This window comes from Triturus cristatus, chromosome 12 (genome assembly GCF_964204655.1).
Source record: "Triturus cristatus chromosome 12, aTriCri1.1, whole genome shotgun sequence".
NCBI lineage: Eukaryota > Metazoa > Chordata > Amphibia > Caudata > Salamandridae > Triturus > Triturus cristatus.
Window position 1 is genome coordinate 803,221,035 of NC_140595.1, and position 72,089 is coordinate 803,293,123.

The window sequence follows — 72,089 nt, forward strand, 5'->3', positions numbered from 1 at the left end:
GCCCCTTCTTAGTGCACACAGAAAAGGAAGCAAATAGAACACTCACCGTTGGTCCAAAATGTGACTCTGAATTGTGTTGTCGTAGACTGGCTGAAGAACCACAAAGCCAGCCCCTCTGACGTCATTCGCCCAGCACTGGGTCAGCAACACCAGGGACCCCTCACAGCAGACTTCTCACTGTATAAGCAAAGTCATGCAGGCTAGAGGGCCTTTATCTGTGTCCCTCATTCGCATCCAGTCCAAAAGAAGTTATACATTTTGGACGTGTTCTTTGAAATGTTGCCATGAAGAATCCCAGCTTATAGATTTCTGATGTAATTGTTTGAGTTTTTACACAAAGACAACTGGAAGTGAAGCAATAAACACTATCTGGTGCTTATAAGGAACTTTTACCAAAAAACCTTCTTATCATGTTTTTTGAGTCATCATACTCAGTTGAATTTGGTACCGTTTCTTTATCAGCTGGCCACTCGCTCAGGAGGCTAATCTGACCAACATCTGGGGGCCTGGTATGTGCCGTTTCGGATGGGTCTGAGTGCAGTTGCTAAAGCTATCCTGCTGGGGAACTTGAATGGGCGAGAGTCTTAAAATGTAGATGTAAAAGCAAGGACAACTTTCCAAGGGGTATTTTTAGCACAAGGCAATTTTCGCCCATATGATGTAGCACCGAAAGGGCTAGAGTGTGCGATCTCAGTGTTAGGTAGATGAAACCAGTGGGGTGCATCTGTCCTCTAATCTCCCCCATCAAACAACAGTTAGCCTACTGAAAAAGATACAGTTGTCCTAGTACCTGTACTATAGACTTTATCTCTCAAATGGAAGGCATTCATCAAGAGATATTACTTGTAATTCATTGATCTTACACCGCCGTGGGACCTCCCCCATCAAAGCTTTCTGCACACCCCACATAGTTCCCATTTTGAAATGCATAAGCAGAGACGGAGGTCAGCTGTCCTTTGTAGGGCCCATTTGTTCATTCACAGCCAATCACAGAGGATCACACATTTTGCTCTGTCTCAATAATATTCATTGGGCAACTCATTTTATGATCTCTTGCGAGTGGATAATATGTGATGTGACCTATTAACACATAAGTCACAACACAAACAGCACACCCATTCTAACACCAGTCAGTGTGCACATTGCACGTTCTGCGACTGATTGTAAGCATAGATGGTGCGTCTTCCTTGGTTATCTGGCTTGAAAGCAGAGGCTGGTGCTCAGGTCGCCAACTCAAGCAAAACCCTCTTCCTGCCCCAGAGGCTGGAGACCAAGATTCGGAATGAAGCTCATCACTTGAGCGGAGGTGCGCGTGAGTGCAAACATGCCCTGCACCGCGTGATCTGTCCTGAGTACAAGATACCGCATGTAGTCCATCTCTCGCCAGCTGAAATGCGTTCCTGTGTTTTAATCGCTCTGCTTCTCATGCTATTAATTCTGTGATCCTGCAGTATTGCTCTGGCTCTGGAATGCTAAATTAGCCAGACTTCGTGCTAAAGATGATACACTTTGCTTCGGATTGTTTGGCAATTCCAATTGTATGGAAGACAGCAGACAAACTATCCCCGCTGCACCCAATTGTTTTTGCCAACACTTCGTTGCTCACCCACCTCCCATGCCATATAAATAGCATCAATAAAATAACTAAATGCAAATTGGGTTTCGCAGAATAGTGCTGCACGTTTATACAGAAGTGGGACCCATCACCCTCCAACTGCGCCACTCATCTCTACATAGCCTTTCTCTCACGGATATCTTCTTATAGCGCTGCTCATCCTAGTATAGGATGTCAGAGCGCTTTACGTCACACGCACACAGAGGCAAGGAATGATCCAAGTCTATTAATCAACGTACAGGAAATTCTACAGAAGACAAGTTACAAGTTCTTTTTATTTGATCATCATTAATCAAACTCATTGCACATATTGAGAAGAGCGCACAAGATCATTGCCAATTTAAAACCGTGGAGAATTACAATAAGATATACAAAGAAGTACAGGAAATGCTGCAGAAGACAATGTGGGCTACAATGTGTAGGAATCCCATATAATCTATATGGGTAACAATGTATGTCAAGAGACACGTTACCTTTCGACAACGACATACTCGCCAAATAACCTCCTCCTGCCTACTGTGACAGCACACACTGACCACACCTGCATCAAAGTGCTCACATGGAATGTCAGGGGTCTCCGTGACCCTCATCAACGGAGACAAGTACTGGCGTATTTAGATAGGAACCACATACAAACTGCTATGCTCCAAGAAACTCACATGGACCCTCAACGCCCTTCCTGCTACGGCAGTAAGTGGGCCTCTGCACGTGCGTTCTCCTACTCGACCTACTCCCGTGGCATGCTCATATTAGTTAAGAGAAATACACCATTCGCACTAGGTGGCACATACAGTGACACTGCTGGCCACAGCTGCATACTATGGGGTACATTGGATACACAATCAGTCACCTTCGCCTGTAGCTATGGTCCTAACTTCGACGATCCCGATTATTTCACTTCTCTCTGGGGACACATACTGAAAATAGGCTCCACACATTTTATATGGGGGGGAGATTTTAACACAGCTCTATGCCTTACCCTGGACCGTTCCAACCCCCTTCCTCATCACTATACTAACACTCGAGAGGCCCTATCTGGGATAATTACAGAGCATGGCCTTGTGAATACGTGGCGTTACGCACACCCCTCTGACAGGGAAGGCACCTTCTATACAGCAGGGCACACAACTTGGTCTCGGTTAGATTATTGGATTTGCTCACGTGGAGTGACCCCCTGGATTCATTCTGTCAAACACTTGGCTCGCACATACTGCGATCATGCGCCGGTGTACCTAGAAATAATCCCCCCAACTCAATCACCACTCCACGTTGCTGGAGACTAGTGCCTGAAACGCTGTTGGATACTGCCTTTCAAACGGAACAAGGGGAAGAAATCACGGATTTCTTTGCCAGAAATAAGGGCTCTGTTGACCGGGTGAGCATGCTGTGGGAGCCCTTCAAAGTCACTGTCAGGGGCCTATGCATGTCCAAAAGCTCTGGGGTACTCCGTGATATTAGAAGAAACTTGCACCGTCTAGAGATCGAGATCAAACAGCTTGAAGCTGACATGTGGACTACTAATTTGGGTACCCAGCTTGCTACGCTTCGCGAAAAAAGCTCAGAGACTATACTGCTACTGCGGACCGTGATGTGAAGTTCAGAGGTAAATATTTAGTTGCTAGTCACTATGGAGAGGGCGAGAGGCCCGGATGAGCATTTGCCACTATTAAGCAAGCCCGCTTTTCCAGCTATGTGTTAGATATGATCGATGGTGCAGGGACATGCCATAGGGATAGTCTCGACATACTAAACACGTTTACCGCTTACTATAAAGATTTATATAGTTCACGACGCACCTCTCCTCCTGACTTTACTCCCTATCTAGAAGACAGAACCCTTGGATGGCTAGGTGACTCCCAGCGCGTCTTCTTAGCCGCGCCATTTGAAGATGATGAGCTGCAGGCAGCCATCATGCAAATGAAGTCCGTGAAGGCGCCGGGGTCCGATGGCCTCCCCATCGATTTTTATAAAACCTACATCAATCAGCTGCTCCCAGTACTGAAGGAGGTCTTTCTCGAAGCCCAGGAGACACAAATCCTGCCTGCCTCGATGAGAGAGGCGCTAATTACATCATTATTAAAACTAGACAAACCCGCAGACCGCTGTGAATCTTACAGGCCACTCTCTCTCATAAACACGGATTCAAAAATACTTGCTAAATTGCTAGCGAGCCGTCTCAGCCTCCTGATGGACAAGCTGGTCCTCCCAGACCAAGCCGGGTTTATTCCCGGAAGAGCAACTTCTCACAACCTTAGGACGCTATTGTCCATCTTACAGGCAGTAGATCCCAAACTAGCGCTGGTGGCTGTATTTATGGATGCCTCTAAGGTCTTTGATTCGGTAGAGTGGGACTATCTTTTCACCATTTTACAATGCATGGGACTCCCCATATGCTTTCTATCATGGGTGCGGCTTCTTTACACCTCACCAACGGTGAAAGTTTTGATCAACGGACACACCTCACCCGCGATTTCTCTATCCCGCGGCACTCGGCAGGGTTGTCCACTCTCCCCCATTCTCTTTGCCTTAGTAATGGAACCACTGGCAGCCAATCTTAGGCAACACTATAATCACGTAGGCCTATGCTGCTTCCTTCGTCCAATCCTCATCTCTCTTTACGCTGATGATGTTACCCTCTACATCAAGGACCCCCGCCAAAATCTTAACCCACTACTGCGCGAATTCGTTAAATTCAGCGGCCAACCAGGTATTCACATCAACTGGTCCAAATCACAGATATTTCCGTTGACCAGCTCTGCCACTCCTTTCAAACCAGATTTTCCCATTGTGTGGTGTGATGAAGACGCTAAATACTTGGGGATCCGTGTCACGGCGGATCGAGATGAGCTAATGCGACTCAACTATGGGTGTGCAGTGGAGCACATCACAGGCTGCATCAATCGATCGATTGCCCTTCCTTTAACTATGGCCGGTCACATATCCCTCATCAAAATGGTAATTCTTCCAAAATTCTTATATTTATTCCTTAATATTCCTTACGACCCTGGATGACATTGTTTCACTATCCTCCGATTGGAATTGATTAGATTAGTATGTGGCGGCAAACAGCCGCGCATTCAGTGGGACACGCTAATGCGGCCTTATGCACACGGAAGCTTTGACGTACCTAACTTTGAATTATACTATATAAGCGCTCAGACACACTTTGCTCATTTTTGGTTTCACTCACCCTGCTATACTCCACACGTCGCCACTGATCATTGGCGTGCAGATCCTATCCCATTGGATGGCGTCCTCCTTTCTAACACTGAGCCCCGAGGGCGTTGCCCCACTTCCGTAGATTGCATGATAAAAGCCTGGTCCCGCATCTTAGATCGCACACTGAGTCCTGCCTCTACTCCCTCTTCTACCACTTACCAATCATCCAGAGGTGTCATTATTACAAGAAGGTCTATTAAGAAGGTGCGCGTACACAAAATATTCGATGCTCGGGAGACCTATAAGTCAGTGGTAAATTTCGCACTCTCCAACAGCTGTGTCACAACCCCCTACCATGGAAACCTTTTTATATGCCTACCTTCATCATGGCATCCAAGCGTGCCACCCCGCATATCCCTCTGAGCCTGCAACATTGGCCCCACTGCACCAAATCTTACGTGCGTCCTCTGCCTCGCACTTGGTGTCCACACTCTACCACACTCTGTATATAGAGGCTGACTATCCTTCGTGCGCAGCTCATGCTAAATGGGCAGCGGAGCTGGGTCAGGACCTCACTGACGAACAATGGTTATTCTGCTGCAAACAGACGGAACAGGTCTCCTCCAACAGCAGACTCCGAATCATCCACTATAGATTCCTACATTGCAGCTACTACACTCCAGTTAGACTCCATAATTTTGGTTTGCAAGACACAAACAGATGAGACAGGTGTAAAGCAGAACATGCTGATTTCCTGCACCTTGCTTGGGAATGTCCAGAGGTACTTATCTATTGGCGTCAGGACATCACATCTCTAGACTCTATGACTTCCGTACCTATCTCCTGATCACCACTTATAACCCTCCTTGGGTACACTGAACACATTCCTGTCAAGTGTCGGAAATTTGTGTCCTTTTGTCTTGTACTGGCTAAGCGTTGAGTGGCCTGCAGATAGGGCTGGGGTCGAGCACCCAAATTTAAATATTGGCTGGGAGACATGATTCTTTGGCAGGATGAACTCTGCACCTATGCTGAATTACTCCCTCATTCCTCACGTCCCCGCGACATTTGGGGCCCACTACAGGCGTATTTGCTGAAACATCCTGTCAATGCTACAGACGGACCATTAGAACTGCTCACATTGCCGCTGGGTTTACTCAAACCGGCATATGTTGTGGCCCTTTCTTGTAATACCCCCGTAGGATATGCCCTTCCTTTTTTGTCTTTCTTTTGACATTTATGATCGATTTCCCTGACGTCCCGAACATGCTGGCATTCGCTATGGCGACTATCTGAATTGTCCCTTCATTCTTTTATTGGTTTTTGTTTTCTTTTTTATCATGCCTCTATATTGATCCCTGGTAATGTATATTTGTCCTCACTGCTTGCTGTCACTTGCTCCTATTGCTACAGATGTAATCTGATTTATGATATTTCATTTCTGTTCACGATATGGCTGTACATCCACTGTATCTGCTGATATTTTGATTGTATGCCATTGATGAAAGTTCAATAAATAAATTGAAAAATTAAAAAAATAAAAACACTAATCTTATCAAAACTAAAATAAAAATTTTTAAAAAGAGGTTAATGGTTGTTACATAAAACAGGGAAACCTTTGCAGATAACCTGGCCCCTTCCTTTGGAAGTCTCTTTGCAAGGTAGGTGGAATGTTGACTTTTATCCTGCGTTTTTTACCAGTTAAAAATCAAGGCCAGTAGCTTCAAAGTGGCCATTAGCATTACTGGGATATTCACTAATTCATATTTTAAATGTGTGTGGATTTGGTCAATATAATGTATTCCTCGAGGAGCTCACCGAGTTGGAATCCCCGTGGCACTGGGGGGGGGGACAAGAATAGGCCTTTCAGGCCAGCAAATATGCTCTGTGGACTGAAAACACTTCTATGTACTCCGATCCGTGAAGGAATCACAAACCCCTCGTTCCACTATTTCGAGGGACAGCGTTGAAGCCACCACTTCGAATTGAAAACCGGTTGCTTCATCTCCAGGATTACAATTGCCACGTAGAGTATTGACCAGGCACCACCTACCCTGCCGACTGCATGTCGAGGCATCCCCGAGCTGCCACCTCAGAAGAGGAGGAAGAAGCCAATGAGACCAAAAAATATGTGTGGTGCATTTTGATTGCTCCTGCCCACTACCAATCTTGGAGAAGATACGCCAAGCCACTGTCCACAATTAGTGTCGGCAGAGAGCGCTAGAAGCAGTTCGTAGTGGCCAGTGGCATCGGTTCAAAGGTAATTGGGACCAGCGCACCCCAGAGACCCAACGCATCCTGGAGCGCTTATACCATGTACGTCATGAACTGGCCACAGACCCAGGTGGATGTCTTTTGCGTGGGCATCGTCTTTTCATCTCAACCAGACTCACAAATCCAGTCGAGCAACTCGCCCACGCTAGCCTCCAAGCAATGGCCAAGGCCAAGAATCGACTGTGCACAACAGTGTGGTTCCTGGTCATGGATGAGCAAGTGGAAACCCTGGTATGATCCGGGTCTCGGTGCCAGGCCTCTGGAGGACCCACTTCTCCTGTCCCCGCCATCACGTGAGAAGGACCCCAACAGCTGTGGGTGTGCGCCAGCCTAGACTTCAGAAGTCTGCCAGATAAGAGATATGCGATGGTGATCATTGATGATTATTTCAAGTACGTGCATGAGACTTTGGGCATGCCACACTTCGAACAGTCACACAATGGCACGCGATCAAAATACAGCATGAATTACACAGCTAAGAAATGTATTTGCAATCTTTATTTTTCAGGGTCGTATCAAGAGAAGCAAGTATATGCCTGCCAGGGCATGCGAATTGTAATTGCATGCTACACATGATTATTTAATCGAGCAAACAGCTGCATCACTTGGGGTATGTTCCACAGTTGAATTTTCCCTGACAAAAGCCACCCAGACCTTTTAAAGGCTGTCAGAGTAGGGCTGAAACACGTTGGTCGAGCGAGAGTCATTGGACCATTAAATCCTAGAGTCCCCTCCCATAATTCTGGTTTGAATTGTCCCCAATAAAGGGACACCTTGGAGTGGATGGGGATTTGCATCTAGTAGTTACGCCCCCCAGTCTCTTTCTCTTAAGAGCTCCCTGAAATAGAGTTGAGCGCACCTTGACCTTTAGGAGTCAGGGTGAGCCCGATGCTGAAGCATGGCACTAACAGAGTGCCTGAGGGTTATATATAGCATCCTCTGATTGCACCCAGTGCCGTAACGTTAGGATGGATAATCTACAGGTATTTTTGGTGCATGAGGTACTATGTAAACTGGAGAAAACCATGGCCACCCATGATCTGTTCCACAAGCTGAGACCTGATAATGGCCCACCGTTTCATGAGCAAGAAGTAACTGAGTTCAAATCACTAAGCATCATCCATAAGAAGGTCGCCCCTCGTTGGCCCCAAGCCAACGGGCGCTAGAACGCCTCATGAGGACTTTGAACAAAGTCATTAGGATTATGCATGCCACTCTACGAGTGGGCCACCTACTCTTTTCTCCGCGAGTACCGCCAATGCCCCACTCCACCACTCATGGGGCGGGTGGTGCAAGACTCAATCTCTCACCACCGGAGAGGACACCAAACCCAGTTCATAATCAGTGTGTCCTGACCAGATGTCGGATCATCAACGCACGTGCCAATCAGTGCCACCATGCCAAACGACCCCACCTCAAGATAGGCGCACTAGTCTTGGTGAATGACCTGTTTCCAGGCAGTAAGGTCAGACTGTCCTTTGAACGCTATCCGTGGACCATCACTCACATTCATGGCACCGAAGTGACTGCCAGCTGGGGGGGGGGGGAGAAAGTGTCCCAAAATATCTCTCAGTTCAAATGATTTTACTCGTTGTGTCCGCCCAGTCCTGGTGTTGATGTGACTGATGCTGATTTGGGTGACAACTAAGAGACCTCTGTTGCGGGTTGCCCGTCGGCGAGCTCTACAGAGCCTGTGAGGGAGGGCGAGGATGTTAGCAAACGGGGTCCCATGTCTGCAGGGGCGTAAGGCATTCACCGGGTATGGTTTTTGTACTTCTCTGAACTGTTGCCATGCGCACTGCTGAATTGTAGCTCTATGGCCAATGCCCGAGACTGTGTTGATGCGGATATCTGTAGGTTGTGTTTGCATTTGTTTCAAAATAAAGAAGAAATGTAATGTCACACCACTGGCGTAACTGGTGCGTGGTGTGGGAGCCCCCATAATGTAACGGTGGTGTGCTCATATGGTGTTTCCCGCTCCTCGGGCATAGATGGTGTAGTCCCCGTGTCACGTGGGACATAGATAATACAGGTGTGGCCGAGCAGGCGGGGTCAGACACCACCTTCGCGAGGACCCTGTAAACCCACATACGCCTCGTTGTGATTTGTTCCAACCCCAACCACGTAGGCCCCACAGCTGACCACCAAGAAGCATCCGCCGCCATCCTGCAGGGGTTACGACACAACAACGCCACACTTATGTGGAAGCACTCACTCATGCACACTCACATGCATACACACACTCCCATTAACACACATACAAACAACATTAAATACTTTTTTGTTTGCTGCAGCAGATTAATTTTCTCTTTGGGAGTAGAGCAGCAGCGCCGCCCCCCCCCCCCCCCCCCCCCCCCCATCTTCACCAGGCAGGGCACTCATCCCACTACTTGGAAGCCGCAGGGCACCTGGAGATGCGGAGACCCGACGCGATGCTAGACCAGGGGCTGCAGGTAGAACAGAGCGGGATGGATGCTTTAGCCAATGCCTCTTTAGATCGGGCTCAGACAAAACTCTGCCTTTTTTTGTCTCAGGAAAGCTATTTCAGTGAGGGGTGGAGGAATCACTGAGGTGTTTGGGGGTCAGGGCCCCGTTGGTGCACAGCGCCGATTTCAGACGCCACGCACTGAGCGCTTTCACTACGTAGTACTCTGCGACAGTTAAACAGGCACGGTGCATCTACGCAGATCCACTGGAATTATGCAATTTTACGGTTGTGGCGTTTTTCGCATAATTATAGATTTGCCTCATTTGCCACATAATTCATCATCTGATGCATAATCTGCACATTTTAACAAAATAAAAAGTTACTAAAAATGAGGCAACATGTGTTTGCGGACAGTGGAAGGTCCTTTGCAAAGGTTAACTGGTCTCATTTCTGGTACTTATTGCTATATTTGGGTGTTAAACTGGTACTAATGAGGTGCAACCAATCCCCAGACTGTGTTAACAAGTGTAAAAATGACAAAATAATGTAGTAATGCTATACCTAAATGTGCCACATAATTTGCCTTTTCTTGCCGCATAATTTAATCAACCCTTCCTCATAATTTCACCCTGCCATACCGCATAATCCCAGTGGCCCAGCATATATCAGACCCAACCAGTCAGACATCTGGGGCATGTTACCCGAATGACAGTAAATATTGCGGAGTGTCCCACCCCAGAGCCCCCCCAGATACGCTCCTGACAACAGATTTTGACTCCCCGTGAAGGGGACAGTTGAGCAGTGTCTGAATTTGGCGCTAATTATTGGCAAGTACATGAAGGCAAGGAGTTCTGCAATTTACCTTGCCTTCATGGACTTGTCAAGCGCCTTTGACACTGTTTGTAGAAGTAGGTTGTGGCAGATGATGGGCGATATGGGTTTTGAAGAACCCCTGGTGACACTTCTCCGCAGACTACACGCAGCAACGTCCGTGGCTATAAGATTCGGACCTGGGGGTGAAACAACAAAACCTATTCCCTCGACTGAGGGGGTGCGTCAAGGCTGCATTCTGGCGCCTTTTTTGTTCCTAGTATATACAAATGGACTAGAGAAGTACTTGTTGGACCACTGTTGTGATTTTCCAAAGGTAAACGGTAGGAGTATTCCTATACTCTCATATGCAGACGACACTGTTTTAATGACCCTCACTGGAAACAGTTTGCAGGTGTGCCTAGATGCCTTTAACACCTTCATGCTGGATCTTGACCTGAAGGTAAATTTTGGAAAATCTTTTGCAATGGTCTGTGGTCCAAAAGGGACAAAACCAAGAAAATTTGTGGTGAATCACTCTACTATTGAAAGGGTGGAAAATTTTAATTATCTTGGAAATCTTTTCAATAGCAGATTAAGTTGGGCCCCATTAATGAAGGCTCGAGCCCAGAGTGCTACCCGCTCCATAGAAGGTCTTTTTCGTTTTTGTGGTAAGCTGGGTCAAAAACCTGTTGCGCACCTTAAAACCCTTTACATATCTAAATGTTTACCTGTGGCCACCTACGGGGCTGGAGTATGGGGGACCGAAAACCCCTCAGTAATACAAGTGATGGAAAATAAATTCCTAAAACGGGTGTTACTGATCCCATCGGGTTCATCAAATAGCTTCTGTCATAATGAAATGGGAATGACCAAAGTGACTGACATTATTCGTCTGTCGCCCCTATTATTATGGGGCAAAATATGGTTATCTGACGATTTGCAGCTCTCGAGAGAAATTCTCTCAGACTGCATGAGCCTGGATAATGCAAAAAAGATCCCCTGGTTGTCATACGTCAGTGACATGTTGAACAAGATAGGCTTGGGTTATGTTTATGAAAATCCTGCAAACATCCAGGGAAACATAAAAACCCAAATTAAGTCAAATTATTGGAAATTTTTAGGTTCACCTTGTCTGGGAGGTCCTATTAGTTATGTACCTAAGTTACAGCACCAATTTTATTTAACTTTTACAACAAATGTCCAATGGCGGTTTTACTTCACGAGGTTTAGGCTAAATACCCTTCATTTTCTTTTTGCCTTTCCTAAACAAGGGGGTTGGTATGAGCGGCTACCCCCTTGTCCCTGTAATGACAGAGTTAGCCAAAGTACTATACATGTTGTCCTGTTTTGCTCCTTATATCAAGAACCAAGGATTAGATTTATTAAACCTATCCTGAAGGGGCGGCAACCATGTACCTATAAAGAAGGCTACGATTATTTGCTGTCATTATCTTCTGTTGATACTTGCTGTGCCATGTTAAATTTTATACGAGTTTCACTTCAGATTAGGAAACGGTATGGATAATTTAGCTGTAGAACTGTACTTTGCCATCGGACTTGTATTTATGCTGTATGATGGATTTTTCGAATTGTAATCTTTTGTTTTACAGAGGGATCATCTTAATTGTGTATTATGTGTTTTAACTTTGTGCTTTTATGATTCATTGTATGAATCGAATAAAGATTTTGAACCTGAACCTGGACTCCCCGTGAATTTACCTCTTCTTTTGAAGCTCCGGCCCGTGCACTGGCGCCCCTTTAAAGATGAGAGTTGAGATGCTGTTTTATCTCCCTCTTTTCGAAGAAGGGAAAGTTATTCTCGCCCGCTCTTTGTCTTATTCTCAGCAGCCTAGCTGACTTCTCCCAATCTGGAGTGCAGCTTTCTCGGTTATTTGTGCCGGAAGTGTACATACTTCTTTTTATCTCAGTTTCATCCATGTATCTCTCATTTTAATGGCAGTGATCCCCACGTCCGTGGGGGCGCCTCACACTCACCTCTTTCCCGGCGCTGCGCCTCGCCTGCTCCCCGCTCCGGTGTCCCCGAAGACTGCACAATTTAGCGGTGAAGTCCTCGTTCACGCCTGTGACGCGGCCACGCCCCGCAGCGCTGTCCCTGGAGCGGAAGTGCCGGCGGGGCGACAGCACCCCACGGACAGCGCAGCAGGCAGGAAGTGCAACAGATTCACAAAAAGTCACAATTTAGAGTGGCCAGTGAGAAAAAGCAGAGTATCAGAGAAACGTTCAATCAGAAAAAAACAACCACAAATTCTAAAATGGACAGACATGAGGGGTGAGATGGGGCCATCAGTCAGCGCAGGTGACGGTGGGACTGGATAAGCGGGTGTGAATCCCGGCCTAGACTCAACATCCTGTGATTCTGGGCAAGTATCTTCATCTTGCTACACCTTAACAAATATGTGACGTAATATGGTACTCACGTAAAGCGCTACAAGTCCTTGGGCGAAGTCCACGCTATATAAAACTGCAAACCAAAAAAATAATGTCAACACTTTGCCACCATATATTCATAAATAAGTAAGGTGCACCCGTGTTACGATGAGTTTTAGGAGAATTAACAGGTTTCATTTCCTTCCTACAAGGATGTTGTTAAATGCAGGAATATCCGCCAGGCCAGAGAATAAACAAGAACGAATTCTACAGCGGCTTAATAAAGACATCTAGATGGAAATAAATGAGAGGATTGGACATCAAGCAGTGATGATATGTTACGATAATAAGAATTGATAAAGTGCATTACCACCACAAAGGCCTCTTGGCGCTGTGTGGGGTCAGTGACTGCCCGCTGTCTTCCCACCTTGTTGCCTTACATCAGTCAGAACCCCCAGGGGGACCCTGCTTGGGCGCTGCTTGTAGTCCCTTCAGGCCCTTTTACAGCTGGCATCCCTGCTTCTTTGATATTCAGTCAGCCCTCCTATGGTTTTCATACTCAGTCCTTCCCTGATGAGGGTCCTATGGCTGCATCCAGGGGCCTGGAACCCGACAGGATACATCTCAACATTGTTCGGCGCATGTATTGAGCAGTTCAGACCACCAGCAACACTGAAAGTTTATTCTAGACAATGGGGCTATGTTTAAAAATGTTTTAAATCTAAGGGGTTCCAGCCAGATCCCTGTAACCCAGCCAGAACATGCAACGTGTTTAGGAATGAGTTTTCATCTTGATTTAGCACCACCATGAGGAGTCAGTGGGTAGCGATCAGGGCCCGAGGGATGCTGACTGTTTGACTCTCAGGGTCTTGAGGGATGCTGAATGTTTGACTCTCAGGGCCCGAGGGATGCTGACTGTTTGACTCTCAGGGCCCTGAGGGATGCTGAGTGTTTGCCCCTCAGGACCCCGAGAGATGCTGAATGTTTGACTCTCAGGGCCCTGAGGGATGCTGACTGTTTGACTCTCAGGGCCTTGAGGGATGCTGAGTGTCTGCCACTCAGGGCCTTGAGGGATGCTGACTGTTTGACTCTCAGGGCATTGAGGGATGCTGAATGTTTGCCCCTCAGGACCCCGAGAGATGCTGAATGTTTGCCTTTCAGAGCCTTGAGGGATGCTGAATGTTTGACTCTCAGGGCCCGGAGGGATGCTGAATGTTTGCCTTTCAGAGCCTTGAGGGATGCTGAATGTTTGCCCCTCAGGGCGCTGAGGGATGCTGAATGTTTGCCTCTCAGGGCCTTGAGGGATGCTAAATGTTTGCCTCTCAGGGCCCTGAGGGATGCTGAATGTTTGCCTCTCAGGACCATGAGGGATGCTAAATGTTTGACTCTCAGGGCCCTGAGGGATGCTGAATGTTTGCCTCTCAGGGCCCTGAGGGATGCTGAATGTTTGCCTCTCAGGGTCCTGAGGGATGCTGAATGCCTGCCTCTCAGGACCATGAGGGATGCTGAATGTTTGACTCTCACGGCCCTGAGGGATGCTGAATGTTTGCCTCTCAGGGCCTTGAGGGATGCTAAATGTTTGCCTCTCAGGGCCCTGAGGGATGCTGAATGTTTGCCTCTCAGGGTCCTGAGGGATGCTGAATGCCTGCCTCTCAGGACCATGAGGGATGCTGAATGTTTGACTCTCACGGCCCTGAGGGATGCTGAATGTTTGCCTCTCAGGGCCTTGAGGGATGCTAAATGTTTGCCTCTCAGGGCCCTGAGGGATGCTGAATGTTTGCCTCTCAGGGTCCTGAGGGATGCTGAATGTCTGCCTCTCAGGACCATGAGGGATGCTGAATGTTTGACTCTCACGGCCCTGAGGGATGCTGAATGTTTGACTCTCAGGGCATTGAGGGATGCTGAATGTTTGACTCTCAGGGCCCTGAGGGATGCTGAATGTTTGCCAATCAGGGCCCTGAGGGATGCTGAATGTTTGACTCTCAGGGCCTTGAGGGATGCTGAATGTTTGACTCTCAGGGCATTGAGGGATGCTGAATGTTTGACTCTCAGGGCCCTGAGGGATGCTGAATGTTTGACTCTCAGGGCCTTGAGGGATGCTGAATGTTTGACTCTCAGGGCATTGAGGGATGCTGAATGTTTGACTCTCAGGGCCCTGAGGGATGCTGAATGTTTGCCAATCAGGGCCCTGAGAAATGCTGAATGTTTGACTCTCAGGGCCTTGAGGGATGCTGAATGTTTGACTCTCAGGGCATTGAGGGATGCTGAATGTTTGACTCTCAGGGCCCTGAGGGATGCTGAATGTTTGACTCTCAGGGCCTTGAGGGATGCTGAATGTTTGACTCTCAGGGCATTGAGGGATGCTGAATGTTTGACTCTCAGGGCCCTGAGGGATGCTGAATGTTTGCCAATCAGGGCCCTGAGAAATGCTGAATGTTTGACTCTCAGGGCCTTGAGGGATGCTGAATGTTTGACTCTCAGGGCCTTGAGGGATGATGATGATTGTCTGGCGACAGACATGAAAAACATAAATACACATGTCCTACTTTTGAAATACAATGCACCCTGCCATAAGAGCTGTTAGGGCCACCCTTAGGGGAGACTTTTAAGTATCAAAAGGGAAGGTGTAGACATGCCAAAATCATTATTTGGCCATGTCGAATTGGCAGTTCAAAACTGCACTACAGGCTGCATAGCATGCCTGAGACATATTTTAAAGTGCTATTTTAGTGGGGGCACAAAAAGTGCTGCAGGCCCACTAGTAGCATTTACTTCACAGACCCTGAATACACGTAGTACCATTTATCGGGAATTTACAAGTAAATCAAATGTGGCAATTAGGTGTAGGCCGATGTTACCATGTTTTAAGGAGAGGGCAGCCACACTTTAGCACTGGTTAGCACTGGTAAGTGCACAGAGCCCCAAGGCCAACAAAAACACATTTCAGATAAAAAGGGAGGTGAAGGTAAAAACTCGGGGGGATTACCACCCAAGGGTGTCAGGTCTAAGACCTTAGCTAGACCCCATGCCTTTATCACTCGTTTAAATTTAAAGAAAATGTATATTTAAAGAAAATGTATAAAAAGGTTATACGAGATCATAGAAGAACATATAAAGAGAAATGTTGCCGGAACCTATTAGAGGCAATAGAAACTAAGGATATAAAAAAGTTTTGGGAACTGGTCCAAGAGGGGTCTGGTAAGACACAGGCAATTATGAACTGCTCAGTGACAAAAGATGACTGGAAACGATATTTGAGGGAAATATATAGCGTTGGAGAACGGCAAGTAACTATGGAACATGCAATATGGCCAGAAATGGAGGACAATACCAGGCTGTCTTTTTCAGAAAGTAATGTTAAACGCATTATAGCAAATCTAACACTGATTAGAGCAGCTGGCCCTGATAATCTCCCGACAGTAATTATAAAGACCCAATCAGACTGGTGGGCAAAATTCTTTACAAAAATGTTTTCTGGTATTCGGAAGACAAGGAAGATGCCCCAGACTTGGAAAGGAGTGATTATTAGACCCCTCCATAAATGAGGCAACGTTAAGATCCCTAAAAATGATAGGCTAATCAACCTTTTGGAATTGGGAGAGAAGGTATTTTCTAAAGTAATCTTAGAAAAACTAAAAGAATGGGCAGAGGTTAACCAGGCAATACCCCCGGAACAGGTTTTTTTTAAAATAAGGAGCATTCTACTATAGACCACTGCTTCTCCTTATGGTCCATCGTGCTGAAGTTGGTGGAGCAGGGGGGTGCGCTGTTCAGCTGCTTTATTGACTTCTGGGCAGCTTTTGACCTTTTGGACAGTAACCGGTTGTGGGAAAAGCTGATAAATATCGACATCCCTAGCTACTCTTTGGTCATTATACAAGAGCTCCATAGGAACAAATGGGCACAAGTTGCCCTGGACACATATGGGACATTGTCGAAGAAGATACCAATTGAAAACAGGCTAAGACAAGGATGTGTCTTGGCCCCTCTGCTCTTTTCTATGTTCATAGCTGACTTACCAGATATACTAACAAATGTATGGTGGGCTAGCCCTAAATTAGACGGGAATCACATCTCTTGCCTACTCCATGCAGATGACCTGGTCATTTTGGATCGAACAGAGATAGGCCTGCAGAGGAAGCTGGATGCGTTTAATGAATATTGCAGTCAGAAAAAACTCACGGTAAACCTAGAAATAAACAAAGTCTTGAGCTCTGGTAAGAACAGGAAGACATTCAGTTTGTTCTGGGCTCCACTAAAGTGGAAGAAGTGAATTAGTACAAATATTTAGGGATGTGGTTTGAAAGATCCCTAAAATTGGAAACTCATCTGAATACATTAGGAATACGAGCCCAGGCATCAGTTAGTGGATTGAAAAAATTTAATTCGAACTATGGAGAAAGATCAGATCGACCGGTTTTGACAGCTTATAGGGCCATGATTCCGCCTCAGTTTCAATTTGGAGCCGAATGTATATTAGTGGCAAAAGGAGGTGGGGTACCGAAGAGGGAAAATGTATAAAAACCTACTATCCCTTCCTAGATCATCTATGATACAGGCAGTACGAATACAAACAGGCATGGTATCTTGGGAGGTAATGGTACGTATTGCATTAATAAGGTTCTGGCAATGCCTGGGAAACGGGGAGGAGCAAAAAATAGCAGAATGGTGCAAAAGGGAAATTTTGCAGAGCGACTTGAAATGGGCATCAGAGGTTAGGACATTGTTAGAGACAGTATGCAGGGAACCACGAGTTAATCTTAACCCCCAGGATTTACAAATTGATGTTGCAAGGTGAGAATTGAAGGCACTAGGGAAAAAAAACAGCCCGAGATCAGGATTGCCTGTACCTGGAGGGGGAAAAATTGGTGGGTTTTATGATTAAAGCATGGAAATGTGATGAACTGTTCCCATATCTAGATACATTACCAAGCCGTTACTTAAGAATTGAAGTTTTAAGATTACGAATAGGGATTAACCCTTGCTATATGAATGATGGGATAAAGGAGGCTATGATGGATTCTGAAGGTAATTGCACCTGCAACTTAGGCAAGAAATGCAATGTCTTGCACATATTATTAGATTGTCTTAAGGTTCTAGACATGCCGAAATTGTTTTTACGACCAATATTTTTAAAATATGGTATAAAGAACCATGCACATGCAATAAAATTACTAACGAAAATGACCCATCTGGACATAGCATGTGCAATGGGCAGATTTATTCATGAAGTTAAAAAGTGTTTAGTGTTTATAAAATTGGGTTTTTATGAATGTTACCGTAGGATAATATGATTAGGAAATGAAATAACTATTTATTATCAAAACAATGAGAGAGTGTGCCTTAGGTTTAGCAGAAGAGCACTACTGTAGATACCTTTTTGGTTTCTTTAGAAAGCCCTCACTCACCAACCTGGTTGGTGACATGCTTCATCATCGGGCCCCACCAGGAGAGGCCGAATGCCACCCCGGTGTGCTTCGACGCCAGAACTACTGCGGAGCTGGTTTGTTTGTGAGTGGTGTGTAGTGATTTAAAAATGTACTATTTGTATCTACAAAAATAATTTTAATGGGAGTCAAACAGACATGTATAAAAACAAGGTAATGGACGTATGGACTGAATAGATTGTTCAGCCAGGTCACTTTAGTGTGGTCAACATGTTTCAGCCTATGTGTTATTTATAACAGGCATTCGTCAGGACCTTAAGTGTGTGTGAAACCCCGGCGGTGTGGGCGCGCTAAGGTCCACCCTAACCTGGGGTTATGGATGTGAAAACAATTTCACAAAATTGTGAAAAAAGATATGAAGAAAGTGTTTTCTGGTGACTCCCGCAATGGAGAGGAACCGAGTTTATTCTGGGTAATAAACAAATAGACAAAGACAAACGAAAAAGAAAGACACACATGTAAGGATTAGACATGGCCTTGCCGGTTTGTCAACGAAAGATATACAGTAAAAAGTGCTCTGCGTGGTGCACTTAAGCCTTAGCGCTGAACTGTTGTGCTATTTATGAGATCAGAGAGTGCTTACACGCTGTAGGTAAATTGTGTCAATAACCGTAAAACATAAACGGATATAAATGGCCCAAGACAGAGATTAGCGTTATGGCAAATTCATTGTGAAAAAAACACTATGCGCAGAGAAATAAACACAAAGTGTTGTTGGGCACTAAGCATACATTGGTTAAATAATATCTCACTTTAGGTGTAGAAAGTCACTACACCATGGGTCTCAGGAGGGGGGTGGAAGCTACAATGGCACACCCTAGAAAGAAGCAGGGACAAAGAGAAAGAAAAGGGGGCGGGGGTAAATAAATCATAAGCAAAAGGCAGACGCGCGTTACTTAGCTATGATCCTGGATTCGTTGGAACTCACACCCGCTAAGCTTGGCACCCGCATGGCACCTAAGCGGAACCTCTAAAACCGGACCCCGATGGTAAATGAGAGCGGGGGCCGGTATGCTTCTAAAGAGAAAAATCCATGCCTCGCGCTCAGGACGTGAGGGTGGAGGGTGTGACTACGAGGGGGGCTGACACAATGATGGCTTTCACAAAGCAAAGCAGATTGCTTTTGGACAAGGGGAGTCCCCTTGCTCAAAAGCAATGCCGGCTCCCGCAGGAGGCGAGGAACTGGCTGGGACAGCGGGGGCTATGGGGCTCCCCTTGCTGTCCCCAACATGAGGCCAGGCCCCAGGGGATGGGATCCACGGGGCCAGAAGTGGCCTGGGAGGGGGGCTTAGCCCCCTTCCTTTTAATTTATTATTATTTGTATGTTTTAAACGGAAGGCTGGCCACGAGGGATGGGGTCCCCGGTAGGCCATAATTGGCCTGAGGAGGGGGTTCTCTGAAAAAAACACAGGTTTCAGGGACGTTATAGTTAGTTGGACAGTTCACTCGTACAAAAGCAGACAAATTGGGCAGTTATATTTAATTGAGCTAATTATATTTCACGCCCCTGCAATGCATTGCTGATGACGTCACATATTACTTCACTTGTGACATGGTCAGTGACATCACTGATGACATCTCAAATGACATCACTGATGACATCACTGATGACATCATCAAGTGAATGTGTGTTTCTGTAAAGTTTAAATATTTTTCATATATATCTATACCAAGGTGTATTGAAGAATGAGTGAATTTACAAGTGCCTGCAGGGATTATTCAGTAGGTGCGTGACTGACTGTATAAGTGAGTGATTGAACGTGTGTTACTAAATGCATGGGTTAGTGACTAAACTGTGTGAAAGTCTGTATTAGTCTCTCAGTTGGTGTGTAAGCAACTGCATGGGTTGGTGAGTAGCTACATGAGTGTCTATATGTGTGAGAAGTTGGCCTGATATGTAGTGCTCACTATTCTAGTGATCACTGTGTATCATTCCAAACGACCCTTATTGATGATTGGTTGTAAGTCAACCTTATAGACCAGCTATCCTAGTAGCATGGATACGAGCAGTCTTTAGGCTAAACTCTACAGGGCGTGTTAAGCCAGCTGTTTACCATCACATATACCCCTTGAACACCCAGTGAAAGGACACCACACAAGCTGTTATGAAAATAAAGGATATTTATTTATAACAAGACTACCCTGGCTCTTTATGAGTCAGAGAGCTAAGCACACTACAAAACTCTTATGAAAATACTTCTGGTTGCACAATTTACACAAGTGCCCGGAGGGCACGAAACCATATACACTGCAAGTGGAATGGGAAAGGTTAGATAGTTTAAAGTCACTGATTCTGGAGGAATCCGATCAGTGGGACTAAACGAAAAAGGAACTGGACATTTGTAGAGCGAACCTACGATGGAGCACCGAGATGCTCGAGTTACCTAGCCCAGAGGCTACGGCTGCGTGGGGTTCAGAAAGATGTCGGGAGTCCTCGTTGTAGTCTCAGGAGCCTGAAAGAAGAAGTTGCTGGCAGGCGACCAGTGTCGATCTTCAGAGAGATCCAAGCCTGGATCGGTGATGAAGGAAACCTGAAAGCAGAGGGGACTCAGTTCTCAACCGCTAGCCAGCGATCGTGTGGGTACCAGGAAGGTACCGGCTGAAGTCACCTCGACCAGGTGAGTGGATGACGTCGGACTCGGCTGTTCCTCGGACCAGGAGGCGCGGCGGCGATCAGGATGGAGGGCGAGCTGTCCCACGAAGGTGTCTGCTGTCGATGATGCTGGGCCCAAGAATGGGACAGCAGGTCTTGGCAGTGGCAAACCCACGCGGTGGAGTCAAGATGGCGTCGGGAGTGGACCAGGAGGGTCCGAGGTACTCCTCTGTTGAAGGGGAGCAAGAGCCAGTCTGGAGCAACCAGATCAGTGATGAAAGTCTGTCGTGGTGCGTCGTGAAGAGGGCCACAAGCCGGTCGGCGAGTGGCCGGACAACGCGGTGAGCAGCAAGGAGCAGAAGGGCCCCCACGCAGATCTCGTGGATGCTGGGGAGGCAGACTTCGGTGCTGGAGCCGCTCAGGGTTAGGGCTTCTCAAACCCTAGGTGCACTCACTCGAGGGTCCCTCGGTGGGCGTGCTAGGTAAGCGTCGTGCAGGTTCTGAAGATGGCCGGTCCCGCAGGTCTCCTCACACCTACGAATCTCAGCTGGGCTGATGATGTAGGTAGAGGTCAGAGATGGCAGGGAACCCGGGTCTCGTCGAGCTGGGCAGTCTTGATCCGTGGGAGAGACGTACAGCAAACCCCAAGCGCTTAGGTGGTGCCTGCTGGTGCAGGGTGGCTACTCCTTAGCCACAAGGGAGAGTCTTCAGAATAGTCAAGAGTTCCTTTCGTGGAAAGTAGTTCAAGATTCAGAATTATCCAATTTGGGAAGGGGACCCGCTCCCACCTTTATTCTAGGAAAAAGGGGCTGGCTCGTGACTAGGTCCTACCTATGGGTGGGACCAGGAGGGGGGTGGTTACACCCCTATCCTTTGTCCGGCTTCGCCCCAGCTCAGGGGCTGGTGTGCCCCCGAAACTGGTTTGAGCTGGGCTATGCACAGTGAGCACCGGGGTGCCACTTGCAATCACCTTCCTTTCAGCCCTGCCTACCTGGGATACACAAACCCTGTCTGGGATGGTGCTAACACCGCCCTTGACAGGAAACCCTTTGTCCAAGCTCCCCTCGCTGGAAGGTCTCCCAGCAGCAGGAGGTCAGACTTGTGTCTGGTGGCAGCATCCATTTTGTGATGCTGAGGCTTGAGTCAACTTTTAATCGGGGTTCAAGGTTACTTCCATGTCGTGCCCCTCTAAAAGGGGGGAATGCTAACCCCGTCGCCAGAATCGGCGAGGGGTTCGTATTCCAATTCGTATGACACCTTACTCGACATGTGTAGGTGAGGCGATGCCAAAGTTAGCAAATAACCGCGAGGGTTATAATGCATTTTTAAAGGAGGTGGCCCGCGTCACCATGGAACGGCTATTAGGACTTGGTTCCGCAAGCCGTCGACGGGCTCAGCTCGCGCCAGAGCACCATCTCACATGATTCCCAGCACTCTGCCTTCAGGATTGATAATGCCTGCCATAGGAGTGACTGACAGGAATCCATGCGTCCATGTAGGGTTAGGTATAGGAATACTACACCTACAGCAACGGGTGGTTACACCACCTTGCCCCAGCTGTCGCGCAGCCAGTTGTGTCAGATTTGGGCGGCCATCCAGGGGTGGCATAATACATGCTGCAGCCCCTGGTAGGCCCTGGGTACACCGATGCCCTGGATACCTATGGTATGCTGATACAGGGACTGAGAAGGCGGCCCAGTTCCAATTAGTGGATGCACCTACTGTACATGTGTGTTAATTTCGAGAGAGAACAGCTAGGCTGTGGGTCTGATTGGCAGGCCCACAGCCAGGGAAAGTCGTAAACCAATGAAGCAAAAGCAAAAAAATCTGGGTGATCATAGTGTTGCAGACCCTACTCTCCTACATGACCCCCCCCCCAAACTTTGGGACAATAAGCTAACCTTGACCAGGTGAGTCTTCTTGCTCTAAGTGGAAATACCTGGAGAGCCCATCTGCATTGCCATGATCAGTGCCAGGTCTATGCTCCACTGTGAAGTCCATCCCCTGTAGGGAAATGGACCACCTAAGTAGTTTGGGGTTTTCACCCTTCATTTGATTTAGCCACAAGAGGGGCTTATGGTCGGTCTGAATCTTGAAGTGAGTGCCAAACAAGTATGGCCTCAACTTCTTCAGGGCCCAAACCACAGCAAAGGCCTCCCTCTCAATAGCTGACCAATTCTTCTCTCTGGGGGTCAGCCTCCTGCTAATGAAAGCTATGGGCTGGTCATGACCATCAAAATTCAGCTGAGATAGAACAGCTCCCACACCCAACTCCGAAGCGTCTGTTTGGACAATGAATGTTTTGGAGTAGTCTGGACTCTTGAGGATAGGCGCTGTGCACATGGCCTGCTTTAGGTCATCGAATGCCTTTTGACAGCTGGCTGTCCACTGAACTTTTTTTGGCATCTTCTTACTTGTCAGATCGTTTAGCGGGGTCACAATGGATCCATCATTTCTGACAAATTTCCGGTAATAACCAGTCAGGCCCAAGAAAGCTCGAACCTGAGTCTGGGTGGTTGGAGGAGCCCAGTCCTGTATGGCCTGTATTTTGCTCTCCAATGGCTGAACCTGGCCTCCACCTACAAGGTGGCCCAGGTATACAACCTGTGTCTGCCCTATCTGGCACTTAGTGGCCTTGATAGTGAGGCCTGCCTTTTGCAGGGCCTCTAACACTTTCCTCAGGTGGACCAGGTGATCCTCCCAGGTGGAGCTAAAGACAGCGATATCGTCCAGATACGCCGCACAGAAGTCGTCCAACCCAGTGAGAACTCGATTCACCAGCCGTTGGAAGGTGGCAGGTGCATTTTTCAAACCAAAGGGCATTACCACGAACTGATAATGCCCACCCGGGGTAGAAAATGCTGTTTTGGGCTTGGCCTCCTCAGCTAACCTGATTTGCCAATACCCAGCTGTCAGGTCAAACGTACTTAAGTAGTTGGCCGAAGCCAACCGGTCTATAAGTTCGTCTGCTCTCGGTATCGGGTGGGCGTCAGTCTTAGTGACTGCATTGAGGCCTCTGTAGTCCACGCAAAACCTCATCTCTTTCTTACCGCCCTGGGTGTGAGGTTTCGGCACGAGAACTACGGGACTAGCCCAGGGGCTGTCCGAGGGTTCAATGACTCCCAGCTCCAACATTTTCTGCACCTCTGTCTTGATGCAGTCTCTGACATGATCAGGCTGTCGATAGATTTTACTCTTTACGGGCAGACTGTCCCCAGTGTCGACCTCATGGGTACACCAATTGGTCTGACTGGGTGTCAGAGAGAACATATGTCGAAAGGATTGAAGAACCTGTTTACAATCCTTTTGTTGATGTCCAGAGAGGCTGCCGCAAAAGACAACACCATCTACCGACCCATCGTCAGGGTTCTGAGAGAGCAGGTCCGGGAGAGGGTCACTTTCCTCCTCCTGTCCCTCATCTGTGGCCATGAGCAAGCCCATGCCCTCCCTGTCGACATATGCCTTGAGCCTGTTTACATGGAGCACCCTGTGGGGGCTCCGGGGAGTTCCCAGGTCTACCAAGTAGGTGACCTCTCCCTTTTGCTCAATGATCGTGTGGGGCCCAGACCATTTGTCTTTGAGTGCTGCTGGGGCCACTGGCTCTAGCACCCACACCTTCTGCCCAGGCTGATACACAGTCAGGACAGCCTTTTGGTCGTGCCAAGCTTTTTGTAATTCTTGGCTCGCCTCAAGGTTTTTAGATGCCTTTTCCATGTACTCAGCCATCCGCGAGCGGAGACCGAGCACATAGTCCACAATGTTTGATGCCGGCTTTTTGAGAGGTCTCTCCCATCCTTCCTTTACCAAACAAAGGGGTCCCCTTACAGGATGTCCGAACAGAAGCTCAAAAGGGCTGTAGCCAACCCCCTTCTGCGGGACCTCTCTGTAGGCGAACAAGAGGCAGGGTATCAGGACATCCCATCTCCGCCGAAGCTTTTCAGGTAGTCCATGAATCATCCCTTTTAGGGTCCTGTTGAATCTCTCAACAAGCCCATTGCATTGTGGGTGATAGGGTGTGGTGAATTTGTAGTTGACACCACACTCCTTCCACATAGCAGTCAGATATCCCGACATGAAGTTTGCACCTCTGTCTGAGACAACCTCCTTAGGGAAGCCCACTCTGGAGAACACTCCAACTAGGGCTCGTGCCACAACAGGTGCTGTAGTGGTCCTAAGGGGAATAGCTTCAGGATACCTGGTGGCGTGGTCCACCACCACCAGTATAAACTTGTGCCCTGATGCTGTCTGGGGTTCCATTGGTCCGACAATGTCGATCCCCACTCGTTCAAAGGGTACCCCCACCACCGGTAGTGGTATAAGGGGGGCCTTTGTCGTGCCACCTGACTTACCGCTGGCTTGGCAAGTGACACAGGAGCGGCAAAACTCCTTCGTATCTTCGGACATGTGGGGCCAGTGAAAGTGTGGAACAATCCTGTCCCAAGTCTTATTCTGGCCTAAGTGACCTGCAAGGGGAATCTCATGGGCCAAGGTAAGGAGGAAACCTCTCAGAGACAAGGGGACGACCAGCCTCCTGGTCGCGCCAGGCTTGGGGTCTCTTGCCTCGGAGTACAGGAGTCCAACGTCCCAGTACACTTTGTGGGTACCTGTGGCGTTCCCTGCAGCCTCAGCAGCAGCCTGCTGTCTGAGGGGTTCAAGTGAGGGGCAGTCTAACTGTGCCTTCCCCAGGTCTTCCCTGGAGGGTCCCCCTGAGCCCAGAAACTCAACCTGACCAGGTTCAAGCTCTTTCGGCTCAGTTTCCCTCAGTTCTTTAAGGTCAGCCTCCTCAGAGACTTGATCCACGACCTGGGGCAAGGGGGAAGGCGAAGCCTTACCCTTACTGCTCCTTTTCTTGGAAGGTGTCTGGTCCGTTCTTCCAGGATCCAGCACCTGTTCAGTGGGGCATCTTTTGGCCTGTGACCTGGTCACAGCAAGGACATGTGCTGGCAAGCCTAACATTTCCATGTGAGTCCTCTGCTCCACTTCTGACCATTGTGACGTTTCCAAATCATTGCCCAACAGACATTCTACGGGGAGGTCTGAACTAACCACAACCTTTTTCGGGCCACTTACCCCTCCCCAGGAGAAATCAACAACTGCCATACTGTGATTGGTAGTGACATTGCTGGCATTGGTCACTAGGTAATCGGTACCTAGCATGATCTGTCCAGGGTCCACAAAGTTAGGCATCACCATGGTGACACTGGCACAAGTGTCCCTGTAGGCCTGAGACACTTTTCCATTGATCAAAGGTGTCTGTCTGTATTTGCCCAAAGTATTGGGACTGGCACCAGGGGACATATCCATATCCCCTGTACAGACAAGGACGGCCTGAGTGAGCGTGCTGACTAAGTCGTCACTCCCCTCGGTTCCCAAGGTTAACCCAACTAATGCCTTGGGAGGCGCACTACCACTGCTGACTGTACTAGGGGGTGCAGGTGCCTTAGGGGCTGCAGTGGCAGGAGTTTGCCCTCCTTTCTTGGTGCACTCACTAAACCAGTGAGTCTTACTTTTACAGTATTGGCACCACCTTTTTGACTGGCCTTCTTGAGTCTTCTTCTTCTGTGAAGCCTGACCCCCACCCTCTTTAGTTTGTTGGGGACCTGTCGAAGACTTCTGGTCATTTTGTTCGTTCTTGTTACTACCCTTTTGGTCTGCTTTCTTCTGACCACCCTGGTTCTGAGTCTGGTTCTGCTTGACCCTTGTTCTGACCCATCTGTCTGCCTTCTTTCCCAATTCTTGGGGAGAGGTCAGATCCGAGTCGACAAGGTGCTGATGCAACAATTGGTTCTGACAGTTGTTTAAAATCTGTTCTCTCATGATAAGATTGTACAATCCTGTGTAATCAGTAACCTTGCTACCCAGCAACCAGCCCTCCAAAGCCTTAGTGGCACAATCGACAAAGTCAGTCCAATCCTGAGACTGAATTTTCTGGGTGTCCCTGAACAGCACCCGGTACTGCTCGGTGGTTAAGCCGAACCCATCAATCAGTGTATTCTTCAGGACTTGGTAGTTGTTCGCATCCTCAGCTCTAGTAGTGAGGAGCTTGTCTCGTCCTTTACCCTCAAAGGAGAGCCACAGTATAGCTGCCCACTGACTATGGGGGACGCACTGGACAGTGCAGGCCCTCTCCAAAGCAGTTATCCACTTGTGGATGTCGTCCCCTTGTTTAAAGGGGGGCACTATTTTACTCAGGTGTCTAGTATCTATACCCCTGTCTTTTTCTCTAATGAGAATGGTGCCACCAGTGGGATCTAACCCACTTAATTTCTGCTCTCGGGCTAAGGCAAGCCTTTCTTTGGCGAGGGCAAGTTCTTCCCGCTCGATCCTCAGATTGACTTCCCTCATCTTCGCTTCATGCTCCCTTCTCCGAGGGGACGTCATTCCTCTCTGAGAAGATGCCTGAGAGACATGTGTACGAACAGATCTGTTAGAGCCTCTGGAGAGAGACCTAGCTCGTCCGTTCCCAATGTTAGGCCTGCGTGAGCGTGGGGCCGGGGCTCCCCCGGTTCCATTCTCATGCCTGCTTAAGTTGGTCCTCGTAAGCCTGCCGACTACCACTGGACCGTTGTTTGTCTCGTCTCCTGATAACTCCTCCTCGTCTTCCTCCTCTGTATGGAGGTCGAGGTCCGGGTCACCAAGGGTTCCCTCTAAGGGAGGCATGTTCCCATCAGCATTGGGGGGACCTGTGTTAGAGGACCTCCTAGCATCGTACGTCTCTAAGAGACCTACCAGAAATGCGATGGTAGGGTTAGAACCCTGGTTTAGCTTCCTGGAGGCACACAGTTGTCTCATCTCCCTGAAGCTAAGAGCTGCATATCGTGACACGACCTGTGGAGGGTCACTGACCACTAAGGGAGTCTCTGCAGACTCTCCGTGGACCGACATGCTTTCTAGTGAGGTGTAAGTGAAGCACCTACCTACACTATTTGTTTACCTACTGATCCCTTGCTAAGAGTTGTAGTCAGGGTGTGCTAAGTCCTGTTACACTACAACAGCTGGTTCAGTAGAACTCAGAGTATTCTAAGTTAAGTTATATGTACCTGGGTACTTATGTGATCTTTCACTTTGATATTCTTAGGATACGTGTGTGGTAACCAACAGCAAGCTCAAATCCCAACCGCTGCTCACCAATGTGAGAAGTTGGCCTGATATGTAGTGCTCACTATTCTAGTGATCACTGTGTATCATTCCAAACAACCCTTATTGATGATTGGTTGTAAGTCAACCTTATAGACCACCTATCCTAGTAGCGTGGATACGAGCAGTCTTTAGGCTAAACTCTAGAGGGCGTGTTAAGCCAGCTGTTTACCATCACATATACCCCTTGAACACCCAGTGAAAGGACACCACACAAGCTGTTATGAAAATAAAGGATATTTATTTATAACAAGACTACCCTGGCTCTTTATGAGTCAGAGAGCTAAGCACACTACAAAACTCTTATGAAAATACTTCTGGTTGCACAATTTACACAAGTGCCCGGAGGACACGAAACCATATACACTGCAAGTGGAATGGGAAAGGTTAGATAGTTTAAAGTCACTGATTCCGGAGGAATCCGATCAGCGGGACTAAACGAAAAAGGAACTGGACATTTGTAGAGCGAACCTACGATGGAGCACCGAGATGCTCGAGTTACCTAGCCCAGAGGCTGCGGCTGCGTGGGGTTCAGCAAGATGTCGGGAGTCCTCGTTGTAGTCTCAGGAGCCTGAAAGAAGATGTTGCTGGCAGGCGACCAGTGTCCATGTTCAGAGAGATCCAAGCCTGGATCGGTGATGAAGGAAACCTGAAAGCAGAGGGGACTCAGTTCTCAACCGCTAGCCAGCGATCGTGTGGGTACCAGGAAGGTACCGGCTGAAGTCACCTCGACCAGGTGAGTGGATGACGTCGGACTCGGCTGTTCCTCGGACCAGGAGGCGCGGCGGCGACCAGGATGGAGGGCGAGCTGTCCCACGAAGGTGTCTGCTGTCGATGATGCTGGGCCCAAGAATGGGACAGCAGGTCTTGGCAGTGGCAAACCCACGCGGTGGAGTCAAGATGGCGTCGGGAGTGGACCAGGAGGGTCCGAGGTACTCCTCTGTTGAAGGGGAGCAAGAGCCAGTCTGGAGCAACCAGACCAGTGATGAAAGTCTGTCGTGGTGCGTCGTGAAGAGGGCCACAAGCCGGTCGGCGAGTGGCCGGACAACGCGGTGAGCAGCAAGGAGCAGAAGGGCCCCCACGCAGATCTCGTGGATGCTGGGGAGGCAGACTTCGGTGCTGGAGCCGCTCAGGGTTAGGGCTTCTCAAACCCTAGGTGCACTCACTCGAGGGTCCCTCGGTGGGCGTGCTAGATAAGCGTCGTGCAGGTTCTGAAGATGGCCGGTCCCGCAGGTCTCGTCACACCTACGAATCTCAGCTGGGCTGATGATGTAGGTAGAGGTCAGAGATGGCAGGGAACCCGGGTCTCGTCGAGCTGGGCAGTCTTGATCCGTGGGAGAGACGTACAGAAAACCGCAAGCGCTTAGGTGGTGCCTGCTGGTTAGCCACAAGGGAGAGTCTTCAGAATAGTCAAGAGTTCCTTTCGTGGAAAGTAGTTCAAGATTCAGAATTATCCAATTTGGGAAGGGGACCCGCTCCCACCTTTATTCTAGGAAAAAGGGGCTGGCCCGTGACTAGGTCCTACCTATGGGTGGGACCAGGAGGGGGGTGGTTACACCCCTATCCTTTGTCCGGCTTCGCCCCAGCTCAGGGGCTGGTGTGCCCCCGAAACTGGTTTGAGCTGGGCTATGCACAGTGAGCACCGGGGTGCCACTTGCAATCACCATCCTTTCAGCCCTGCCTACCTGGGATACACAAACCCTGTCTGGGATGGTGCTAACACCGCCCTTGACAGGAAACCCTTTGTCCAAGCTCCCCTCGCTGGAAGGTCTCCCAGCAGCAGGAGGTCAGACTTGTGTCTGGTGGCAGCATCCATTTTGTGTTGCTGAGGCTTGAGTCAACTTTTAACCGGGGTTCAAGGTTACTTCCATGTGGGGTTCAAGGTTACTTCCATGTCGTGCCCCTCTAAAAGGGGGGAATGCTAACCCCGTCGCCAGAATCGCCGAGGGGTTCGTATTCCAATTCGTATGACACCTTACTCGACATGTGTAGGTGAGGCGATGCCAAAGTTAGCAAATAACCGCGAGGGTTATAATGCATTTTTAAAGGAGTTGGCCCGCGTCACCATGGAACGGCTATTAGGACTTGGTTCCGCAAGCCGTCGACGGGCTCAGCTCGCGCCAGAGCACCATCTCACATGATTCCCAGCACTCTGCCTTCAGGATTGATAAGGCCTGCCATAGGAGTGACTGACAGGAATCCATGCGTCCATTTTAGGGTTAGGTATAGGAATACTACACCTACAGCAACGGGTGGTTACACCACCTAGCCCCAGCTGTCGCGCAGCCAGTTGTGTCAGATTTGGGCGGCCATCCAGGGGTGGCATAATACATGCTGCAGCCCCTGGTAGGCCCTGGGTACACCGATGCCCGGGATACCTATGGTATGCTGATACAGGGACTGATAAGGCGGCCCAGTTCCAATTAGTGGATGCACCTAATGTACATGTGTGTTAATTTCGAGAGAGAACAGCTAGGCTGTGGGTCTGATTGGCAGGCCCACAGCCAGGGAAAGTCGTAAACCAATGAAGCAAAAGCAAAAAAATCTGGGTGATCATAGGATTGCAGACCCTACTCTCCTACAATATGGGTTATTGATTTGTTGTCTGAGTATCTGTATTTGTGCCTGAGTTTCTATGTGGGTGGGTGGGGGTGTGTGTGACTCTGTGCATAGACGTCTGAGTGGGTGATTCACTGGTTGTATGGATTCAAAAGTGCATCTGGGAAGGGCTGAATGGGTGAGTTAGCATGTGTATGGGTGTGTTGGTGAGTGAATGAATGTCTCAGTGGTATATGTCTGACTAACTACATATGTTTTAAGGCAGTATATGTGAGTGTTGGAGTATATAAATGACTATACGCGAGAGTAAGTTATTTGAAAAGTAGGTGTATAAATGAGTGTCTGCTTGTATCAGTGATTGTATAAGACAGTAAGTATGTGTTAGTATCTGCATAAATAAGTGATGTGGTGTGTGTATAAATAACAGAGTTGGTGTGTATAACTGTATACATGAGTAAATGGGTGTGTGATTGATTCTTTGCATGACTGACTAGGTGTGTGAGTAACTCTGTGGATGAGTGGCGGAGTGTGACTGTATGTATAGGTGTATCAGTGCAGATTATAGTACTGTATTGATGAGTAATTGTATGTATAAGTGACTGGATGTGTGTGTAGACCTAGGAAATAGTCAGTGGTATGTAGTATCTGGCATTGTTGTGTGTATGGTTTCAAAAATAGTAGTCTGTATTTTAGAGTGGGTGTATCAAAGTTTATATTAGGGCATCAGTATTTGCATCAGATTATCACGTGGATGATGTAATCAGTGAAGTCATCAGTGATGTCATTTGAGATGTCATCAGTGATGTCACTGACCATTTCATGAGTGATGTAATATGTGACGTCATCAGCAGTGCATTGCCGGCATGCGAGTTATAGTTAGCTCAACTAACTATAACGGGGGAATGTCTATGGTTTTATATGAGTCAAATGTCCAACTAACTATAACGTCCCTGAAACCTATGTTTTTTTATTGAATTTCAAAGGTTTTTTAAATGCTAATTCCTAACTATAACGTCTGTAAAACCTATGTTTTTTTCAGTGAATTTCAAAGGTTTTTTAAATGTTAATTTCATATTTTAATATTTATAAAACATATATTTTTTCTATTGTTTTTGTAATATTTTGGAACTCTATTATCCTTTTTTTTTAATTTTTAAAAATGATGTCATTTTTTATATCTTCAAAAAAAAATATGTATATCTTTTTTTCTTTGAGAAAACTGGACTCCCTTACCGGTAGTGTACCAAGCTCCATCAGCATGTGAATCCTATCCGCCATATTGCTAAACTCTTAAAGGATGCGCATTTCGTATCCGACGGCTTCGTGGCACCGCGTCCCGCCTAACATCATATACGTATACGGTCGCGCCAGCTGCTAGTTAGGTATGCGACAGGTGCACGGTATCAAGCCGCGCGTTACGTCATATACGTATGGGGTCGCACCGGGTACACCATTCCCTCATGTTTTTTAATGTCTCAAAACTATATCTAAATAAGTTTAAATTGTACATGAGAGTGCTGGAGCAGAGTTTTATTTTAGAAAATTCTGGGGCTTTTGAAGCTCTGGCATGTCTATGCGTCCTATTAATTTATTAATATTTAACAATTAATTATTTGTCTTGTGCAAGTAGGTTTTACTAATCAACCTGTTTGTCCTAACACAAGAGAAAGTTACATGAGGGTTAGCTTATTTGTGCTGTTCGTGTATTTACAATAACGTGCAAGTTTTCATGTTTAAACGTTGCTGTGTGCTATTTATTTTGAGCACAAAACGCTGTCTGAATTAATGCTTTTTATGTCGCAAAGCTAGATAAATGCATACACATAAGGGTATTAGTGGGGTTAACACTGTTTAATCATTATGTTGTATTAACGTTGTTTTTATTTCTTTTAAATTGAGATGGTCTATTGTGGCCTATGGAGGCCTAATCCAAGATGGCTGATTTGAGAGCCTGGCCTTGAGTGAATATTTCTGTGATGTGGCAAGAGAGACCCCTGCTGGAAAAAGGTCGAAGACAACTGACCGTAGTCCTTCTATGAAATTTTCCATGAGGACGGCAGCAGCTTTGGGTGTACTCTAAGTAAAGTGAAAGTGTCCTTGGCTTTCTCAAAGGACAAAGGAGCCTTAGAGGGAAACTCTGAACTGTGGCTCGATGGCCGAGGAGGAATCGGATTAAAAGTGTTACATGTTTATTTCCTTGGTTCCTGTTCCGTAGTTTATGCCTTGTGACTTTTCCTGAGCGGAGATTTCCAGATGTAGCAAAGCTACATTTCTTCCTTCTCGTTCTGCTCGGTGATACAGTTTATTCAGCCAACTTTATGTGTGTTTCTATTGTATTTTCCATTATAAAAACTGTTAGTTTAGGGAGGGCTCTCCCCACTCTTTTGGCCACCTTCACGCGTTGCTGAGGTTTGATGCTGAGGTCTCTGTCCTGAGAGAGACTTTACCGGGAGACTGGTCCTGACCCGTTCTGACACTTAGTTAGAATAGGTAACTATGAAAAATGATTTATTCTGATTGATTTTACTTTGACTAATTTAGATAAAGCAATATAACTTTAAAACATGGTGTTGGATATCCTTTCTTGTCAATTATTGTGTTCATTTTTGATTATTGTTGTATAGATTATAGAGTATGTTTAGGGACAACCACTATAATCAGGTCCTATCGCTTAGATATAGATGCAGGGTGGTTTAGGAGTTTTCTTCCCACAGGTTTATTGCTGGTAGGATATTTGAGCGTATGTTAGTGAAATGGGCCCTAGCGTATGATGAATGTATGTGCGTGTAACTGTGAGATTACTCTATCCGTGGTAGTGGGCATATTTTTGATACCCTGATCTCTATCAATTTCTCTGGTAGCAGAGGATGGTTGTAGATGGTTGTCTTGATCTGATAAGATAAGATTGCTTGTATATTGGCTTATTGATTATTGATTTATTTTGATGTTGTTGGTATATGTACTAATACTAAATGTTGGAGTCGTAATGTTGAGTTATATGTAGTGCTTCTGGAATTTGGAAGCTGTGGAAGCAGTTCCGTAGTAGGGCAGAGGAAGGTGTATATGCTGCTCTCGGGAAAGACGGGATTGTAAGGAATTACGTGTGACAATTGAAGTTGCGCGTTCACATTGTCTGGGTTCGGAATCAGTGACATCGTCGTATGTTACTATTAGAATATATTTCTGGTATATAAGGAGTGTGTATGATAGTGAAGGTTATCTGTGAAACTCTGGTCTTAAGTCCCAGGGATCCGTAAGGATTGCCGTTAAAGCTTATCACGGGAGGAGTAATAGGTATTCTCTGAGCTTGTTTGAGGAACTGGGCAGAGGTAAGCTGCTTAGTTGTTGAGTTATAATTCTGTACAGAGACAGGTTGTGCTGTTCTCGGGAAGCAGGATTCTGTGTGCATGTACTATATTTTTCTCGTGTGAATGTGCGTGAATGCATATACATTTATTGACTGTAAGATTCTTTGGATAAGTCCTAGAGGAAACAGTTATGCGATGTATGAAAGTTGTTGATTCTTGAGAAATAGACTCTCTTTTACTATTCTGTGGTTAGCGAAGCAGACAATGGAGATGTTTTTATGTTGTAACTAATAGATTCTGTAGAAGTTTTGACACACAAAGTCTACTGAGAGTTTTGTAAAGGAGGGATAGACGAGTAACAGAGACAGGAGACAGAGACTGCAGCGACTGTTGACGTCAGAAGGTCCGCGCACTGATTGGATAGTGAATCAGAATAGGGTTCGCGCTGGGATTGGTGCGTTAGTGTGAGTCGCGCAGGGATTGGAAGAGCTGTTTAGTGACGTAGGCGCTCCAGGATTGGTGCGTTAGTGTGAGTCGCGCTGCTATTGGTTGAGAAACTCGTATTGTATATTTATAATACGGAAAGAGTAGAGAATTTGATAAGCGCTTGCTAAAATGTATTACCAAGAAGAGAAAAAGAAAAAGACTTTCTTTGGAAAAGTTAAAAAGTGGTTTAGCAAGGATAAAGAAGTTAAAACGAGAGAGGGTGAGTTGCTACCTCCAGCGAAAACACCTGCATCCTTCATGGTTGCGAAATATGGATTACATACCTGTATATGGTTGCAGAGCTGGGTTAAGTATACTAAAGAAGATGGTGTTCTAGCATTTCCAGAACATGGTTCATTTAATTTGGCCGTGTTGAGAAACTTACGGGAAAAGATGTTATGTTTAGACCCGAAGCCGAGACCTACACAGTTCGAGGCTTTAGTGGAATGGGAAGAGGAAGTTCATGACCGAGAAAAGCAAAGGTCTGGAGGGTATTATAGGTACATGTTTGGGAGGAGACATGATCGTGAAACACATCATGATCGAATGAAAAGATGGCGAGATGCTTGTATGTCAGAGGGATTATATCCAATGAGAACAGTTGAAGCTTCTGCTCCTTCGACAGAAGGAGTTTCTGGGTCAGATATGAGAAGATATGGAGAGTATGAGGATGAGGTCTTAAATGACATGATTTACAAGAGACCACCTCCATATAGAACAGAACCAGATGAGAGTACACCAGTTGTTTCTCCAATAAGAGATACAGTTGAGAAAGAAAAAATGACACCTGAATCAAGAGATAGTAGTTCCTTCAGGGAGAGAGAGAATCGAGGTAGTGAGGAAAATGCTAGAAAATTAGCAAAGACGACAACAGAACTGGCTGAGAAAATTAGGGAGTTAACGAAGAATCTGGAAGCTGTTACGGTGCCTGTAACAATAGGTCCAGTTATGCCTGTGTTTGACAAACAGAGAGCAGGTGAGAATGGACTGGTAATTCCATATATTGCAAATGAATCGACAAATTCAGTTGGTCCTTCAGGAGATTCAGAAAAAAGGACAGGGAGAAGTGACCTGAGACAAACCAGACATGAAACATGTAGTGAACTATTGGATGTCAGTGAACCTAGTTGTTCAGGGATGCCGATTTTAGAACCGCAGAAAAAAGTGGTTCCAGTAAGAAAAACTGCTGAAATAACAGTTGACGATTTAAATGATTGGATGAAGGTTCTACAGAAAAAGGACAAGGATTCACAAGTTATTGATGTGGTTAAGTTACGTATAGAATTAGAAGAGCTTGTGACAGGAACAGTTCCAACAGAAATCCTGAAGAGTCATCATAATGGTGAATTAATGTTTATGTGCAAGAGCATAACATGGAGAGCAAGAAATACACATGATAGACTAAGAGCAATAGCAAATGAGCAAGGAGTTGACATTGATAGAGTAAAAGCTTTACAGAAAACGTACAGGATGGATTTCACTGAGAAAGACATTGAAAATTTGAATACTTCTGGTAGAATAGGACAGATTAAAGAAATGGTGGCATTACTGCGTAGATGGGGTGATGTTGAAAAATGGAAGGATAGGTGGTATAAGAAAAGAGAGGAATCCGAGGATAGAACAACTTATTCAGCATTTCCAGTGAGAGAGAAAGAGAAACCAGTGGAGAATTATCCTATGAGAGAAATACCTGGAGGAGGATATGTACATGTTCCATGGACCAGACAGGATATTTTATCATTTACGAATGATTTCCCTCGATTGAGAGAAAAGCCCGTCGAGTGGTATAGGCAGGTAGATAGGTTTGTGAAATTGTCAAAAGTGCTGTGGGTTGACCTGAATAGTCTGTTTGATATAATTGTTCCAGCAGACTTGTGGACTGAGTGTAAAATAGTTGTAAGTTGGCCTACTGAGGAATATCCAAGAGATTCAAGAACAGGGGCACCAGATCCAGAAGTGATGAGGAAGTATGATCAGGTGATGGTATACCTGAAGAGTAAAGTTCCTCCAAAAGAGACAGACTGGGTTAAGATAGATCGAACACAACAGGAAGCAAAAGAATCAGTTCATGCTTTTTATGAGAGTCTGATACTGGCTTTTAAACAATTCAGTGGAGACGAACACCTGGGTGACAAGGATTTGAGTAATTTTGTATACAGGTTTGTATATGGTCTTAGACCTGAAATAGGTGAGAGAATTCGTGAACACACAGTGGATTGGCAGAGTAAAAAAGTAGATGAGATTCTGAAATGCAAAATATTTCAGTGATGAAATTGAAGCAAAACAAAGAAAGCTGAAAGAGAAAGCAATGTGGGCACAAGTGAAAGTTGCAGAAAGACAGGAAGCACAGTTAGTGGAACAGGCAAATAATCCAGGAAATAATGGAGGAAATAGACCGAGATTTGCAGGAAAAGGAAGGGGAAGTCTTGAGGAAGCCAAAAAGAAGTTCCCTTGTCACAACTGTGGCCAGCTGGGACATTGGAGATCTGAATGTCCTAATCCATCATTAGTGAATAATGAGGGTAAATCCTTAAATCAACAGGTGCAGAATGATGGGAATAACGAGGAGCAACAACAACAGAAAGTTGTGAGACAGCAGAGTCAAGAGCCAAAACCGCCCTTACCGCAGAATAGAGGGGTACAAAAGTACAATCAGGACTCAGGATTCTTCAATGATGAGCAGGTAAACAAACCGAGACGTACTAACAAAGTACAACAGTACTTGTTAAAGAGTGAAGGGAGTGAGTCTGAGGGTGATTATTGATGGTGCCGAGGAGAGGAAGAAGAGTGCATACTTGGTGCAACTCTAGAAATAGACCAGGCAGGACCATTTGTGGATGGGAAAATAAATGAGGAGAGTGTTACTTTTTAGGTAGACACAGGTGCGACGAGATCAACTGTCAGGTCAACAGATGTTAGAAATCTTCCTCTCTCGGATGAAGCAATCCAAGTAGTTGGTGTAGCTAATACACAAATCAGAACACGTCTTACTGAACCAGTAAGAGTACAAATAGGGAAATTTTCAGACATGCATAGATTTATTGTCTGTGACACGAGTCCGGTGAACCTGTTAGGTAGGGACCTATTGTGTAAAATGAATTGTACAATTTTTTGTACACCAGATGGAATAGCTTTTGAGACACCAGATGATGATGCTTTCTACCGAATGACTCTAGAAAATAGAGAAAGTGAATTAATTGGTGCATTTGCTGTGTTTAATCGTGAGGATTTGCCTCAAGTGCTGAGAGACACAGTGAAAAGAGCAGTTTGGGATTTTACAGGAGAGGATGTGGGATTGATGAATAATGTAGATCCAGTGAAAATTGCAGTGAAAGAGGGAATTACATATCCTAACATTCCTCAGTATAAAATGACACCAGAAATAATTGAAGGGATAACTCCTATAATTGAGAAAATGATTCAGCAGGGAGTTCTGAGAGAACTACTGAGTAGTCCATGTAATTCACCGATAATGGGACTGAAAAAGCCTAATGGCAAGTTCAGGATCGTGCAAGATCTGAGAAAAGTTAATCAAATTGTGGTGGCATGTTGTCCCATCGTGCCAAATCCATCAGTGATCCTGTATCAGATTCCACATGATGCTGAGTGGTATACAGTGATTGATTTGTGTCATGCGTTCTTTTCAATTCCATTGCATCATGACAGCCAGCCGATTTTTGCATTTAGGTTTGGCCAGCGTATTTTAGCATGGTGTCGTATCCCACAGGGGTATACGGAGAGTCCTTCGATATTCAATCAGTTATTGAAGAAATCGTTGGAAAGTCTGATCATGCCTGAGAGCTCAGTGCTAGTACAGTATATTGATGACCTACTTGTGGCATCAAAGACACGTGAAGCTTGTGAAGTGGATACCATAGCTTTACTGAATCATCTGGCAGATGGAGGGTTAAAGGTATCTCCAGCCAAATTGCAATTTTGCAAGAAAGAGGTTCATTATCTTGGACATAATATTGAAAAAGGTCTGAGAAAAGTGACTACTGACAGGATCAGAATAATCAGAGAAATGAAAGCTCCAAAAACCCAGAGAGAAGTGAGAATGTTCCTGGGTATGGTGGGATACTGTCGTCAGTGGATAATTAATTTTTCCCTGATAGCAAAGCCATTGATTAAATTGACAAAAAGTGAAATGACAGATCCGTTAAATCTGGATGCAGAACAATTGGCAGCATTTGAAGAGCTCAAAACTAAAATGTGTGAAGCTCCAGCTTTAGGTATGCCTGACTATGAAAAGGAATTTGAACTGTACTGCAGTGAGAGAAATGGATGTGCACTTTCAGTGTTAATCCAGAAACATGGGCAATTGAGAAGGCCTATTGCATACTTCTCATCGACACTTGACACTGTAGCCGTGGGGTTACCAGGTTGTCTAAAATCTGTAGCTGCGACATGCAGAAGCCTGGAACAGAGTGAGGGGATCATAATGGGGTATCCTGTAAGGGTATTCGTACCTCACAATGTGGCAATTCTTTTGACAAGAAGCAGAACTCAGCATATGTCACATAGTCGGCTGACTAAGTATGAAAAAGTGATTCTGGGAGCATCAAATGTGACTCTTGAGAGATGTGTGAATGTAAATCCAGCGACACTCTTGCCGGATATTGAAAATGTGGGTATAAAGATGGAAGATGATCATGATTGTTTGGATGTGCTGGAGTACTGTACAAAACCGAGACCAGACATAAGGGATATTCCCTTACCTGAGAATGACCATGTGTTGTTTGTGGATGGTTCATGCCTGAGAAATGATAATGGTGTGCTATGTGCAGCATATGCAGTATGCAAAGTTTCAGAAGTCATGGAAGCATCACCATTGAAAGGAGTGAAATCTGCGCAAGTTGCTGAACTAGTGGCATTGACAAAAGCTTGTGAGATTGGGAAAGACTTGAGAACAACCGTGTTGACTGATAGTCAGTATGGATTTGGAGTGGTGCATGACTTTGGTCAACTGTGGCTACAAAGAGGTTTCTTGACATCGGGTGGAACTCCGATAAAGAATGCTGAGTTGATTGGAAAATTGCTTGAGGCGATACAGCTGCCTAAGGAGTTAGCGGTTGTAAAATGTGCCGCACATGGTTCAGGAGATGATTTTATCACTGTTGGTAACAGGTATGCCAACGATGTGGCGCAATATTGCGCTAAAACCAACCAATCTATTAACAGGAGTAGGATGGAGGAAATGTCTCTCCTTTCTGTGATGTTTACTAATGTCCTAGAAACGTGGGATGAAGTAAAGCAGTTACAAGATGAAGCAGGAGAGGAAGAAAAACAAGATTGGGTTAAAGCAGGTTGTGCTCCAAGAGAAACAGACCATGTTTGGGTCTACAGAGATGGCAGACCAGTGATGCCAAACTCAATTTTGTCGTCCATGGCAAGGATGTATCATGGCCAGGGGCATCTGGGGAGGGACGCGATGGTAAGGTCTTTTAAACAAACCTGGTATAATGCAAAGTTTAGGACAATTGCGGAGAGCATCTGTCAAAGGTGTTTGATTTGTCAGCAATTTAACACTGGGAAAAAGACAGTGGTGAGTCTAGGGACAATTGGCAGAGAAGGAGGTCCTTTTACAAGAATGCAGATTGATTTCATTGAAATGCCCCAAGTGAACAGACTGAGGTATGTTCTAGTGGTAGTCTGTTTGTTTTCAAGGTGGGTGGAAGCTTACCCGACTAGAAGAAATGATGGGTTAACAGTGGCAAAGTTACTGTTAAGAGAGTTGATTCCTAGGTACGGGTTTCCAGTTACAGTTGAGTCTGACAGAGGCAGACACTTTCAAAATGAACTCATTGGTTTGATTTGTGAAGCATTGAAAATACAGCAGAAGTTACATTGTGCATACCGACCAGAGGCTTCTGGTGTGGTTGAGCAGATCAATGGCACAATCAAGAATAGAATTGGAAAGATGTGTTTAGCCACTGGCATGAAATGGCCAGATGTGTTACCTCTAGTCCTGATGACAATGAGATCTACTCCAGATAGAACTACTGGTTTGAGCCCGCATGAAATAATCATGGGACGTGCTATGCGCCATGCATTCGTGCCTGTGAATAAGTTGGTGTCAATAACTGATGACATGATTTTGGATTACTGTAAAGGCCTGGCTGACGCAGTTCATTCTGTGTTTCACCAGATTGGAGAAGAAGCTACCACACTTGAGAAGAAGCAAGCCCATGATCTGAGTCCAGGTGACTGGGTGAGGATTAAGGTGCACAGAAGAAGAAATTGCTTGATTCCAAGGTGGGGAATGCCGAGACAAGTCATTCTGACTACGACGACTGCAGTAAAGTGTGCTGGAGTGAAGCACTGGGTACATGCAAGTCATACTCTGAGAGTTCCAAGCCCGAGAGAGGGAACTGGTGAAGAGTATTATGAAGAGTCAGATTCCAGTGATGGTGAAGATCCTGAAGATACAGAATCAGTGAGAAAAGAAGCAGAGAGAGCTTCAAGAGATTCACTGCGAGTATCAGAGGGAAAATCGAATTCTGTTACAGAGCCTGAAGTTTCAAGTAGCAGTGGGAGTAAAAGAAAAGAAAAGAGAAAACACATTGAGCCCACTCCTGAATCAGAAGAGGAAGAGATTGAAGAACCACTTGAGATTATTCTTGAAGAAACAGGGTCAGAAGAAGATAGAGAGGGACAGATTGCGGAAGAACCCCGAGGAGGTGTAGGGAACATTGATGAGGAGCTAGGTGAAGGGACAGGTAGACAGCAAGAAGATTGCGTGTCGGAGACCCGAGGAGGGACAGAAGTAGGGAAGTCTCAAACAGTGGTGGAAAAATCTGTGGAGAAAAGAAAAGCTACTGGGAAACGGAAACAAGAGGCACTTGAAACAGATAATGAAGATGAACAAACAGAAGGTCGAGTTCTGAGAAAGAGAACTTCGATTGGAGAGAAGAGTGTTAAACAATTGAGGCCGAAAAAGGTTGTGAGAGGAGATCGTTGGCCTAACAATAGAGTGAAAAGGGTGAGATACAGAGTAATAAGAGCAAATTCATCAAAAGCTGAACAAGTGAATGAAGTATCAAGCCAAACTTCGAGAGCTGAAGAAAAAGAATCAAAGAAATCAAAGGAACCAGTAGAAATAAGAAGAGTTAAAAGACCCAACCAAAAGTACAGATCACCGGAATGGTCTTATGTGACACTGTCTGAAGAAGGAAAAGAAGAAACAGTGACTCGAGATAATCCGGAAGTGGTCTTGAGAAAAGTGGTTGAGGAGGATACTGGTGAAATTCTGAAAGTACTTTTGACTGACATTGGAGAAGAGTCGAGTACCGAGGATTCCGATGTTGGAGATCTGATACAGTTTGATGCTGAAGAAATTGAAGTGAAAAATGACAAATATCCAAACTGAGTGAAAGAAGGATTCACTTGGATTAAGTGAATAAGGAGATCGTTTGGATAAACTGAAAGCTGAGGAGTTGCTGAAGAATTGAAGAAGTTTAAACAGTAGTGGAGTAGTAGAAGCTAAACTAAAATGGCTAACACAGAGGAGAATAGAAATAGATGTGCCTTCTTTAAGAGGTGGTGCAAAATGTGCTGCTGTTGTACTGGATTATTAATGCTTCTATGGGGTATTTTAATTTTATTAGTTACTTTTAGAGTAGAATTTGGAATGGACACAGAAAACATGACTAATATAGAGAAGAATTCACAAAAAGTAGTTCCAATTAGAAGTAGTAGTTACATACACAAAGACAGGTCAATTAATAATTTTTTTAGTAATGTTTTTTCTAAACTGTTATATGAATATGTGAAGACAATGGAAGTAAGGGATTGTTATGTCTGGATGCAATTACCTGCATCCGTCTCTGAGGGTGTTACTTATCACCATTTGCCAGCTACATATGGTATTTCTTGTAGTATTTTAAGTAGTGTTTTTTATTTGTTAGGGAAAATAGATTATAAAATGTCTAACAGAGATAGTATTTTTGGGCACTTGCCAATGAACAAAGAGCTGAATCCAGCTAAGGAAGCTAACACTTTTGGTGAAATTTTTATTGAAGAAAAAGGACTAACATTAGATTACATTTTTAAGAATAATTTAACTTGCAATTTGAAAGGAGAGGAGAAAGCTTTCCTGGATATGGTTGAGGAAAGGAGAATGAACATGCATGAGAAAGGGGGAAAATATGAAGTGAGTGAGACAATTTGGGACATTGAGATGGGAAAAGAGTTGAGGAATGGGGCTAGTCCAACTTTGGCTCTAGATGCACCGCAGAAGGGTAAACTATGCATTACCAGAAGGGAATCCCAATATGATACATATTTTGTGGGAACTAGTGAGTGCCATGATACATACTTCATTGCGACAGGTTGGGGTTTCAGAGGTGGAGAAGATACGATTTTTCCAGGAGTGTACTATGTGTGTGGGAACAAGGCTTATTACAAGTTGCCTGACCATTGGTATGGCACATGTTATGTGGGCCTGGTTTTTCCTAAGATTTTTCATACGGATAAAGTAAAAGATGTAGAAGACATTAATCTATTAACACGTTTTAAGAGAGAAACCTGGTCTGAAATTGTGGGTGACATTTTTGGGGTTTTAATTCCAGCAGTGGGAATTTCTTTAAATGCTTATGGAATTCGGAAACTGTCCACAGTGGTTGATCGCTTATCGACAAATACCGCAGGAGGGTTTCTTTTGGTGAATACGGAATTAAGTGCCGTACGTGCCATGTCTATGCAAAATCGACTTGCCCTTGATATTCTTTTGGCTAAAGAGGGTGGAGTTTGTGGAATTTTGAAAGTTCAACATTGTTGCACTTACATTCCTGACGAAAGTAAAGACTTGAAGGTCTATATCAAAAATATTACTGATTTGCATGAAGAATTAGTACCACTTGAAACTGGGAGTTTATGGACTAAACTAGCTAATAAAATGATAGCTGTTAAGGATTTTATTGCAAAAATAGGTAGTACTATTATAGGTAGGATATTGTTTCCTTTGTCTTGTATAATTGTTGCTTTACTGATACTAAGATTGGTGTGTGTATGTTGTAAAAACAGGAGAGGGAAAGAGAAATTGAAAAATGAAAAGAAAAACAAGAATTCGAAAATTTCAAAAAGAGAACCAGAAGAGATTGAACTAGAAGAATTGAGGGAGAGTGTTTATTTAGAGACAAAGAGAGATGATGAAAGAGTGACTGGTGTTTAATGTTGTCTAAAGGAAAGAGACATTTCTGATTTCCTAAAATGGGACTAAATTTTCACTAATTTTTTTTTTGGGTTTATTTGGTGATAAAATCACCAAAGGGGGGATTGCTGGAGCAGAGTTTTCTTTTAGAAAATTCTGGGGCTTTTGAAGCTCTGGCATGTCTATGCGTCCTATTAATTTATTAATATTTAACAATTAATTATTTGTCTTGTGCAAGTAGGTTTTACTAATCAACCTGTTTGTCCTAACACAAGAGAAAGTTACATGAGGGTTAGCTTATTTGTGCTGTTCGTGTATTTACAATAACGTGCAAGTTTTCATGTTTAAACGTTGCTGTGTGCTATTTATTTTGAGCACAAAACGCTGTCTGAATTAATGCTTTTCATGTCGCAAAAGCTAGATAAATGCATACACATAAGGGTATTAGTGGGGTTAACACTGTTTAATCATTATGTTGTATTAACGTTGTTTTTATTTCTTTTAAATTGAGATGGTCTATTGTGGCCTATGGAGGCCTAATCCATGATGGCTGATTTGAGAGCCTGGCCTTGAGTGAATATTTCTGTGATGTGGCAAGAGAGACCCCTGCTGGAAAAAGGTCGAAGACAACTGACCGTAGTCCTTCTATGAAATTTTCCATGAGGACGGCAGCAGCTTTGGGTGTACTCCAAGTAAAGTGAAAGTGTCCTTGGCTTTCTCAAAGGACAAAGGAGCCTTAGAGGGAAACTCTGAACTGTGGCTCGATGGCCGAGGAGGAATCGGATTAAAAGTGTTACATGTTTATTTCCTTGGTTCCTGTTCCGTAGTTTATGCCTTGTGACTTTTCCTGAGCGGAGATTTCCAGATGTAGCAAAGCTACATTTCTTCCTTCTCGTTCTGCTCGGTGATACAGTTTATTCAGCCAACTTTATGTGTGTTTCTATTGTATTTTCCATTATAAAACTGTTAGTTTAGGGAGGGCTCTCCCCACTCTTTTGGCCACCTTCACGCGTTGCTGAGGTTTGATGCTGAGGTCTCTGTCCTGAGAGAGACTTTACCGGGAGACTGGTCCTGACCCGTTCTGACACTTAGTTAGAATAGGTAACTATGAAAAATGATTTATTCTGATTGATTTTACTTTGACTAATTTAGATAAAGCAATATAATTTTAAACATGGTGTTGAATTTTCTTTCTTGTCAATTATTGGGTTTATATTTTTGATCATTATTGTATATGTTGTGTAGATTATGTTATTGATTAGGACAGTCACTAAATCAGATCTGATCGACCTGATATTGATGCAGGGTGTTTAGGTGTTTTCTTTCCACAGGTTTATTGCTGGTAGAGTATTTGAGCGTATGTTAGTGAAATGGGCCCTAGCGTATGATGAATGTATGTGCGTGTAACTGTGAGATTACTCTATCCGTGGTAGTGGGCATATTTTTGATACCCTGATCTCTATCAAGAGCAAGCGATAATCTAAAATATTTTAAACATTTATATATTTCTAACTGTAATAAACTTATTATATATTACGGTAAATATATTTTCTCAAAATCGCGTTGGTTGCGGCCTCCTTGCGCGCTCGGTGCACGATTGCCATGTGACCTTAAAAAAAAGCATTTGATTGGTTCATGACATTTCCCATTGTAACAGTTGGAGGACCCCACCCATTTTAGTCGTTCTCGCTACAGCGTTTGATGAGAGACACCTCTTCTGCTTAGAGAGCTTTTTTGAAAAGTATTTTGCTGTGTACACATATCTTATAGTACACACAACATGCAACGATCATCTTGATCAATATTCATGCTCTGTACAGTAGCCTTCCACGTGTGATGGCCATGCATCTGAAACGTTACATCAAAAAACAAATGTGTGTTACACAATGCCCCTGGTGTATGTGTGTGTGTGCGCATTATTGTGCTGCCTTTCGGCCTCGGTATTGCTGGCTCGAAGGGGTATCATCAGCCACGGGCAGAGTGCACATCCTAGATCACATGTGACAAACAGTAAAGAGTAATTTTTTTAGCAGTATGCTCTGTTGTCAGGCTTAACCAGTATAGTAGTGTGTCATATGTGAGACTTTCAGATTCACGTTTGACATGCATTGCTTGACTGTAATGAGCGTTATCACTGTGTGACGTAACCTCACTGCTGATCCTCCCTCCATCAGAGCACATTCACGTGTGCGCTTCGTGATAGCAACACTTTCAATAATTCCGCACACCACTGAAATGTGTGTCTGCGCGTATCCACAAGCTTGACAATGACATGTGATGTTGTCCATTCAATCTTTTCGGACAGCATCTCATTAGCGATAGTTGCCGCCCTCCCAGTACATGCTACATTAATGTAAATTGCAGATTGTGCGACGTCAAAACTGCAACAGGGACACAAACATAAGTACACTTCGTGCCCAGGCATGAACTGAACAATGCCCAGGTCCACGGAATAATTATTCACACCCCTACGCCGGCCTGGAGTACGCAAGCCCAGCCCACTTTGCGTACATATAAATAGGATGACGACGATGCCACATGCCCCAGTTCTTCTGTGGTAAATAAAATAAATATTACCGGACTGAATTTCATACGGAATCTTAAAATAAATAGCTCAAAATAACAAGAGGCAGAATCCGTGGTATAAGAGGTTTTCTAATGGGCTTTATTCCATTCAAAATGGCCGACTCGAGTCGCGGCCCTCAGGTTCCGTCACCACGAAGGTTCAGGAAGTGAAGTACAATAATTCATTAACAGACATGTATTTTTATAATAAGTGCATTACAATGAAACGAATGTAGAAGGCGTAACATTTGATAAGAAAAGTGACAAAACAGTGACATAATCGAAACTAGGCGTAATAAGGAATAAAAGAAACATGATTGGTTAGAATTATCAGACATAGGTGGATCTATAAGATAATGCTTGGCATAGATGCGCGCGCGGCAGCATGACGTGTAATTGACGTGCAACTAGGGGGTGAAGGGGACTTGACATTTAGCTCTACATGTGGAGACGAGAAGTCTGGGGTCAAGTCATCCTAATCCCAAATCATATCTAACATCCTATGTTTAAAGAACTGTGTTATCCACAAGGGAAGAGACTCTCGGACAGAATCTATTCTATACTGACTGTGTACGTGTACAAGCGTCTAAGTGTCTATATGAGATGCGAGGGATAGAAAACTTTCCATGGCAACAGGGCTATGAATCACTTGCAGGAGGACGGAAAGGCTGAGTCCCTTGCTTGTGAGCTAAAGGAAATGTTTACCTAAATCACTGGACAGGAATGCATCGGCTGGAGAGCAAAATAGATAATTCGAAGGTGAAATACAACTTCTTGGCAGACAGGCGAAAACTGGCCGAGGCAGGCACCGTTAGCTGCACAGGGAGTAGGACAAAGTTCATGGATACAGATGCGAGCTCAAGCTGAAGCTGTCAGAGACAGAGAGCAGGGAAAGGCTTTGAGGACAGAATCGGGCCTACTCGCCTGAACTGTAAAAATGGAGTAACTTAGCCATATAAAGTCGGTGGCCTTTCATACTTAGGAATCGAATATCCAGCCCATAGATGGCGGATCTGACAGAGAACATGTTGACGGTAGACACACATATGTTTGCGTCTTAGAAACTGGAACTGGAGGGAACATACATGTACTTGTAACATGCATATAGAACCGTTGGGGTCCAAGATAGGGGACATAACTGATCAGGAAAATCCACATTTCCACATTCCCTCCTTGTCCCCTTCTTGCCCTTCACGAGACATCAATCTTCATCAATCCATTGATCTGTTCATATAGCATCATTTGTTCTTCCTTCCGGCATTCTGAACGGGACCTGTGATGTGGAATGCATGATGTGGCACACAGACCACAAATCGCTGGTCCACATTGTAGGCATAAACAACAACTGAAGAGCATAAGAAGGCCAATACCTAGGAAGGATAGAACTCTCCATCCCCAGGCTGATATCACACTCCAAAACCACCCGGACCACGTCCAAGTGCCTGGATTTTCGTGTATCTGGCTTACAATCTTATGAAGGCGTGTTATAGCTTTATATACAGATGGCGAATTTTCTGGTATGAATATGCAGCAGCTGGATCCGATGACCCTGCAAGCTCCGCCCCTATCGGCCAGGATGACGTCAAGGACAAGACGATTCTGGAGAACAACAATTCTCATCACTGATTGTTCCTCTGTCAGATTGCCTAGGGCGGCTATAGTCTCGTTTACTACAGCTTCAAGAGTCTTGGTGAGTCTGCGTATCAGCTTACTATTTGATATTGTACCTATATAGGGAAAGATACCTTTATTGAAATCTACATACTTGTCCCATGCTGTCTCAGTATAATCGACAACTGGGAGATCTCTCCGCTCTCTATTGTGTACTAAATGAACATTTCGATAATAATCAGGGGGAGCTAGGAAAACAGGTGGCAAAAGGAATGCTATGTAACAAGTACCATCCCAATCTAGAGGCAGACGCATATATGCCGTCTGACCACATATGAAGTAAGAATGGCGAGAAGCTCTAAATGAAGATTTACCTTGATCACTATATTCTATTGTAGTAACGCATTGGCTATGGCCCATATGTATGGAACCAACTTTTCTTACACATAATTCACCCTTAACTGGAAATACTGACATAGTGGGCAGAATTAGTTCAACTTCGGATTTAACATTCAAAATCATAAGATTAGGCGTAAAATTACCTAATTTATACACTTCATTTTCTAAATCAGTTCCTGTTCTACTGGGGTGACCCTCCTTATTAGGGTGACAGACTTTGAATAAAACTAGATTCAGATTTCCCCATATCCAATGTTGTTGATAAACTGCTGTGTCTGGGTCTATGGAATTTAATAAACTAAACCATGCTCCACAGGAGCCATTGTGTGTGAATGGATGTGGAAAGAAAGGCAGAACTCCTTTGTTATTCTGATAGGGAGGGAGTCGGCCACACACCCAACAATTGGTCGCATTACTAGTCTGATGGGAATGATGTAACATACTAATGAAGGTGTTATTGCGCAGCGCAAGTCTATAAGATAATTCATGTGGCGGTAGGTCACTAAAAGAATGTTCATCAGTTATATTGAAAACACGTTTAGAAACAGGATAATACATATGCAACAATATACTTGCAGTAACTATTAAAAAACTCAAGGAAGACAAAATTAATAAAGTCACAATACAGTGGTTACGCAGTAATTTACAATACGCATGTCGTTTCATTATGATTCTGGACTCTACATGATTCAGACCTAAGGGGTACATGTCGGGACAGATTCAACCGCTTCACCTTGGAGAGGACTTAAACAATCAAATCGTCCGACAGTTTAGATCTGGACCTGAGTTTCTGTTTATAGAGTTCGGTGCTACTGGCCTCAGCCAAAGGTAGCTTTGAGTCAATGGGGGAAGACACACGGGCAGTACTGTCTGTGTCAGGAGGAAGTCCATGAAATTTTTTGACGTGACTTGAATGAATCCACCCTTTTCGTCCCTCGATCTTCACGGCTGTTCTTGTGGTCAACAGGACCAACTTGGGTGCTTTCCACCTGGGCTCCAATTGACTTTTCCTGTCGAAGTTTCTCACAAAGACAAGATTACCCGGAACAACGTCATGGGGTTTCGCCTCAGTGTTGTCGGGAAAGGCTGCAGCTACCTGTGAACGAGAAGATTGTAGTGCAGACATCAAGGAAGCCAAGTAATCTGTCAGCATATTACAGTCAACATCAGTTATTTTACGTGGTATAGGCGTCCCCCACATATTCGGTGGTCTACCAAAGATCACCTCATACGGGGATAGCCCTGTTCTAGAGTGTGCTACCATTCTCATGTAAAAGAGTGCAACTGGTAATGCTACTATCCAGTCGACACCTTTCTCTCTACATATTTTGGACAGTCTGATTTTCAGTGTCTGGTTATGTCTTTCTACGAGACCTGCTGCCTCGGGATGTCGGACACAGTGGAATTTCCACTGATATCCCAACAAAAGTGAGACATGTTTCATTAATTCGGATGAGAAAGGCTGACCATTATCTGAATATACAACACGTGGTAAACCGTACCGTGGGAAGAATTCTCGAACTAGCTGCTTGGCAGTAGTCGGGGCAGTGTAATCTGATACGGGATACGCCTCTGTCCAACGGGAGAGAGCGCAGACAACTACAAGAACATATTTGAATCCTCGACAACGTTCCATCTGAATATAATCCATCTGGAGGACTTCAAAAGGATGGTCAGGAGGCTGAAATCCACCCTGCTCTACGGGAACACTCTTTCCTGGATTAAACTGACAACATATCATACAGGTACGAACTTTTTGTTTAGCTGCTGCTCGTAAATGTTTGTTGAACCAAATGTGCTGAATGCTGTCTAGCATAGCCTTCTCTCCTAAATGTGCTGGACTGTGAACTGTAGCTATAATGGCTTGAACCATGGAATCAGGGAGAAACCATACAGATTTCTCCTTCGTCATCCACCCTTGATCTGTCTGAATCCCTCCTAGTTCAGTCCACTTCTTTATTTCTTCTGCTGTGGCATGTGTCTGTATGTCAATTACGTCAAGTGCGGGATCCTTAATTGTCATACACTGTGTTGGTGTCTGAACTATTGGCTTTGTCATGTCTAATGTGCGATTCTGAGCAGTCTGTTTAGCTGTTCTGTCAGCTAAATCATTTCCTTGAGAAATGGTATCAGTAACCTTCGTGTGTGCTTTACATTTCATAATCGATATAGCAGTGGGTAGATGTATCGCGTCTAACAAGGCATGAATGAGGGGCCCGTGCTGAATGTGGGCACCATGGGACGTTAAATAACCTCTCTCTCGCCACAGCACGCCGAAGTCGTGTACAACTCCGAATGCATAACGTGAGTCAGTGTATACATTAACTTTCTTATTTGTGGCTTGAATACAGGCTTGCGTTAGAGCAATAAGTTCTGCTGCTTGGGCTGACAGAGTATCTATACAATGTGTCTCAATAACTTCAGTGTCTGTTGTGACTGCATACGCGGCCACTAAATCTCCTGTACTTGCTCTCATGCATGATCCGTCTACATACAACGTCAGGTCTGGATCTAACAATGGAACGTCTGTCAAGTCTTGTCTAGGTTTCGTCTTTATTTCAATGATTTCAACACAATCATGAGCTAGTGGGTCTGTTCCAATTACAGGTAATAGTGTAGCAGGATTCAATGTATTACACCGTCGGATCTCTATGTGTGGTTGAAACAATGTCAGTTCATAACCGGTAAGTCTTGCTATGGTCAAGTGTTGCGTTTGTGTTCGGTTCACAAGAACCTCTACTGCATGTGGTACTTGAACTGTCAATGGGTGTCCTAATACTATGGCATCGCTTTGTCTGATTGCTAAAGCTGTCGCTGCCACTGATTTCAGGCACGCAGGCAAAGCCTGAGCTACGGGATCTAATGTACTGGAAAAATAAGCACATGGCTTGCATGATCCTGCTTGATCCTGAGTGAGTACTGACAAGGCAGTACCTTCGCGTTCTGTAACAAAGAGTGTAAAAGGTTTGCTATAACATGGTGTTGCTAAAACAGGTGCTTGACATAAAGCTTCCTTTAGGCTTTCAAAAGCTTGTGTATGTTCCTGAGTCCAAGGGAGAACAGTCGATGTGGCTGCCTCCTGTGTGGTTAACTGAATGAGTGGTTTTGCTAGAAATGCGTACTGAGGGATCCACTGCCTACAATATGAAGTGAGGCCTATGAAAGCTCGCACTTCCTTTTGTGTCTGGGGTATTGACATGTTAGCAATTAACTGGATGCGATCTGGTGTAAGCTGCCTTCCCTCCTTGGACAGCGAGTGACCAAGATAAATAACTCGCTGAACACAGAATTGCAGCTTAGAAGGGGACACCTTGTGCCCCTTGTCGGCTAGGAAATGTAAAACTGTCAGAGAAGCTTTTTCACATTCTGGCTCGCTTCTCGCGGTGATCAGCAGATCATCGACATATTGAAGCAGTGCAGTATTGACTGGCATGTGGATACTGTCAAGTTCTCGTTTCAGTGCTTGGCTGTAGATGCTGGGGCTTTCTGTAAATCCTTGGGGAGCGCGTGAGAATTTAAAGCTGCGCCCATTTAAACTGAATCCGAACAAGTATTGGCTTTCCGGATCTATTGGGACGCTGAAAAAGGCATTCTTGAGATCAATTACAGTAAAAAATGTTGCTTCGGAATCAATTGCTGTCAACAATGATGATATATCAGGGACCACAGGGAATTGTGGTACAATACACTTGTTTAGTTCACGCAAATCAATAACCAATCGGTACACTGGTGGAGCAGTAGGATCAGTTCGTTTAAGAATCGGAATTATCGGTGAATTACATACATTGGAGTCTGTTTCTACAACTACTCCCTGGGCAATTAGCTCATCAATGATTTTCAACAAAGCCACTACAGCATCATGCGGTAACTTGTATTGTCGCATTCGTGGTAGTACCACTCCTGCTTTCAATGTAACTCGATAGGGTGTAATGTTCATGCAGCCAACATCCGTAGGGCCTTGTGCCCATAGATGTGCTGGTAAAGTCTGTAGTCGGGGATCCATGTCTCTAGACACATAGTGACCTTTAAAATCACGCAAAAACAACCTTACTCCTTCCGGAGAACAACATATTATGGCTCCTAGTGCTTTCAGAGTTTTAATTCCTAACAGATTTTCTGGGCATGATTTAGTAAGCAATAAATCTGTAGTTCGTGTCAAAGGTCCTATCGTAAGTGGTAGAGGCTGTGATACTTCATTAACAATAGGTTTTCCCGAAAAACCAAGGGAAACATTTTGAGAGCCTGAGAGGGGTGCCCCTGGAACTTCACTACGTTTTATGGTTGTTCGACTTGCCCCTGTATCGAGTAAGAATTTTCTATCTTGACCTAATAATTCACTATGTACATAAGGTCCTTCTTGATCTACCGGAATCTCGATAAGCGGTAAGTCAACTTCCCTCTCTAGGCTGGTTCATGCGTAACGCTGATACTCAGGGTATTCATACTGTGCAATCTGATACATTTGTCGTGTTGTGGTTTGTGTGGCAGTAGCAGGCAACGGTGGTGCAGCTGGCACAAACTGTATGGGTAGCTGTGAGGCTGGCATGGACTGTTGCTGAACTGGCATGGACTGTCCATGCTGCATAGCTCCTTGTTCATTCTGATCTTGTCTAACTAATCGTGGTCTCTCTTTTGCAATACCTGTAGCTATATTTCGTTTCAGGACTTGACAATCATGTACATAATGGCCTAGTTGTTTACAGTAATTGCAGGTTCCTTTTACAGGAACTGCAGAATCACCAGAATGTGTCACACCCTTTTTGTGACCATCTGCTGGTACTGTCTGAGAAACTAGCATTTTCATTTTTGTATCCTTCATGCGTCTATGCTCGTGTTCTTGTTCATCCCTAATTCTATTGTGATGATACTGTAACATTTGTAGCATTTGCGACGGAGTGTTACTTTGCCAGGTACTCTCGAATTTCAATATTCTATTCTTCACTGGAGGCAATGCATTTTCCACTAATTTTGTCACAAATAAATGTGGATATGAATCACTACTTGCTTTTATACCACTATTTATACCAAAACATTTTTCAAATCGAGCATAATAATCGCTTGTGTCTTCATCTTGCTTTTGTTTACAGGCTGTGATTGCACCCCAATCTTCCTTTTTTGTAGTTAATAAACGTGGCAATACCTGTACTAGTAAACCTGGTAATAGTTTAACTTTATCCCCGAGCCCTGAACCTGCGGCTCGGCCCCTTTCTTCCTCTGCTAATGCTGTCCAGTCTATCTTTTGGTCTCCCACTTCCCACTCTTTTTCTTTCAGTTTTTCATATATGCCAGCAGGCAAAAGCACTTTTAATATCGTCATAATATCAGGAAAGGTGTACTCTCCCATCAGTAACATGTCTTTAATTTCTCGGTGGAAACCCGCTGGGTCTTTGTCATGACTAGGTACTACTTTCTTCATTTCTAATAATTCCATTTTTGATATGGGTGTGTAAACAAATACACGGTGAAACTCATTGTCTTCGCCTTTTATTGGGTGCACTTCCCGTAGGGGATTTTGTCTATCCATATAGTACGGCGCTCTTTCTCTGTGGGGCAGCGAGAGAGAATCCGGACTTACAAAAAGGACATACTGTTTACGTGACACTAATATCTCTTTAATTAGCTTGTTACTAGAACCTCTCCATCTGTTCGTGAGTAGTTCCGTTAATATATCAGGTAAAGGACCAGGGTCAGCATGTTGGCTCTTATATAATATGAGGAGTTGCTGAATCATATAGATTCCAGCTAAACGTTGTTCATCTGTACTGAGGTTAAAAAACGTGTGTGCTACGGTCTCATCACCGTATTTTTCAGGACTAACAATCCAGTGAACGGCTGATCTGGCTAATTCTTGCTCATCTATGGAATCGAGGAGGTGATAACCTCTTCGTTCTCGTAGTATTTTATCTGCGGCTTGAAACAAATGTTCAGGAGATTTCAGATTTATTACAGGCGTCGGATACGTTCTGCTATTATTTGGACATACAGAGTGTATTGGATCAGAAAAACATCTAGTATTTTCACAAGATCTTCCTCTGCCTACATAGGCTATGGTCTCTGACTGTCTTGCGGAGTTCCCTGATTCGGACACTTCATCTTGCTCAAACTCGTCTGTTCCCAATCTTTCTTCATGAATACGCTCTATTTCTTTACGGATTTTTCGGCACATGGCTATTATACAATTTTGCTTATCGTGTCTCCCTTCTGATATATTCTGACTCCATCTTGTAAGAATAAGCATTGTATTCGGGTCTACCCCCGGACGATCTTGATTTCTGATTACACAGTTTATGAGGAAACGTAACAGTTCCCCCTGTATTTCTACTTTCTGGAATTCCATAGCTCTGTTAATACATCCTGGATCTCGTCCTGTTTGAACAAAATGATATATGTTATCTAGATGCGTAGTCATCCCTGGTAACCTTGCTAAATACTCTGCGGCTCGCCTGATACGTAATGATGCCAGGACCATTTCGTCCTCTTTACCAACCACCGGGTCATATCTACAATTTACAAGGAGTTCCTTAAGCGTACGTTCATTTACGAACTTAGGTGTACGTGAATGTGCTGATTCTTGAAAAACAAGTTTATTTATTCTAGGTGGTGTGAAGGTACTGCTAGCACCTCCCGTGGCCCTATCTGGGGCGTCGGGTGTGAATGGGTTCGTCGAACGTGACACAGCAACTATGGGTGTCGATACCTCTGTAGAGTCGACTGCGGAGACAGATGCGGAAACAGATGTGCTTGCCGACGCTTGTGTCGGAACTTGCTGTTGCACGGGGACAGATACCTGATCCTGACGTTGAACCCCTCCGCCAGACGGTCTATGTGGTATGGTGTTAGCATACTCGGGAGCTGCATCGTCTAGATATGAGGAAAGAAAAACATCTTCTGCGGTTCTGGGATGCCCCTTTGGATGTACCTTAATTGGAAATAATGGGGGTGGCAAGTCTTTTGGCACCTCCGTAACAGCCTTAGGCAGTCCTTCGGCTAGAAGGGGATACATACCATTCATAAGAGCATTCCTTTGCCTATTCACTTGTTCTGATTTCACTCGGATACCTTCCTCAATTAATAGATTTTCTTGAACTTTATTTGAACTTTCTTTACTCCTCTCTTCTTGTCTACGTGCTTTTTCTGTTCGTCTATGAGATTCTTTACGCCATAACTCAACAGCGTCTTTCTGTGACTGTCTGACCTTTCTTTTCCATAACTCTTCCTCCACTTTCATGATGCACTCTGCATCCCAGGTTCCCGCTATGGGCCACCTTTGACTTTCCGGTAATCCTTTGGTATAATCTACCCATAGATCAAGAAACAATATGGCATCTAAGCCATGTTTATGGTACATGAAATGTCCTGGAGTGTCTCTAGGAGGAATGGGAACTGCTTCTTCAAGCACCCCTTTTCTGGTAGTAATCTGTCTTAACTTCGAAAAGAGCGGCATATTGACAACTGATCTGATACTTACTCTTGAATTTTCTTAATACGAAAAACACAATAATGAACAGTAAACAATGAACAATCATTCATACCACAATATGCAAGACATTTCTGAATACTTTAAACATTAAACATTAAACATTATAACAATGATCGACAATGATGACAGTCTGCCTAACTAATCACCACGCTGAATTCTTGACAATAACTGAATACTTCGGAATACTTGATATACTGCTAAACAGTACATATACACTGCTAAACAGTGCAGACCGGATTTGTGTACCCAAATCCGTCTTGACCGGCACAACCCATGTGCGCGTCAACACGCCTCCCCGGCGATGGTACTCACCGAGTAGCTCCTTGAAACGGAAGGCCTCAGAGAATGGACAGGACTCGATAACTGCGGACATCGGACCCTCTGGACGTCGGGATTTCGGAAAACCTGGTGGGCCTCTGTATACCTCGGATCTTGCTCTCTCAGCTAGGCTCTGGTCGGGATACTTCGCACTTCTCACCGCCTCGTCTGGGTTGATCGCAGCCTCAGTCGCCCCCGCTTGACCGGAGGGAGCTTACAGGAAATCCTGCTGGTACGCGTTTATGGTCCGTCCAGCTGTGGCAGGAGACCGGGCCTGCAACGCACCGCCGGCGCGTGAGATGAGAAAGTGTCCCTGTTCGGGCGCCATTGTGTGGTAAATAAAATAAATATTACCGGACTGAATTTCATACGGAATCTTAAAATAAATAGCTCAAAATAACAAGAGGCAGAATCCGTGGTATAAGAGGTTTTCTAATGGGCTTTATTCCATTCAAAATGGCCGACTCGAGTCGCGGCCCTCAGGTTCCGTCACCACGAAGGTTCAGGAAGTGAAGTACAATAATTCATTAACAGACATGTATTTTTATAATAAGTGCATTACAATGAAACGAATGTAGAAGGCGTAACATTTGATAAGAAAAGTGACAAAACAGTGACATAATCGAAACTAGGCGTAATAAGGAATAAAAGAAACATGATTGGTTAGAATTATCAGACATAGGTGGATCTATAAGATAATGCTTGGCATAGATGCGCGCGCGGCAGCATGACGTGTAATTGACGTGCAACTAGGGGGTGAAGGGGACTTGACATTTAGCTCTACATGTGGAGACGAGAAGTCTGGGGTCAAGTCATCCTAATCCCAAATCATATCTAACATCCTATGTTTAAAGAACTGTGTTATCCACAAGGGAAGAGACTCTCGGACAGAATCTATTCTATACTGACTGTGTACGTGTACAAGCGTCTAAGTGTCTATATGAGATGCGAGGGATAGAAAACTTTCCATGGCAACAGGGCTATGAATCACTTGCAGGAGGACGGAAAGGCTGAGTCCCTTGCTTGTGAGCTAAAGGAAATGTTTACCTAAATCACTGGACAGGAATGCATCGGCTGGAGAGCAAAATAGATAATTCGAAGGTGAAATACAACTTCTTGGCAGACAGGCGAAAACTGGCCGAGGCAGGCACCGTTAGCTGCACAGGGAGTAGGACAAAGTTCATGGATACAGATGCGAGCTCAAGCTGAAGCTGTCAGAGACAGAGAGCAGGGAAAGGCTTTGAGGACAGAATCGGGCCTACTCGCCTGAACTGTAAAAATGGAGTAACTTAGCCATATAAAGTCGGTGGCCTTTCATACTTAGGAATCGAATATCCAGCCCATAGATGGCGGATCTGACAGAGAACATGTTGACGGTAGACACACATATGTTTGCGTCTTAGAAACTGGAACTGGAGGGAACATACATGTACTTGTAACATGCATATAGAACCGTTGGGGTCCAAGATAGGGGACATAACTGATCAGGAAAATCCACATTTCCACACTTCCACACTGCCTCAGGTGATATGGCCGCATCCACCTCGCATATCACAATGCGCAATAAAAAAATGGACTCCATGAGGTGTACCATCCTGTCAATCAAAACTACATCTGAATTGTGAACCCTGCTTGCCGTCGTGTTTGGACACACACCAATGACAGCAGGTAAGCAGTGGGGCCTGGGTGCACAGGGGCTGCAATTGAGCGTGGTGCGGCGGGACGGGTGGGGTGCATCAGCCTGGGTGCGCAGGTGCAAACAAGCGATGTTGCCGTGCGTAATGATGTGATCTCTGACCTCATTCAGTCACATCTCTGTAAGGACCTGCTGGACCGTACTGTAGGCCTGAGCCAGTGGGCAGCGCTGCCCTACAGACACGTGGCGTTGGCTTTTGGGGCACTGTAGTGAGCTGATTACTAAGTGTACATGTACACACGCTTGCGCCACTGCATTGCACGCACACATTATACTTCTAGCATGCGCTCTGTTCCTTTGTATGTGAACGTTGGTATAACAAATTATTATTTAACCTTGTGTAATCGTGTGCGCTCCAACTCCTCTTTGAGCCACGATTACCACTAACAATTGGTAGATCCTCCTTCAAGAAGGAAGGATGCACTCAACTGGTGTTCTCTATTAATCTTGAAATAAACCTTCATTAACCTCAAGACGTTTCCAGCATTATATTATTCCTCCCTTTTCAGACACTGGGTTAGTGGCACCAAAATCAGCGCGGCGGATGCTCAGCCCGTGATGAGGCCCTGGGCATTGTGACGCTTTCTATCGTGGTATCAAGACACCGCCCCCGACCGGAGACCTGCTGTGCCATCCTGAAAGAGGCACTCCGGAGTTGGAGCTCGCACTGGCACATCGTTGGACACACCGGTTGTGGCAGGTGAGCAGTGAAGCCTCGGTGCGCAGGAGCTGCAATTGAGCACAGTGTGGGGGAAGGGGCTGGGGTGCAGCAGCCTGGGTGCACAGGTGCAGGCAAGCGATGTTGCCATAGATAATAATGTAATCTCTGGCCTCATTCATATCTCTGTTTCAATTTAAAGACTTGCTGGACCACACTCTTTCTCGCGGACCCCAGCGTCCCAGATACACGGGTGACGGGAGGTGAACAGTGAGGGCTGGGTGCAGTAGGCCGACGCTCTGTCTCCTCCTCCCTCTGTTCTTTTGACTCTCCCTCCCCTTCTCCCTTCCACCCACTCGCTCTCTGTCCCGTTCTCACTTTCTTCCTTTCATTGTGACTACCTTTCTTTTTCTCTTGGACATGGCACACATACTTATGTTTCTTTTTCTCTTGCACGTTTTGTACGCTGCTTCCGGAGGAGTCCCACCCACTTATTTCATGTTTTACTGTAGTTTGTTCGAATAAAGTTGCACTTCCATTTATTGGTGTTGTTTTAATAAAAGTTTTTTTTTTTTTACCAATAAATAAGTGAGTTTATGGGTCTTCTTTTTCTGACAACACTTGTCTGTAGTTTATTGTGAAACTCGTCGGTTGATAGGAGGTTATGAGGGAAAACATTTGTAATTTTGCGGTGCTCCTACCAAATATAAACCAACAGACTATTACATAAATGAAGCCTAGGTAATTCTACAACTGCAAGGGTTCTTTGAGTGTATCACTTTATAACACCATGAGTACTGCCTGTGTGACTACAGAACCAATAAGGCACTGCCTAGGGCCACAGAGGCTTCAGGGACTAGCGACGCCCACCTTGCATATTTAAGTAAAGTCCCGGAGGGTGGCGATCCCCGGACATGAGTTGGCCTCGAAGCCCCCCGAACAACTACTAAACAATACCTGGGGAGGTGGCGATCCCCTAGGCCAGAGGTCTTCAAACTGGGGAGCGGGCCCCCCTAGTAGGGCCTCAAGTGATCCCAGGGGGGGCGCCAGTCTCTGGCCAGAAGAAACATTATGCTTTATTTTCAGCCCAAAAAATGAGCTGCAGTAAGCTCGTCTGTAATGGGCCATTATTAACATCCTTTGTCATTTAAATCCTTGCTGGGAGAAGGCGTCAAGAGGAAAGGGACTCCACATTTTCTCTAAAACCCCCACTACCATTTCGAATGATCACACTGTGGATACTATAACACATTAGTAAGGCCTGCCTCACCAGAACAGTATGTTTGGAAATCCTGTATTTGTTTGCATTTCTAAAACAGTGACAGAACTTAGCTGCAATGTTTAAATAAGTCTAGAAATAGTTAAACATTGGCAGTTAAATAGAATAATTGTGAAAAATGTTGAGGGGGGACCCGGTGATTTTTTTTTCTACACTGTGGGGGCGCGGAATAAAAAAGTTTGAAGACCACTGCCCTAGGCTGTGAAACATCTCTGTGCCCTCCCGCGCCTAATTTACATGTGAGATTAAGGTCCCCAGTGCTGCAAAGACCCCGCAATATAATAATAGGATTGGCCCCGGAACATTACCCACCAGGAGGCTCATTTAAATGAACGGGTGAGACCCCGCTTCTTTTTTTTTCTCCATTTTTACCATCCAGATCCGCTTTATTGATGCGATACGAGGTTTTCCTCCTCTCGCTTCAATGAGGCAAACAAGGATTTGCTATCACAGGGTGGAAGCCATGCTCCCGCCCTATAATAGCAAACATAAATGTCCCGCGAATGCACACCCCGGGACATTGTATGAGCTGCGCCTGGGGGGTGGCGCTTTATAGGGCCATGATGCATTGATAACTGCATAACTACCGAATTAGTATAAACGCATACTAACACTACTTGCACACGTGTTGTACAGCGACCAGAGTGTAGTGGAGAGGCAGAGGAAGCCCAAAAGGTCAGAGGTCGGATGACATAGCTCGATGAGCCGACGACCCTGGGATGAGTAGAAACAGCTTCACCAAGAAAACGGGTCTTCAGCAGAACGCAAGGAAGCTCAAAATATTGGTGAGTGCTGCCTTCTTTTTACCTTCGCCCACTCGTCGCCAAATTTATGTCGTGAAGAGGAATACAGTGGATCCGATAAGTAGATTTATTGCAGGAAAAGAAGACAGCTTAAACTGCCACCAACAGGAGCAGACAGCAAGGCAACCATCTTCTCCAGCACCATGTACAAACTCCCCAAGATTCCCCTCATGACAGCCCTACATTCTAACATTACATACTTACAGTCTAACATTACATTCTACTAGCATTACATACTAACATTCTACTATGACTTACATTGGAATACTACACAGAGCACATGACTTTACAGCAATGAGCTCATGGTTTCATCCACGAATCTTGAGACCGGTAGGGGTGAGTAGTTCGCTTCCCACTCCCTGTATTATATAAATGCAAATTAACACTACTTCCACAGGCATGCTACAGCACCCAGAGCACATGACTTTACAGCAATGAGCTCATGGTTTCATCCACGAGTCTTGAGACCAGTAGGGGTGAGTAGTTCGCTTCCCACTCCCTGTATAGTATAAACGCATACTAACACTACTTACACAGTTATACTATAGCGGCCAGTATGCTACAGCGCCCAGAGCCCATCACTTTACAGCAATCAGCTCGGTTTGATCCCTGAGTCTTCACACCGGTAGGCGTGAGTACTTCGCTTCCCACTTCCGGTATAGTATAAACTCATGGTAGAGGTCAGTAGTTTACTTCCCCCTACTTGTATGGTATAAACGCCTACTAACACTACTTGCACAGGTATGCTACAGTTTAGGCTCTCGGTTTCATACCCGAGTGTAGCAGCATCTCATCTCAGCACCATATCACTCTGAGCAACACCGCACTTTCAGACCGGTAGGAGTGACTACTTCGCTTCGCACTCCCCCACAGAGGTTACAGTGCTCCTATCCTCCTGTTTCCTACTCTTTTCACCCTTTTTTCCCCCTTACTCATTTCAACGGAATCACAAAATGGCTGCCAACACTTCCTAGTTGCAACAGCTCGCAGCCAATAAGCAGCATGCTCATAACGCCTCAGCCAATCAGATGGCAGAATTCCCAAATATAGATATCTGCAAATTTCGATATTTCTCCAAAACTACTGAACGGATTTACACCAAATAAACAAAAGCGTGCTTTCTAGACCAAGAACCTTTTCCCTACCAAATTTGGGGTAATACCCGTTCGACCTGTAGCCTTGTCTAAAGTTTCCTATGGAAATTGCATGGAGAAAACACGTTTTGGGACTCCCCTTTTTTCTCGGCCCCCCCTTGACGAATCACCCCCAAACTTTCAACATAGGAGCTGATATGAACAAAGAATTTGTTTGGGAAATTTCATGAAGATTCATTAAACAACGCCAAAGTTATAAGCAAAACAAAAAATGCTCTTCCTATGGAAACTTGGTCCTAACTATAACTACCTATGGCGACCGCCAGTAGGTTTTATATATATATATATATATATATATATATATATATATATATATATATATATATTCAAAGAATATTTTGGGTAGCAGGAATATTGTCTGGTGCTTATAAAATCTCAGTTACTGGTCCCCACCAGTATGTTCATTCTTACATAAAAAACTAAATCTTCTGAGGGTTTACCAATATAAAACATTCAACATTTTCATAGATTTTCTTAGATATTCTTTATTCTTGTTTCTTCGATGTTTCAAAATGTATACAGCAACATTGTCTACAGTCAGCCAACACGTGTTTCAGGCACAAACATGCTTCTTCAGGGCTGTCAAAAAAAATAAAAAATATTCATCAGTTCCTTCATTTAACTCAAAGATAAAAACTAACAGGCTAACACCAACATATTTTATAGCATATCCCAGTACGGTATATATTTCTTACTCTTTTACAAATGTTCATAAAACATTGGCACCTCCTTGTGCATCAAAAAAAACCATTTTCTTTCTAGTAGCATTTTGTTCAATTAAACACTTTAAAATTTCTCGTTTTACATCTATTAGTTTGTTATGTTTATACATTTCAATACGCTGGGGATTGTCTATCATTAATACTTATTGAGTCAACAGTTAAATTTCAACCATATTGGTCTGGACGCTGGAACAATGGAGACCTCATTAATTTCATCATACCTTAAAACAATATCTCTGAATATCATTTATCTTACAATTTCTGTTCCTTTAGTATTTGAAAAGACTACATTCTGTAAATATTGTATCCTCAAAAAAATTTTGACAGCACACTTCAGTGATTGTGATAAAAGGGAGAAAGAAAGAAACAAATGTTCAGAATATGACTATTAACTTTACATGCTCCGAAATAATTCTTGTGGAATCTTGTATTGTTACATAATTTTGTTGGCTTACTTTAACTGTAGTGTAGTTGTTAAGTGGTTTCCAATAGTGCTTTATGTTGATCTATTTTCCTCATATGATTATATTCCAATAGGTAGCATCGGTATTTTCATCGTTATCTATTCCCTTTTGTCTAGTTCTTATTTTCATTGCCCTTGATACGGGATACTGAAAAATAATACATATGTGTTGATCCTACTTATTTGATTCTTTATAAGTTATCTTTTTATATTTTAATTTAGACTGTTAGTGAACTGCTCGTTCTTCAAATATATTCTTCTCACGAAAGTGAGAAAGTGATAGAGATATCCAATTTAATGTAATCACTCCTTTTACTGATAAATTGTGATATGCAAAGTCGATCTGAAATACACTCAATTTTAATGAACTCACTTTGTCCCAGAGTCTCCACTAAATAATCAGAAAATTAAACTGTAGTTTTTCTCAGCATCCTGCAGTCTCTAACTGTAGTGTCCCTTTCGCATCTCTGCACATTTCTTGCACGAGGGTGAGAGTGCATTGGAGAGACCCAATTTTATGAATTTACTTCTTTTACTCATGAATTATTAAATTCAAAAACACTCTGAAATATTTTATACTGTAAAGAGATCACTTTATCCCAGAGTCCCCACTTAATCTATTCACTCACACTAAAATATCTTTCAGCAAAGCGCAGTAAGTTACTGCAATGATTCACTTGCAGGTCCGCACGATCATCCCGTCAGGAAGTTTTGAACGAAGGGGGAGCCTAGGCCTTCTATTTATACTCCACCCTTCAGTTAATTCGAATCACTTGTGTTTTGTGTTGCGTTAAAGCTGATCTTTTTAAAATACAAATGTATTCTTCTCTTTCTTTCTAATTGTTAGGGCTCTCGGGAGGTTTCCTCCTCGCAGCCCTGTTGTTGCCATTACTTCCACTTCCTCCTTTCAGCCAAGAATGGGTTGTACCCAGAGTTGGCGAGTGTGTTGGCAACGTTGGTCATCTAAGATGGCCGCCAGCACACTCGTCAGTCAGCAGTCTAGCTTTCCATCCCTTGTTTGAGAAGCTCAGGTAAAGCGCGCTCTAACGTTCCAAGGCGCACTTCACCGAGAGTTTCACCCGCTACAGACCTTCCTTGTTTATGTCGTGGAAGAGTTAGTCCGGGAGCGTTTCGGAGGTCGTCGGTCTTCATGCGTCTGTTCCTTTCCTGACTAGAAGACCAACAGGTTAGTGAGAAAGTTACGCGTATGCCTATGAGAGCAGTGTAGACAGTGCGCATGATTAAAAGGGATTAGAGTGACAGGAATCTTTTGTGTAAATACGCAGGACAAGGGAACAGTGTTCCGTTAGAGCGACGCTGCGCTAAATAGAATAAAAGGTAACCAGGAAAAGTTTAATTGTGACTGCGCAGGTCTGAGTAAGTAGCGTACGCATGAAATAATGCTACACCTGAGCAGTACTCCGGCAACAGAGTCAAAAAGAATAATAAAAGATAATTTGGAAATGTTTCTATCTTAGTAACTGTGGATTTAAACTCCGTCCTAAAACTGAAGTACATAGTGAATTTGAGCTAGTACTATTACCTAGTAACTACCTATAAATATCCTCTTGGCATTAGCTAAAAACAAAATAACGAACCTTGCGACAAAAGTAGCTAGCGTGATAAGAGAGATAGGAGTTTAAAAGGTATTAAGTCCCCAAGTACAGCGCAAATCTAAAAAAGGGAAAGATAAAGCTAAGCATCCAGACCATTAAGAACCAGAGAGAGCAAGAATTTAGAACACTTACCTTGTGAAGAAGAATTTAGGAGGAAGCTAAGAAGTTAACAAGTAAGTTGGAGTAAGGGAATAGAAGCCTCCCCCCAAAGTAAATTTATGTGGAACAAAAACTTACCTTGTTCTTTCTTCTTGCAAAACAAGGCCAGCAATTCAGCATCATCTGTGAAAAGAAATAAATAAAGATTAATAAAATCTTCCAGAATCACTTATACGAGAGAAGAGAGGCAAGCCCATAGAAGACCTCTGGTAAGACACAACTCCTTAAATAAAGATTCTTGTAAATACTAGAACATTGCAACGGAATAAAGAAAGGTTGAGAAACAGTTTTAAAGTAATGCTTTAATTTGCAGCCTAAACGAAGAAAGAAGAAAAAAAGGCAGAGCCAGAGAACAAGAAGAATGCGGGCAGTCTCTTCTTTCTTTTCCAATTCCCTTTTCCCCCCTTATTACTTACCTGCTAGATTATAGAAAAGATCAGCAGGGGCGTAGTTAGGGGAGCGTTGGGAAAAGGCGTCATTCTGCTCCCGTGTGGCACTAGAGAATTGAGTCCTGACACTAATGTTCAACTTGCGCTTAACTAAAGAGTTTACTTCTTAATTATATATAGTGATATAATCGAAAAAAGACTTAATATTCCCAAATTGATTATTCGAAGCAAGTACACAGATAAAGATTGGAAATACAAAAAATAAAAAATCGCTCAATATATCGGGGATTAGAAGACTTCAGTTATTACTATGTTTTAGCAATGATTTGGTCTCCTTACCTTCCTGCTGCACGCATCGGTGGTATGTTGCTCATTTTTATTACCTTATAATATTTCACCTCATGAGTACAAAAATAGTGAGTAAAAATCTGAAATCATTGAATATATATCGGACAATTCAAACCCTTCACTGTTTACTATGTTTTAACAATGAGTGGGTCTTCTTTTCTTCATGCTATACCTGCTGCATTCCGTGCAGGGAACAGCGGTAGGGCAGTGGGGCCGGGTAGGGGGGGATTCCGATTGAAGATAACAAGGGAAAATTAAAAAAATAATTGATGTTCGGTTGTTATCGTCTTTCGAATCCTCCCAACCCGGCTCCGCCGCCCCACCGCTGTTACCTGCACGGAACGCGGCTGTGCTACACATATTGTTTGTATCTTGCTCATTTAATTCACCTTCATATTATTCAGCCAAGTCCAAGTATTTTATACAGAGGAGAAACTAGATAGACTGAAAATTGATTTTAAAGGGAGGCTAGGCTATAATTTTATATCATATAATATCCATTCCACAGTTTAAGAAATGGCTATAAAATACAGGGGATTTGAACCCTACATTCCTTCCTGAACTTGTATCTCCTTATATTGATGTTGTGTCTTAATTTCTCTATATGGTTTGGTTAATCGGTATCAAGATCCTATTTGATCTCTACCTACAGTTGGTTTTCCATTTTTTCTTGTACTATGAACTGGTCACTAATTACATTAATGTATGTAATTCCCTATCAATATTTAAACCACATTGTAATGTTCACAACTTATTTATCCGGAACATTTCTCTACTTCTTATTTTTTTCTCTAAGTCCCCCTCTTCTATCTAGGGAGACATGTTCTAATCCAATAAAACGTATTCTGTCTATTTCAGTTAGTTTATATTCATCACGGAAGTGTACTGCCATAGGATATTTTACATCACAGTTTTTGATGTTCCATCTGAATATAGCGTGTTACTTCACATGCTATAACATCGCGTTCTATTACAACGTGGTCGTTACAACGACCGCGTTGTTAGAACTCGATACCTTTACATTTCAAGCTATTAGATTGACTTGCTGTAGGGGTTGCACTGGATTTAGGAATAGTATAATTTACTAATCCAACTCCAGCCTTTCTTAGGTTAGAGCGCCCCCTACAGCAAGTCGATCTAATGACTTGTGATGTAAAGGCATCGCGTTCTAACAACGCAGTCGTTGTAATGACCACGTTGTAATAGATAAACGATGTGATGACAGTCTTGTAAACGCTGTTTTCCGTTCCATCCATCTTATTTTCAGTTTTCTTACTGTTGATCCTTGATACATTTTCCCACATATACATGTCACTAAGTATATACACCTACTTGTATTGCAAATTTTGAACAAAACAATCTCGTACTTCCTATTATTCCTACCATCAGAGAAAGATTTGGTTTTGTTAGCTACATAATTACAACAGATGCAATTGATGCATCTATTTGAACCCGTAGGAAGTGGAGTAGATCTCATTTCTTCATTCTCTGGGTTGGGTAATTTATAATGCACAGTCTATGTTGTGCTAAGAAAATATAACTCCTTCTTCAATGCACTTTTCATGACCTCACACATGACATGACAAATTACATAATCAACAACATCATATATATTGTGGCCAATAAAGGCATCATCACCATATTTATTACACATCCATAAAAAGTCCTAAGCAGATATGGTTACAAAGATGCTATGAGAGCACGACTGCATTCACTGATAATAGATGTTCTTGCACAGCTGAAGTTGTCATGAGATGACAAGAAACAGATTTTTTTTAAAAGCAGACCTAGAGATAAAAAGTTGCAGAAGCTCTGACCATTATGAGATGTCTGTGCAGCTACTAATAGGCACTCGAAGGCCATAACATACTAAATCAGACCACAGTGACAAAATGTTTACATATATTTACCAAAAGTGACTTAAATTCTGCCTGATATTGCCGTAAGGCCCAGGATCTTTTGTCATGGTCACTAAAATTGTACAATTTTTTGTTATATGCTGTCATCACATAGGCAAAATAATCTATTATATGCCTGTGTACCTAGGATAATCGACATGCTAACATAAGACGCCTCAAGTGCTGAGTCCAAACAATCCTTTTCCTCTGCCAAATACTGCTTTATAGTGGGAGGAAATTATCATTTCTGCAGAATGCACTAGATCACAGTTTTACTATAGTCACTCCAATACTAAACTACCTCATCACTCCAAACAGACCCTAATGCCAAGGATTCCTCTCCTACTTGACAGACAAAATCAGTTGCAGCAGGGAACAAAGTACCCAGCCAACTCTTGCTGAACTACTCCCTCCTCAAATGCACAACACTTGTGACACAGTAGTTGTGCTTTCTCCTACCTCGCTCCTAAAGTCTGGAACTACCTACCACAGCACATCAGGGCTGCCTCCTCAGTTCTTGAGTTCATCAAGAAGCTGGATATGTGGCTCTTCACCTAGGATAGGCCACAGCTCAGACCAGACTGCCCAGAATATCCTTCCAGGTGATTTGCACGCTCTACAAATACACACATAACACAACATAACATCTTCTGCCATTGTCAGAGACAAACTCTTCATTAATATAAAACATCTCTCACCAAGCAAAGTTAAAGATTAGGGCCTGATTTAGTGTTTGGCGGACAGGTACACCATCACAAACATTACCGATATCCCACCCACCTTAATAGCAGTTCTTTTGGATATAATACAGTTGGGAGGATGGGTCACCCGTCACATTTGTGATGGAGTAGCCATCTGCTGAACTCTAAATGATGCCCTAGGAGCCTCCCTGGACCACCCCGGACCGTCTATGGCCCACCATATTTGGAGACCTCCACAGGTACTGTACCTTCAGAGGAGCCACAACCACAGCTGCTACTTTGAAAGTTTGCTGACTGGCAGCCTGAAACAAAACGGGTTTGTTTTTGAAAAATAAAAATGGGCAACCCTCATTCCTAGGGTGTGGTGGCATTTTTAAATGTTGTCTCTTCAAGACCCTCATGGTTTACCTAGTGTTTAGACTCAAAAAAGTAGATCAGACCAACCGCTCTAAAGATTGCAGATGGTTTGATACAATCTACACCCAGGGCCCGAATTCTGTTGGGCCATTGGGGCAGTGTTTCTGGCAGCAAACAAATACAAGCAGCGGCACGCTGTCTCGGGAGAGGAGACAATAAAGATACACATGAACGTAGGACTGAGCATGTAGACATTCAGATACACAGTGATAAAACTGTGGAAGATGATAGTCCAGCAATATATCCAAAGTTCGGTAGTAGCATATATTCTTGCCAGTCCATATATCATTCCCGGAGTCAAAGTTTCTTTGTGCCACACACACACGTGTGCGCATGTTCGGGCCAGGATTCCAGAATAGAGCCCAAAACTTGACATGCGCATTGCGCACTGCTGTCTGCTGGACTGCTGCGCGCCACTATTTCCACGTCAGCGGCAGCCCCGCCCCCACACACACCCACAGACTGCGACGCGCACTCAGTGAAACTGAAAAGGACTTTCAGGCTGGATTGGAACGTAAATGCCCTTGCAGGAGTTTGCGTCCATTGGGGGCGTTGGGGCTGTTCCAGCTTAGTGGGGCAACGCCCCAACGCCCCCAATGGACGCACCGCCACTGGGCAGACCCCTGCCTCATTCGTGAAAGGCAGTGCAGGGTGTTTGATGAGCAGCACTGACGGTGCAAATAAAGTGTCTAGGTGTGCCGCGCAGCGGAGTTGCTGCCACGCCCAGACTGTGCAGCCAACCGTGTCTTTTCCAGATCTCAGACGATTTTGCGGATGAAACAGCACTACGTGCAGTGGAACTGGGGCCGCTAGGTCACTTTCAGGGGCGGTGTGCGCCATGAAGTGAGTCAGATATACCCTTTGGAACCCGAATTGGGCCTGTGCACAGCTTTGGTATAGTTCCAAAGCAGGCGCTCCCAGACCGCCCTGCTTGAACGGGAGCGTGAGAATCTCCAAAGCCACACAGGGCTGCTCTCCCGTCCATGCAAGAGATATCAGATTTGAGCAAAGTCTCCTCTTTAACTCGGAGGTGAGGGGGAGCGGGAGGTGCACAAAAACACATACAAATTTAGGCAGTATCACCATTTTGGCCACGGTAATCCGGCAGGCCATGGAGAGAGAAAGCCGTCTCCATTGGGGTAAGCGGCTCTCTAGCCACTCCATGAGCCTGCCGTAGTTATACCACCACAGTTCCTCATGATCTCTACTAATCCAAATACCGAGGTACTTCACTGGGAAGACCGCCAATTTAAGCGGGAATTCTGACTGAAACACATCCGTAGCACCAGTGAGAGGAAAAATCGCAGATTTCCCCCAGTTAACACTAACACCTGAAAGGCCGCCAAACTTAGTGATTTCACGTATAAGGGAGTCAAGATTGTTCGCCGGATCATTGACACACAGAGTCACATCATCCGCGTACATAGACTCCAGAATTACTCTGGGCGAGAAATCGAGCCCCCTTCTGACATGATGCTGCCGCAATCTGGCTGCCAGCTGTTCCATGGCTATGGCAAAGAGGAGGGGCAAGAGCGAACACTCCTGCCTCGTGCCGCGGCCCACGGCAATCCGAGGGGAAATGACCCCGTTGGCCCGCAGCCTGGCCATCGGGAAGGTTATAATAGTGCAATCTTTTTAAGGAAGGCAGGACTCATACCAATATGGGCAAGGAGTGAGAAAAAATAAGGCCACTCCAGCGTATTGAATGCTTTGGGTGCATCCAGGAATACAGCAGCAGCGGAGAGGGAAGGATCCACCTCCTGAACACTGCAAAGAGGGTACGGAGGTTGTGGGCAGTGCTCCTATAAGGACAAAGCCGCATTGATTGGGCCTGAGTATGGTAGGAAGCAGTGGAAGCAGCCGCGTAGCCAGCAACTTAGCGAGAGTTTTATTGTCTACATTAATCATTGATAATGGCCTACAAGAATCGCAGAGTAACGGATCCTTATTCGGTTTGAGGATGGTCACAATAAGTGCTTCGCGGAGGGAGGGGGGAAAGCGCCCTGTTCAAGTGAGTCCTCATACATATTGAGGAGGTGAGGTGCGAGAAGTGGGCAACATCCTTATTAAAGGTGGGGTGAGGCCGTCCAAGCCCGGTGCCTTATCCCCTGGCATGGCCCGAATTACCCTAATCACCTCTTCCTCCGTATATGGCTCATCCAGATACTTTCGGTGTGCATCGCTAAGCCACATGAGTTTACTGGAGTCGAAGAAAGGGAGCAGGTGCGGGGAGTGCCCCCACCTGCCGTGTGACATACAGTGAAGAATAATATTTGGTCATTTTGGCCTGTACGGCTTACTGCCCAACCGGGCCAGGTCCTCGTCCATGCGCAGCTCACAGATATAGCCATTGGCCCATGGCTTTTTAAGGAGACCCGCAAGGGTTTTGCCAGCGTGGTTGCCCTCACCGTATTGGCAAGCACGCGCTTCCCGACCTAGAAAATGCATTTCCCTATACGCAGCCTCCTCGAATTCCGCTATCTTGGCCTTGATCTGCCCAAGGGTCGTGAGCTGATTAGACTAGAACAATACAGATTCAAGCGTGTGAATCTCTTTCTCTAGCTGCCGCAGATCGTTCCTCAATGAGCGTAAAACGCCAGATTGTTTAGCGATACATTGGCCCCTGATGACAACCTTAAACGCCTCCCATAGTTCACAGAGCCTACATTGGTGTCAAAGTATTCCATTATAGCGGATCCGATCTCCTCCTGAAACACCGGGTCCCGGAGGGCACCAGTGGGAAGTCTCCAGCTGAAGGCTCTATTCGGTGCGTCTGGTAACATAAATTCTAATAGTACTAGAGCATGGTCCGATAGGGTTCGGGCAAGATGAGAACAGTGTCTGACCCAGGTGTCCACGTCACAGGATGTGAGCCAGTAGTCAATCCTGGACCACGAGGGGCCTGCAGAGCCACAGACTGCGACGCGCACTCAGTGAAACTGAAAAGGACTTTCAGGCTGGATTGGAACGTAAATGCCCTTGCAGGAGTTTGCGTCCATTGGGGGCGTTGGGGCTGTTCCAGCTTAGTGGGGCAACGCCCCAACGCCCCCAATGGACGCACCGCCACTGGGCAGACCCCTGCCTCATTCGTGAAAGGCAGTGCAGGGTGTTTGATGAGCAGCACTGACGGTGCAAATAAAGTGTCTAGGTGTGCCGCGCAGCGGAGTTGCTGCCACGCCCAGATTGTGCAGCCAACCGTGTCTTTTCCAGATCTCAGACGATTTTGCGGATGAAACAGCACTACGTGCAGTGGAACTGGGGCCGCTAGGTCACTTTCAGGGGCGGTGTGCGCCATGAAGTGAGTCAGATATACCCTTTGGAACCCGAATTGGGCCTGTGCACAGCTTTGGTATAGTTCCAAAGCAGGCGCTCCCAGACCGCCCTGCTTGAACGGGAGCGTGAGAATCTCCAAAGCCACACAGGGCTGCTCTCCCGTCCATGCAAGAGATATCAGATTTGAGCAAAGTCTCCTCTTTAACTCGGAGGTGAGGGGGAGCGGGAGGTGCACAAAAACACATACAAATTTAGGCAGTATCACCATTTTGGCCACGGTAATCCGGCCAGCCATGGAGAGAGAAAGCCGTCTCCATTGGGGTAAGCGGCTCTCTAGCCACTCCATGAGCCTGCCGCAGTTATACCACCGCAGTTCCTCATGATCTCTACTAATCCAAATACCGAGGTACTTCACTGGGAAGACCACCAATTTAAGCGGGAATTCTGACTGAAACACATCCGTAGCACCAGTGAGAGGAAAAATCGCAGATTTCCCCCAGTTAACACTAACACCTGAAAGGCCGCCAAACTTAGTGATTTCACGTATAAGGGAGTCAAGATTGTTCGCCGGATCATTGACACACAGAGTCACATCATCCGCGTACATAGACTCCAGAATTACTCTGGGCGAGAAATCGAGCCCCCTTCTGACATGATGCTGCCGCAATCTGGCTGCCACCTGTTCCATGGCTATGGCAAAGAGGAGGGGCAAGAGCGAACACTCCTGCCTCGTGCCGCGGCCCACGGCAATACGAGGGGAAATGACCCCGTTGGCCCGCAGC